Source organism: Giraffa tippelskirchi, chromosome 3 (assembly GCF_054371585.1).
Source record: "Giraffa tippelskirchi isolate mGirTip1 chromosome 3, T2T-mGirTip1v1.2.pri, whole genome shotgun sequence".
NCBI classification, from domain to species: Eukaryota; Metazoa; Chordata; class Mammalia; order Artiodactyla; family Giraffidae; genus Giraffa; species Giraffa tippelskirchi.
In genome coordinates this window covers 156,058,099-156,130,187 of record NC_137277.1, presented here as the reverse complement: position 1 = coordinate 156,130,187, position 72,089 = coordinate 156,058,099, and the positions used below count along the sequence as shown (strand labels likewise).

Here is a 72,089-nt window from a genome sequence, read left to right as displayed (position 1 = left end):
AAGATTCAAATACCCATGAAAATGATCCTTCCAACATTCTGAACTCACAGTACCACGGCCTCTTCTACTCCGATGATCATGTCCTTTAACCTTACTTCAGCCACCTACTCATGTGGACATGCCCCTAGACATCATCATTCTTAGTAATTGCATATCCTCTAAAATCTCAAATTCAAACATCATAGCATTTCCTAACTTTCTACCTCACCCACTTTAGTCACTTGATCCAACAGCTCTGCAAACCTCTGATCCCAGATCCATTTGATTCTTCACTGCCCCTTTGTGCCCTCATTTCACACTTTATCTGGTTTAACTTCCACAGTCCGTAATGATAATCACACCCCTACGTATCTTGCCCCTTTTTGAATACTACACCTGTAGTATTCACATGCCAACCTCAACCTTGGTGAAACCCATTGTTCAGTCTATGTTGTGACAACTGCACAGCTGACAGTGGCTGAAAAAACAGTGATTGGTCTGAATTCAAATTTGTGACCTTACATACCCTTAATCTAGTTGGTGTATTATTATGTTTAATAATATTTTTATATTAATATATTATGTTAATAATAACATTATGTTTCTCTCAGACATTTACTTTCTCTCTCTACTGGATGATTATCTCACACTTTCTCTTCTACTCTGAAATCTCCAACACTTCCTGCCTCATCTCACTCTCAGAGGACGTCCTTGCTTTCCATTTCACTGAAAGAACAAAACAAGTTAGAAGAGAGATTTCATAAGCACTCTTCTCTTCTCTGCCAGCTTATTCCTCTGCTCACATATTCCACCTTTCCTCTGGTTACTATGGAAAAGCTGGCTGCAGCCACCTTGCTCATTTGTCCATGGATTCCATTCCCCTTCATCCCCTCAAGGGCGTCCCTGGTGGTAAAGAGCCCCCAGATGGTAAAGAGTTTACAAAGTCTGGTAAGGTCTTACATTATCTGTCACCCAGTACATCATTCAAACAGGGATGTTCAAACAGAGTTCTTCTCCTTTGTCCAACATTCCCAAGATCAAAATGGACTGTTATTTATCATTGCCTGAGTCTGGCTTATAGCTGCTGCTGCTGCTGCTAAGTCGCTTCAGTCGTGTTCTGTCCAAAAAATAATATAAGGGATCTTTTGGGAGCTGGTCTCATAGCTCAGTTGGTAAAGGGTCTGCCTGCAATTCAGGTGACCCGGGTTCGATCCCTGGGTTGGGAAAATCCGCTGGAGAAGAAAATGGCAACTCCCTCCAGTATTCCTGTCTGGAAAATCCCATGGAGAGAGGAGCCTGGCAGGTTACAGTCCATGGGGTCACAAAGAGTCGGACACAACTGAGCGACTAACACTTTCACTTCCTCAAGAACATAGTTTCTGCCATTCCTCCACCCCCAGCATTGTTAATTTTCCCTCTCTACTTGATCATTTTCATCAATATACATCCTTGTTATAATTTCTCCTGTGTATCAAAAAAAACAAACCCTCTTGACCCCACTGTCCCTTCTAGTTCTTCCCCAATCCTCTGTGCCCCTTCTCAGAGAAGCTCTTTGAAAGCATTGTCTCCACTACTGTCTTCAATTCCTCTTCTTCTTGAGCCTACTAGCCTTCCACTTTTACCACTCCACCAAAGCTCCTCTGATCAGAGCAGTAGTTCACCCTCTGCCCATTCCATAACTGAATTCTCAACCCTTAAATTAATTGACCTATCTGTTGCATTTGACAAAACTGATTATTCTCTCCTCCTTCAAACACTTACTTCAGAACTCTACATTCTCCTGTTGTTGTTGTCTTTTTTTTTAATCTCCTCTTTTATTTTCTGAAGCTTAGACATCTGTTTATCTTTTCATCATTTACTAGAGGATCTCATCCAGTTTCATTACTTTAAATACCATCTATATACTGATTACCCCCAAATCTGTTCTCTAGCATAGTTCTCTCCCCTAAACTCCAAGCTCATATACCTAAGTTCCTAGTGAACTTATTCTTTTGTTACGTCTCATAGTTAGCTCAAACATAACATATCCCAAACTGAAATTCTGATTTCCCTTTCCAAAGTCTCTTCCCCACGCAGTATTCCCCATCTTAGTGAAAAGGTTTGGAATCTTCCTTAATTTGCCACTTTCTATTACTACCAAGATCCCACCTATTAATAAATCCTGTCTTCTCTATTTTTAGAATAGTCACAAATTCTAGCCACTCTTCATTTCACCTCTATAGATAGCAACCTGGTTTTCAAGCTGCCACTAGTTTATATAACTCAACTAGATTATATAATAACAGTAGCTTCAGAATTCACTTATCAACTTTGTCTTATCCAACTTACAGTGTTTTCTGCAACATAGCTACAGCTATCCTCAGAAATGAGATTATCTCGCTTCCTGCCGAAAACCCTCCAATTCATTTCTGGTTTACTTGGAGTAAAAGCCAATAAGTTTACAAAGTCTGGTAAGGTCTTACATTATCTGTCACCCAGTACATCATTCAAACAGGGATGTTCAAACAGAGTTCTTCTCCTTTGTCCAACATTCCCAAGATCAAAATGGACTGTTATTTATCATTGCCTGAGTCTGGCTTATAGCTGCTGCTGCTGCTGCTGCTAAGTCGCTTCAGTCGTGTTCTGTCCAAAAAATAATATAAGGGATCTTTTGGGAGCTGGTCTCATAGCTCAGTTGGTAAAGGGTCTGCCTGCAATTCAGGTGACCCTGGTTCGATTCCTGGGTTGGGAAGATCCCCTGAAGAAGGAAATGGCAACCCACTCCAATATTCTTGCCTGGAGAATCTCATGGACAGAGGAGCCCGGTAGGCTACTGTCCTTGGAGTCGCAAGAGTCAGACACGATTTAGTGACTAAACTACTACTACTTCATCATTCTCTTCATCCCTAGTCATTCTCCCATTTCCATATTCTCTTCTAGCTATTCCAGTCCCCTTGCTGTTTCCTGAACATGATAAACACATAAGGACTTTATACCTGTTATTCTGCCACCTAGACCCCACTTCCACTGGCTACATTCTAGTCTCACTCTTTATTTTCCCTGATTCTCTCCTCAGATGAACGCTATCACCAACTCTAACCACCTGTTGTTTTTGCTTCACGTATCACTTTAAACCTTATCATCTTCAGATATGCCATTGTGTGATTGTTTATTCTCAGCACTTTCCTTCCCTCACAGAATATAAGCTCTATAAGGGCAGGAATGATGCTCAGCACCTTGAATAGGGCCTAGCACAAATAAATTCTCAGTATTTGTTGGAAAATATTTATTTCTGATGCAAAATTATAATAGCTATACAAGGGAGAAGGTGAGGGTGGGACGTTCTGGGAGAATAGCATTGAAACATGTATATTATCATATGTGAAACAGAACACCATTCCATGTTCGATGCATGAGACAAGGGCTCAGGGCCGGGGCAATGGGATGACCCAGAGGGATGGGATGGGGAGGGAGGTGGGTGGGGGGTCCAGGAAGGGGAACACATGTAAACCCATGGCTGATTCATGTCAATGTATGGCAAAAACTATTACAATATTGTAAAGTAATTAGCCCCCAACTAAAATAAATAAATTTATTAAAAAAAAAAAAGAAAAAAAAATAGCTATACAAATTATTTTTAAAGATGAATAAATATTTTGTATTGTTTTGTTCTGTTTTGGCCAAGTTGAACACCTTGTGGGGTCTTAGTTCCCCAACCAGGGGTTGAACCAGGGCCTTCAGCAGTGAGAGCATAGAGACCTAACCAGTGGACCAACAGGGAACTCCCTAGGCATTATTTTCAACACAAAGAATTGAAGGAAATATATTTACATTTCAGGTTAATTTTAAAAAATTTTTATCATTAAGCAATTTCAAGCTAACAGAAAAGTTGCAAGAATAATACAAATAACTCCCATCTATCCTTCACTATACTCATAACTGGTAACATTTTCATAACACACAAGGCAATAAATTGCAGACATCACTCTCCTTTATTCCTGAACACTTCAATGTACATACTGGCTTCTTAATATCTTCCGAATTCAAAAGAAAATAACAAGTAAATGTTAAAAACCATAAACAGACTAACATGGAACATTATAAGCCCACAGTGCACTTCTTTCTGGGTTTATGAATAATTAAGATTATTAAAAGTATTTATATACTGAGTTCTGACTCAGTTACTTGCGGAGCAATCTATATTCTTTGTGTCATTCTCTCATAAAAGTGTATAAAAAAACCTAATAGTATAAAATAACTTAGCGTACTTGGGAAATAAAAAAAGATATGTTGTATAGAAAAGGTAATTTGAATTGGAGCTGTTTGTCTTATGCATTAATATTGCTACCAGAAAAGATAAACATAGATAATATGTGACAAGTACAACAAGAGATGATCACAAAGCTGTAGGAAAACATTTCAGTGATTTCAACAAATCCCTATAGCAGTTCCCAAGTAGAAGAGGTTATGCTGAGTAGAGATAAAAGGGCTCAGAGAGAAAGAGGCATTTCAGCTTGGGTTCCAATGAATAAGAAAAGAAAAGGAGTGAATATTTCCCCAGAACACAGAGCAAGAGCAAAGGCACAGGGGTAAGAAAGTGAAATCTGTGCCCAGGGGGCAGCAAGGAGACCAGTCTGCTTGAAATGTGAATATAAATGAAACAGAGCAGCACAAGAGAGTGGCTGCAAAAGAGGTGGGCGGGGCCTGACACAGAAGGATGCTGCATATTGGCCTATGGGTTCTGAACACACTGAAAGTGAACAGAGAAGTGGGCAATGGAAAACACTGAAGGTATTTCAACAGAAATTTAAAGCACTTTGAATGGGGCTCTAGGAATATGTTGAGAAAAAGAAGAAATTGAAAAATGCTTGTGAGAATATCTCAGTGATTCAGCTGTACTAGAACTATTGGGAAGGTAAACTATTAAGAATTTGTTCAATGAATGAGAAGAAGTCATATGTTACCTTAACCTTTTAGGCCTAGATATTGAAAAAATGGTAGCAATATTGTAATTAGGAACTATCTGAAAGGGTAATCTGATAAGAAACTGGACCACAGCATCTCTGTTCACCAATTCACTAGCAGCTAGCATGGTACCTGGTGGTCGTTCAGTCCATATTTATTGAAAAAAATGAATAGATTAAGGTAATGAATTAAAAGATAGGTTTACAGCAAATTATATTTTAAATATAATTTTATTTATTTATTTATGGCTGTGCTGGGTCTTCGTTGCTTTGCAGGCTTTTCTCTAGTTATGGTGAGTGGGGGCTACCCTTCGTTGTGGTGCTCAGGCTTCTCTTATGGAGAACTGGCTCTAGGGCACGTAGGTTCAGTAGCTGTGGCTCCCAGGCTTAGAGCACAGGCTCAATATTTGTGGTGCAAGGGCTTAGTTAGGGCTTCTCAGGTGGCACAGTGGTAAAGAATCTGCCTGCCAATGCAGGACACGTAAGAGACTCAGGTTCGCTCTGTAGGTCAGGAAGATCCCCTGGAGGAGGAAATGGCAACCCACTCCAGTATTCTTGCCTGGAGAATCCGATGGACAGAAGAGCCTGGGAGGCTACAGTTCACGGGCTTAGTTGCTCCACCGCATGTGGGATCTTCCCAGACCAGGGATGGAACCCATGTCTCCTCACATTGATAGGCAGATTCTTTACCACTGAGCTACCAGGGGAACCCAGGACAAATTATATTTTTAAGAGTGTGTAGAGGTAACCAGCAGATTGAAAGAAAGAACTGAATCTTGGGGGATTGTCAAATTTATTGTGAGAATCAGTTTGTGAGATTATGTTGAATTGATCTAACACTTACTGGATCTTTTTAAATTAACTAGGACTTGAGATTTAAAAAAAAAGGAATATAACTACTGTTCCTACTCTGGATGTGCTAATGGTTTGTTTGACTGGAAACTCATATTCAGATTGTTTTTCTGGATAAAAGTGATCGTTTGATTAGATCTTCAAGGTAGGAAAAGACAGAAGTTCAATAGACTATTTAAGAGCACCTAATTAATGTGTGAGAGGAAGAATAACTAAATGAGAGATAGACAAAGACTTCTCAGAGAGGTCAGAATGGAGAGATATAATGGGAAAATCATTATCAGGGGGCTTCCCTGATAGCACAGTTGGTAAAGAATCCACCTGCACTGTGGGAGACCTGGGTTTGATCTCTGGGTTGGGAAGATCCCCTGGAGAAAGGAAAGGCTACCCACTCCAGTATTCTGGCCTGGAGAATTCCATGGACTGGATAGTCCATGGGGTCACAAAGAGTCAGACACGACTGAGAGACTTTCACTTTCACTTTCAATAGGAAAATGGAGGAGATGTAATGTCACCGAAGCCAGCAGAAGTGAAGATTTCAGTGTATGTGATAGTGTTGAGAAATCAGGTTATTGAAAAGCAGGTTATTCGTGACCCAGAAAATTTTAACAGTAAAAACAGATGCTAAAATGGAAAAAGGTTAAGAAATGCATGAGGAACTAAAGACATGAATGTCAGTTACCCTCAGAAGAAACTTGGCACTGAAAGAAAAGGCAGGAAAAAAGGACACTTGGGGCTTCCTTGATAATCCAGTGGTTGAGAATCAACCTGCCAATGCAGAGGACATGGATTTGATCCCTGGTCGGGGAAGATCCCACATGCCTCGGAGCAACTAAGCCCATGCAACACAACTACTGAGCCCACATTCTAGAGCCTGTGCCCTGCAACAAGAGAAGCCACCACAATGAGAAGCCCAGTGCACCGCAACTAGAGAGTAGCCCCCTGCATGCTACAACCAGAAAAACCTCAAGCAGCAGTGAAGACTCGGGGCAGTCAAAAAAAATTTTTTAAGCTAATTTAAGAATAAAGGAAAATTGGACCTTCCCTGGCAGTCCAGTGGTTAAGACTTCATCTCCCACAAAAGAGTAATGTTTTCACACTTACCCAGTTTATTCATTTATATGCTTATTCATTCAGTGAAAATATTTATATTTGTTATATTTAAAAAAAAAAAAAAGACTCTTTTTCCAATGTAGAGAGTGCAGATTCGATCCCTGGTCAAGGAGCTAATATCCCACATGCCTTATTGCCAAAAAACCAAAACATAAACCAGAAGCAGTGTGGTAAAAAATTCAATAAAGACTTTAAAAATGGTGAACATCAAAAAAATCTTAAAAAAAAAACGGAATAAAGGAAAATCAGCTACCATTTAGGATATATAAAACTGAATTTTTTTTAGCACAGGAGGATTTGGGAACAGAAAAATTGACAATCACCTTTTTTTTCCTGCTCCTTTCATGTTCTTTACATATTTACATATATCCATATCACACCACAGTATTAGGTCTGTGTGTCTGTCTCCCCTTCTTGACTGAACTCTGTCTCTCCTTTGAAGACCTGACACCTGGCATGTAGCGGTCATTCAAACATTTGTAGAGCTTGAACTGAAAATTCAAAAGAAAATAATTGAAGGAACTTGGTCCTAAAGGAAGTACAAGACTTTAGGGTGGAAGAGAAAACTTTGAAAACAAAGCAAAAAGGACACTTCTGCCTTTGAGGCAAGGGGAGAAAACTGGACCCGTAAAGTATAGAGAGGGTAGGAAAGCTGAGGAAATCCTATCAAATGTGCTGAATCTGGTTAAGAAGGAAGTAAGTGCAGGGAGACAGAGAAAATGGGATAGGGAATTAATAAAAAGCTTGTTCAGATAAAAGCTAGGAGTGCTAACTTCATTATACTTGGCTCAGTTGTTCTCAACCTTGGATGCATATTAGAATCAATTGGATAATTTTTTTTTAAAGATAATTTATGTTCTGGCTTACAGAAATTTTGATTTAGGAGATTTAGGAAGACACCTTGGCTTTGTTATTTTTAAAACCCTCAAGTATTGCTAATGTGAGATAAGAACTTCTGACATCGGTATTTAAACAGAAAGTGCTTAGCATTCATTATTGACGCTGTCTGGATTTTAAAGAGAGAAAAAAATGACAGTAGACAAGTCTACTGTTCATGTCTATAAAGACAGTGAACAGGATAATTCTATATATTACAGTTCACTGACTTTCATCCCTGCTTTAGCTACTTTGAAAGAAATTATCAATTATGGTGCTGGTTTTTCCCTACAGGCTCACAGACTTCTGTGAAGTGGTATCTTAATGGTATCCTCTTCTTGGAAGAGGTCAGAGCCCCTCTGCTGGCCTGAATGTCATTTGTTGTTTTATGCAAATTAAAATGCAAAACTTTGTATGTTCCTATTGAATACCAAAGAGTTCAGAGAGAGCAATCGAAAGAGCTTGCTTTATTATTATATTTTTACTAACACTGATACAAATAAGATCACTTCACATAGTCCAGCTTGATAAAGCTATAATCCCATCATCAATAACTGGAAATGAACCTGTATACTTGACAAACTGATTAGAGGAGACTAAATGTAGTGTTAAGGATAATATCAGTTCAGTTCAGTTCAGTTGCTCAGTCGTGTCCGACTCTTTGCGACCCCATGAACCACAGCATGCCAGGCCTCCCTGTCCATAATTAACTCCCTAAGTCCACCCAAACCCATGTCCATCGAGTCAGTGATGCCATCCAGCCACCTACATCATCCTCTGTCATCCCCTTCTCCTCCTCCCCTCAATCTTTCCCAGCATCAGGGTCTTTTCCAATGAGTCAGCTCTTCACATCAGGTGGCCAAAGTATTGGAGTTTCAGCTTCAACATCAGTCCTTCCAATGAACACCCAGGGCTGATCTCCTTTAGGATGGACTGGTTGAATCTCCTTGCAGTCCAAGGGACTCTCAAGAGTCTTCTCCAACACTGCAGTTCAAAAGCATCAATTCTTCAGCGCTCAGCTTTCTTTATAGTCCAACTCTCACATCCATACATGACCACTGGAAAAACCATAGCCTTGACTAGACAGACCTTTGTTGGCAAAGTAATGTCTCTGCTTTTAAATATGCTGTCTAGGTTGGTCATAACTTTCCTTCCAAGGAGTAAGCGTCTTTTAATTTCATGGCTGCAGTCACCATCTGCAGTGATTTTGGAGAGCAGATAAATCAAGTCAGCCACTGTTTCCACTGTATCCCCATCTATTTGTCAAGAAGTGATGGGACCGGATGCCATGATCTTAGTTTTCTGAATGTTGAGCTTTAAGCCAACTTTTTCACTCTCCTCATTCACTTTCATCAAGAGGCTCTTTAGATCTTCTTCACTTTCTGCCATAAGGGTGGTGTCATCTGCATATCTGAGGTTATTGATATTTCTCCCGGCAATCTTGATTCCAGCTTGTGCTTCCTCCAGCCCAGCGTTTCTCATGATGCACTCTGCATATAAGTTAAATAAGCACAGTGACAATATACAACCTTGACGTGCTCCTTTTCCTATTTGGAGCCAGTCTGTTCCATGTCCAGTTCTAACTGTTGCTTCCTGACCTGTATACAGGTTTCTCAAGAGGCAGGTTAGGTGGTCTGGTATTCCCACCTCTTGAAGAATTTTCCACAGTTTATTGTGATCCACACAGTCAAAGACTTTGGTATAGTCAATGACGCAGAAATAGATGTTTTTCTGGAACTCTCTTGCTTTTTTGATGATCCAGCAGATGTTGGCAATTTGATCTCTGGTTCCTCTGCCTTTTCTAAAACCAGGTTGAACATCTGGAAGTTCACGGTTCACGTATTGCTGAAGCCTGGCTTGGAGAATTTTAAGCATTCCTTTACTAGCGTGTGAGATGAGTGCAATTGTGCAATAGTTTGAGCATTCTTTGGCATTGCCTTTCTTTGGGATTGGAATGAAAACTGACCTTTTCCAGTTCTGTGGCCACTGTCACAGGATAACATATTTGTGGCCAAAAAAAAAGGGGGAAACACTCTAAATAAGACACCAATCTCTATTTAGCTCTGACACAATGGCAGAAGTCAGTTCATTATAAACAGAAACTTGCAATATGTTTCAGGAAATTTTTATTTTTCTTTTATTTTGTTTCATTTGCATACTTAACAAGGAATAAAACGATCTGATACAATCCAATTGTTAGTATTCTTTGAAAACTGATTACAAAGCAAATTTCTTTCATCCAAATATAATGGGAAGAATAATTTTTAGCCTCCTGTTACATGTCAGACACTGAAGTAAACGTATCATTTCATCTAATCCTTATAATATCACCCTAAGGTGACAGCTCTTATTACTAGTGTTTTACAGAAGAGGAAATTAACTTTCACAGAGCCTGTAAAGTGATAAAATCAGGGTTGAACCTAGATCTGTCAGCGAGCCCAAGTACTTACCCATGGTGTTATACTGTGTGTGTGCATGCTCAGTGACTCAGTCATGTCTGACTCTTTGCAACCCCATGCACTGTAGCCCTCCAGGCTCCTATGTCTGTGGGATTTTCCAGGCAAGAATACTGGAGTGGGATGCCATTTCCTACTCCAGGGGATCTTTCTGACCCAGAGATTGAACCCACATCTCCTGTGTCTCCTGCATTGGCAGGCAGTTACTGTGCCACCTGGGAAGTCAATGATGTTATATTACCCATCAGAAATTAAGGCTGAAAGCAATTCCTACATGTAAGTCTCTTGATTATTCTAGGGTGTTTTAGGGTGTGGTTCTTTCTCTGGACAGTCTTTACTCTTTTGTATTCCCACAAACTTTTTGAAATGAAAACTCACTGAGAAAGAGTTCTGGATCTTCTTTTGTACAGAGCAAGAAAATGCTGATATTAGTGGAGCTTTGTTGTCCCTGACTTTTTATTTTTTTAAGTATGCATTTCAACCCACTTGCATAACAAGCTATTTGTAGAAATTATGAGACAAAAGGTCGAAGAAGTAATCAATATAAGTATATTGAAGGACAAAGGCTGTGTAACACTACGTGAAGTGCCTCTAGAGTTTAGATTTATGCTACTCTATTGCCATCTTCTGGTTTTGTTCTAAAATGCATTTTATAAATGTTAATCTGGTTAGGCAGATAGGCTAGAAATATTTTCATAGCATTCTGTATCACAGAATGTGAATTCTAAAGGTTGCAACAGACAGTATAACTTTAGACTAAGCTCTTATTGTTTATGTATTAGTTTACTTATTTATTAATGCATTTATGCATTCTTTGAACTTAATGCCCAATGTTATTGAGGCATCATGGTCAGCTGCATACAAGCTGGAGAACACTACCCATTATTATACTATGTTGTTCAGTCACTCAGTCAAGTATGACTCTTTGCAACCCCATGGACTGCAGCACTCTGGGTTTCCCTGTCCTTCATCACCTCCCAGAGCTTGTCAAACTCATGTCCATTGAGTCAGTGATGCCATCCATCTGTCTCGTTCTCTGTCATCCCCCTTTTCTCCTGCCTTCAATCTTTCCCAGCATCAGGGTCTTTTCCAATGAGTCAGCTCTTCAAATCAGGTGGCCAAAGTATTGGAGCTTCAGCTTCAGCATCAGTCCTTTCAATGAATATTCAGAGTTGATTTCTTTTAAGATTGACTGGTTTGGTCTCCTTGCAGTCCAAGGGTCTCTCAAGAGTCTTCTCCAACACCACAGTTCAGAAGTATCAATTCTTTGGCACTCAGCTTTCTTTATGGTCCAACTCTCACATCCATACATATGTTTTATTATACTTAAAATATATTTAAAACTATACCTATAACACCATCCAATAAACTTGAATCTATATATAGGATAACAAGACAGATCTGAAATCAAAACTTTTAATGCCTTAGAGTTGGCATATCTATACTACAAAGGAGGAAGCAAGTTAGTAACCTGCTAACTGAAGCTAACTACAATTCTACTTGGTTATATCTGCCTGGTGGACTTCATTTTAATTACTTACCAATATTCAAATATTAGGGTATTTAATATAAAAATTCACTTTCTAACACCATACACAAAAATAAACTCAAAATGGATTAAAGATCTAAATGTAAGACCAGGAACTATAAAACTCTTCGAGGAAAATATAGGCAAAACACTCTCTGACATAAATCACAGCAGGATCCTCTATGACCCACCTCCCAGAGTAATGGAAATAAAAGCAAAAATAAACAAACGGGACCTAATTAAACTTAAAAGCTTTTGCACAACGAAGGAAACTATAAGCAAGGTGAAAAGACAGCCTTCAGAATGGGAGAAAATAATAGCAAATGAAGCAACTGACAAAGAATTAATCTCAAAAATATACAAGCAGCTCCTGCAGCTCAATTCCAGAAAAATAAACGACCCAATCAAAAAATGGCCAAAGAACTAAACAGACATTTCTCCAAAGAAGACAAACAGATGGCTAACAAACACATGAAAAGATACTCAACATCACTCATTATCAGAGAAATGCATATCAAAACCACAATGACGTACCATCTCAGGCTGGTCAGAATGGCTGCTATCAAAAAGTCTACAAACAATAAATGCTGGAGATGGTGTGGAGAAAAAGGAACCCTCTTCCACTGTTGGTGGGAATGCAAATTAGTACAGCCACTATGGAGAACAGTGTGGAGATTCCTTAAAAGACTGGAAATAGAACTCCCATACGACTCAGCAATCCCACTGCTGGGCATATACACTGAGGAAACCAGAATTGAAAGAGACACGTGTACCCCAATGTTCATTGCAGCACTGTTTACAATAGCCAGGACATAGAAGCAACCTAGATGTCCATTGGCAGATGAATGGATAAGAAAGCTGTGGTACATATACACAATGGAATATTACTCAGCTATTAAAAATAATGCTTTTGAATCAGTTCTAATAAAGTGGATGAAATTGGAGCCTATTATACAGAGTCAAGTAAGTCAGAAAGAAAAACACCAGTACAGTGTATTAACGCATATATATGGCATTTAGAAAGATGGTAACAATGACCCTATATGCGAGACAGCAAAAGAGACACAGATGTAAAGAACAGACTTTTGGACTCTGTGGGAGAAGGCAAGGGTGAATGATTCAAGAGAATAGCATTAAAACATGTGTATTATCAAATGTGAAATAGAATGCCAGTCCAGGTTCGATGTATGAGACAGGGTACTCAGGGATGGTGCACTGGGATGACCCTGAGGAATGGGATGGGGAGGGAAGAGGGAGGGGGGTTCAGGATGGGGAACACATGTACACCCATGGCTGATTCATGTCAGTGTATGGCAAAACCACTACAATATTGTAAAGTAATTAGCCTCCAATTAAAATTAATTAATTAATTTAAAAAAATAAAATAAAAAGCAGAGACATTACTTCACCTATGAAGTTCCATATAGTCAAAGCTATTGTTTTTACAGTAGTCATGTGAGAGCTGGACAATAAAAAAGGCTGAGCACCCAAGAACTGATTCCTTCGAATCATGGTGCTGGAGAAGACTCTTGAGAGTCCCTTTGACTGCACAAAGATCAAACCAGTCAATCCTAAAGGAAATCAATCCTGAACACTCACTAGAAGGACTGATGCTGAAGCTGAAGCTCCAATACATTGGCAGCCTAATGTGAAGAACTGACTTATTGGAAAAGACCCTGATGCTGGGAAAGACTGAATGCAAGATGAGAAAGTGACGACAGAGGCTGATATGGTTGGACGGCATCACTGACTCAATAGACGTGAGTTTGAGCAGACTCCGGGAGATGGTACAGGACAGGGAAGCCTGGCGTGCTGCAGCCCATAGGGTCTCAAAGAGTCAGACAGGACTGAGTGACTGAACCACCTGGATGAGGGCCTTAGTTCCTACGGAAAACTCAAAGGTATTTTGTTATGTATATTCCTTGAGGAAGAATCAGGCCCCTGCCTTAAAGCTGCATTATTGTTGTTTGACTGTTTCTCCTTTGTTTCTGCATTCCCTCCCTTCCCTAATAAATAGCTCTTTGAATTCCCAACCCAGGGATCAAACCGTAGTCTCCAGGCAAGAATACCATTTCCTACTGCAGAGGATCTTCCCAACCCAGGGACCATTGCAATGGCAGGAGGGTTCTTTATGACTAATGCCACCTGGGAAGCTTGAATGAAGCCTATTTCCTACAAACAAGTAACAAGACACAGAAAACCCAGTCATGGTCAATGAAGAGTATTTTTATGAGGAAAAAAAGTGAATTAATTAAGCCTAATTTTAAAAATTACCTGTGAGACATGATGAGTGAGTGAGTGGAAGTCACTCAGTCACGTCCAACTCTTTGTGACCCCATAGACTGTAGTCTGCCAGATTCCTCTGTCTATGGAATTCTCCAGGCCAGAATACTGGAGAGGGTAGCTGTTCCCTTCTCCAGGGGATCTTTCTAACTCAAGGATTGAACCCAGGTCTCCTGCCTTGCAGGCAGATTCTTTACCATCTGAGCAACCAGGGAAGCCCTGGTGAGACATGATACATGTTAACAATATGGAATCCTGGACCTCATCATCAGATATTCTGATTCAACAAGTGGTGCTGCTATAGTTATTCTCAGACCATTAACTCACACTGAAATAGAGTTTTATTATTATCTTCACTGTCAGAGACTCAGTAAGACCATGTAGAGAAGGATCTCATTGCTCCATACTGACACAGGAGAGAAGGGACAGGGCATAGACTTTAAAAGAATGATATAGCTCAAGGACAAGACATAAACCAAATGGGTCCAAGATGGTGGACAAGTGAACTTCCACTAGACCCTGAGCCTCAGTATACTTGTAACACATCAGCAAGCTAAGTGATAGTGGCCCTCACAGTCTGGTTCTAAGTTTTTGTTATTCAGTTGCCAAGTCATGTCCACTTGTTCTCAACCACATACACTACAGCATGCCAGCCTTCCCTGTCCTTCACCATCTCCCAGAATTTGCCCAAGTTCATGTCCATTGAATTGGTGATGCTATCCAACAATCTCATCCTCTGTTGCCCTCTTCTCTTCTGCCTTCAGTCTTTTCCAGCATCAGGGTTTTTACCTGTGAGTCAGGTGTTCATATCAGATGGCCAAAGGCTAACTATAAAAAACCAAAAACTGGTCAATGGCCCAATTCCTGGAAATCTCTACCCCCTTCCCATAAATAGTTGCAATAATCCTCCCATGCATTAGCCTATGAAATTACCCATCCCATAAAAACTAACCATGCCACATTTCAGGGCCTCTCACCTTCTGAGGTGGCCCATGCTCTGTGGAGTGTGTTTCTCTCTAAATAAATCCACTTCTTACCTATCACTTTATGTCTCACTGAATTATTTCTGTCATGAAACATCAAGAACCTGAGCTTCATTAAGTCCTGAAACCAAGTGTGTGATCTCAGTTGGAAGCCACAAAGGTTCAAGTCCCAAACTGGGTTTTAGCTGGGTTCAAGTCCGAGCATGTGGGTTCAAGTCCCAATCTGAAGTAAACGGATTCAGTAATAACAGATTACTTGATCAGCTAATCAGCATCTTGAAAAAACAACTTTGGTCCCAGGAAGCGAGTAAATACCCTGGCACAGACTCCTAATAGTTGAGATGGCTTAAGAAGGTTGATTATTAAGTCCAGAATTCTAGCAAGTCTGCATGGAGTCTTGGGCTTCCCCAGCTAGCTAATAATATTCATATGCTTTTGTTTGCAATTAAAACTTACTTTAAAAAAAAAAACCTTCTTTATACTGCATTCAATTAGTTGTTGGTTCTTGATTTCTAACACAACATGTCTTTTTTTCACTTGTACCATTGCAGGCCCTTGATAACCAACTATCCTTGGCTATTAGAATGGCCTTAATGTCCTGCTTTACCCTCTTAGAAATCCACTCTGAAAACTCTTCAGTGTTCAATCTTTCCGAGGTTTCCTATTACCAAAAAACCAAATCCACAAATTTCAAAAGTATGTACTTCGTTAAATTGAAATGTAGATTATTGGGCTTCCCTGGTGGTTCAGTGCTAAAGAATCCACCTGTCAAGGTAGGAGACACAGGTTTGGGATGACCCTGGCTCTTCCCCGATCTGGGAAGACCCCACAAGCCACCGAGCAACTAAACCTGGATGCCACAACTATTGAGCCTGTCCTCTAGAGCCTGAGAACCACAACTACTGAGCCCACGTGCCACAGCTACTGAAGCCTGCCCACTCTAGAGCCCTGTTCCACAACAAGAAAGCCACCACAATGAGAAGTCTGTGTACTGAAATTAGAAAGTAGCTCCGATTCTCTGCAACTTGAGAAAAGCCTGCACAGCAACAAAGATCCAACACAGCCAAAAATAAATAAATATGTTAGTATAAATAACTATATAAAAACATATAAATATATAAATAAATGTGTTAGTCATTCAGTTCAGTTCAGTTCAGTCCAGTCGCTCAGTCGTGTCCGACTCTCTGCGACCCCATGAATTGCAGCACACCAGGCCTCTCTGTCCATCACCAACTCCCGGAGTCTACCCAAACCCATGTTCATCGAGTCGGTGATGCCATCCAACCATCTCATCCTCTGTCGTCCCCTTCTCCTCCCGCCCCCAATCCTACCCAGCATTAGGGTCTTTTCCAACGAGTCAACCCTTCGCATGAGGTGGCCAAAGTATTGGAGCTTCAGCTTCAACATCAGACCTTCCAATGAACACCCAGGATTGATCTCCTTTAGGATGGATTGATTGGATCTCCTTGCAGTCCAAGGGACTCTCAAGAGTCTTCTCCAACACCACAGTTCAAAAGCATCAATTCTGCGGCGCTCAGCTTTCTTCACCGTCCAACTCTCACATCCATACATGACCAATGGAAAAACCATAGCCTTGACTACACGAACTTTTGTTGGCAAAGTAATGTCTCTGCTTTTAAACATGCCATCTAGGTTGGCCATAACCTTCCTTCCAAGGAGTAAGCGTCTTTTAATTTCATGGCTGCAGTCACCATCTGCAGTGATTCTGGAGCCCAAAAAAGTAAAGTCTGACACTGTTTCCACTGTTTCCCCATCTATTTCCCATGGAGTGATGGGACCAGATGCCATGATCTTAGTTTTCTGAACGTTGAGCTTTAAGCCAACTTTTTCACTCTCCTCCTTCACCTTCATCAAGAGGCTCTTTAGTTCTTCACTTTCTGCCATAAGGGTGGTGTCATCCACATATCTGAGGTTATTGATATTTCTCCCGGCAATCTTGATTCCAGCTTGTGTTTCTTCCAGCCCAGCGTTTCTCATGATGTACTCTGCATGAAAGTTAAATAAGCAGGGTGACAATATACAGCCTTGAAGTACTCCTTTTCCTATTTGGAACCAGTCTGTTGTTCCATGTCCAGTTCTAACTGTTGCTTCCTGACCTGCATACAGATTTCTCAAGAGACAGGTCAGATGGTCTGGTATTGCCATCTCTTTCAGAATTTTCCACAGTTTATTGTGATCCACACAGTCAAAGGCTTTGGCATAGTCAATAAAGCAGAAATAGATGTTTTTCTGGAACTCTCTTGCTTTTTCGATGATCCAGCGGATATTGGCAACTTGATCTCTGGTTCCTCTGCCTTTTCTAAAACCAGCTTAAACATCTGGAAGTTTACGGTTCACGTATTGCTGAAGCCTGGCTTGGAGAATTTTGAGCATTACTTTACTAGCATGTGAGATGAATGCAATTGTGCGGTAGTTTGAGCATTCTTTGGCATTGCCTTTCTTTGGGATTGGAACGAAAACTGACCTTTTCCAGTCCTGTGGCCACTGCTGAGTTTTCCAAATTTGCTGGCATATTGAGTGCAGCACTTTCACAGCATCACCTTTGAGGATTTGAAATAGCTCAACTGGAATTCCATCACCTCCACTAGCTTTGTTCGTAGTGATGCTTTCTAAGGCCCACTTGACTTCACATTCCAGGATGTCTGGCTCTAGGTGAGTGATCACACCATCGTGATTATCTGGGTCGTGAAGATCTTTTTTGTACAGTTTTTCTGTGTATTCTTGCCACCTCTTCTTAATATCTTCTGCTTCTGAAGGGCCATACCATTTCTGTCCTTTATCGAGCCTATCTTTGCATGAAATGTTCCTTTGGTATCTCCAATTTTCTTGAAGAGGTCTCTAGTCTTTCCCAATCTGTTGTTTTCCTCTATTTGTTTGCATTGATCGCTGAGGAAGGCTTTCTTATCTCTCCTTGCTATTCTTTGGAACTCTGCATTCAGATGAGAATATCTTTCCTTTTCTCCTTTGCTTTTTGCTTCTCTTCTCTTCCCAGCTATCTGTAAGGCCTCCTCAGACAGCCAGTTTGCTTTTTTGCATTTCTTTTCCATGGGGATTTTCTTGATCCCTGTCTCCTGTACAATGTCACGAACCTCTGTCCATAGTTCATCAGGCACTCTGTCTATCAGGTCTATGCAGTACTTGGATGCAATCTCAAAAACGACAGAATGATCTCTGTTCGTTTCCAAGGCAAACCATTCAATATCACGGTAATCCAAGTCTATGCCCCGACCAGTAACGCCGAAGAAGCTGAAGTTGAACGGTTCTCTGAAGACCTACAAGACCTTCTAGAACTAACACCCGAAAAAGATGTCCTTTTCATTATAGGTGACTGGAATGCAAAAGTAGGAAGTCAAGAAACACCTGGCGTAACAGGCAAGTTTGGCCTTGGAGTACAGAATGAAGCAGGGCAAAGGCTAATAGAGTTTTGCCACGAGAACGCACTGGTAATAGCAAACACCCTATTCCAACAACACAAGAGAAGACTCTACACGTGGACATCACCAGATGGTCAACACCGAAATCAGATTGATTATATTCTTTGCAGCCAAAGATGTAGAAGCTCTATACAGTCAGCAAAAACAAGACCAGGAGCAGACTGTGGCTCAGATCATGAACTGCTTATTGCCAAATTCAGACTTAAATTGAAGAAAGTAGGGAAAACCACTAGTCCATTCAGGTATGACCTAGATCAAATCCCTTATGAGTTAGTCATTCAGTCGGGTCCAACTCTTGGCAACCCCACGGACTGTAACCCACCAGGCTTCTCTGTCCATGGAATTCTCCAGGCAAGAATACTAGAGTAAGTAGCCATTCCCTTCTTCAGGGGATCTTCCCAACCCAGGAATTGAACCCAAGTTTCCTACATTGCAGGCAGATTTTTTTTAAAAAACAAAGAAATGTAGATTATTAAACAGTATTTGATGACTTGAACAAAAAGGAAATGGTAAGACATGAATTCAAATAAAATACTATTGAAGAGCAAAACTAAATTTTTTAATTTTCATACTAAACATATTTTAATTTTTGCCAAGAAATGGCTACTAATTTTTGCAAGAAAAAAAATGATAACATCACATTTCTTTGAAAATGGTGTTTGCAGTCATCTCTGTGAAGTAAATCAATCTTCAGTGTTAGAAAATAAACTTCATGGAACAGTATAGAGGGTCCTTAAAAAACTAAAAATAGAACTACCATATGATCCAGCAATCCTAACATACATCAGAGAAAATCATAATGCAAAAGAATACATGCACCCCAATGTTCATTGAAGCTTTATTCACAATATCCACACCATGGAAATAACCTAAACATCCATCCACAGAGGAGTGGGTAATGTAGATGTGGCACATAGATACAATGCAAGATTATTCAACCATAAAAAGAATGAAATGATGTCATTTGCAGCAACATGGATGGACCTGGGGGTTATCATACTAAGTGAAATCAGACAGAGAAAGACAAATATGATTATTGCTTATATGTGGAGTATCAAAATGATACAAATGAAGAACTTTCTTACAAAAGGGAAATAGACTCACAGATGTAGAAAACAAACTTACCAGAGGATAAAGGGAAGGGAAGGATAAATTGGGAGATTGGTGTTGACATAGACACACTACTATATATAAAATAGGTGAGTTTTGAAAACAAAACAAAAAAATAATATCGAAAACTAATAAGGCCTACTATATACCACCTGGAACTCTACTCTGTAATGACCCATATGGGAAAAGAATTCTTAAAAGAGTGGATATATGTATATGCATAATTAATTCACTTTGCTATGCAGCAGAAACTAACACAATATTGTAAATCAACTATACACCAATAAAATGTTTTTAAAATGGAGTATAAGCTACACAATCTTTGAACTGGTATGTTGTGCACCAGCCTGGAGGACAATCCACGCCAGTATTCTTGCCTGGAGAATCCCATGGACAGAGGAGCCTAGCGGGCTACAGTCCATAGGGTCGCAAAGAGTCAAGACAGGACTGAAGCGACTTAGCACGCTGGCACGTTGTACACTTGACACTAATATTGTAAATCAACTACTTCAATTTAAAAAATAATAATAATAAGGAAAAAAAATCCTAGAAAGGAAAAGAAAAGGTACTTCATGTAAGTCTGAGTTTGTGTTTGGGTGCATTTCTGAGGCTCCAGAACTTACACCGGTTCCTCAAAGCGGTTCAGAACACTGAAAAGAACTGCTTAGATACACAACAACGCCGTAGGAAAAATTAAGTTTCCCGCTTGCAGTCTTTCTTTTGGTAAGATTCCAGAGGGGTGCGTGTCCCAGCGCTGGGCGACTCACCACCGCAGGCACAGGGGATGGGAGACCGCGGACACAGCTCCGAAAGCACGCTCAGGCTGCAGGTAGCAGGGCGGCTGCGCGACGCTTTTTGGGCGGGACTGCCCCGGAGGAAGGTTCCGGGGTAGTCCACTGGCCCGGCCCCTCGCCCTGCGCACCCTGAGTCCGGAGGAGACGTGTCTGTTGCCCCTCCGGCAGCCCTCGCTGTCCCAGCCATGGCCACCAGCCTCCTCCGCGGGACCCTGCGCTTGTGGGGCGGCCGCGTTGCGCCGCGCCTGCCGCCGGCCTCGAGGTGAGCGCCGGCTGGGCTCCAGCTAGTCCGGCCCCGGGGCTGCAGGGCCGGGCGGGGACCCGCACACCACTCCTGGGGACTAGAAACCAGGCGGCCGCGCTCTCAGGGCAGGCGGTCTCGCCACCAGGGGCTGGGGCTGAGCTGTGGGGGCGAAAGTGGGTGGGAGAAGAGGCTGGGCTTTTTTGCCCCTGGGCTCCCAGAACCTGATGGGACCCACAGCGGTTAGCAGGGCGCGCGCCGGCCTAGCAGCCTCAACGCGAGCACAGCCAAAGGCGGCGGGAGGCGCGGGGGGTGTCCCTCAATACTCCTGTGGCTCCAGTCTAGCCCGTCTGGATCCGAGGGCCGCAACGGGCACTGTGAGTCCGCATTTTCTAGAGTTCTTGCGAAACGTCGACGCACCCTCGGGCATAGTTGGCAAGAGTTCGATGCACGACCTCGAACTAGTTAGATCTGTGGCAGAAGGCACAGCCAACTTGTGAACAGGACTTGCACTGCCTCTCGGATCTCTAGAAAAGAAAGCACGTGAAAGCACGTGTGGCCATGCTGGCCTAGAGAAGACATCCCAGGACAGGAAAAGACCTGGTGACAGCTGCATTAAATAAGGAAATTGACGTAAGACTTAACAAATCCTTTAGTAAGTTAAATGCATGGGAATTAATGGAGAGAGTTTCTAAGTGACTCGGTGATTATTAAGGTAATGTTTATAAGATCAAAATCTTCCAATACCGGCTGAAACCTTAAATAGAGTCATTGGATAAATAAACTGGAAGCATTTGTTTATTTATTCATTCTCTATGTAAAAAAAGTGACAGGATGAATAAATCAACTTATGGCGGCATTATGGCGATTCTGGCTCAGTGGTAAAGAATCCGGCCTGCCAATGCAGGAGAGGTGGGCTACAGTCCATGGGGTGGCAAAGAGTCAGATGGGACTGCACGCACACAGGATGCTATGGGAATGGAAACAAATTTCCTGCTGCTCCTGAGGAGGGCTGGGAAGGCTTCATGGAGGAGTAACTTCACTTTTCGAAACACATACTTTTCTAAGCTCTCCCCCAAACTTCATAAGACAGTCATGCTCAAATTTTTGGATTTTAAACTTTATGCTGTTAAACTTTGTTGTTTAGTCACCAAGTCAGACTCTTTGTGACCCCAGGGACTAGCCCACCAGGCTCCTCTGTCCATGGGATTTCTCTGGCTAGAGTACTGTGGTGGGTTGCCATTTCCTTCTTTAGGGGATCTTCCCCACACAGGGATTGAACCCACAACTCCTTCTTGGCAGGCAGATTCTTTACCACTGAGCCACCGGCAAAGCCTGCTGTGAAAATGAGAGGGCCTCGAAGATCTTTTGTTTGTGTCAGTTTTATCTTTGGACATTGATGTCAACAGATATCTACAAAACTGGGAAATTTTTTTTTATGTACCAAAAATCTTTATTCTCACATCTGATACTGAATCTGTGGCTGCAGGTAATATGTCACAATTTTGAGAATAAAATGTCCCATTGTCTTCATTCTTTGGAAGTCTTCAGTCACAAAGGTACACCTTATTTTCATAGCAAGATAAGTGAATTAGGTTGGAAGGGGATTAAGGAGTTACACTGATGATAATAGGGGAGCACTTTTCCGAGCATATCCTTTCAGATTAGTTTACAAAAGTAGTGACAGAACCATGATTTCAGTGAAAATCAACATAAGTTATACCTTAAAAAAAAAAAATCAGTTCAGAAATACTAGGTGTAAGACAAGCATGCAAAATTCGAACATGTGAAATTTTACAAATATTTAGTTCACCTAAAAGTAGCTCCTTACATGTTAATATAAACATTATTACAAAAAGTAACTTTTCCACAAAGAAAAAAGTGAGAAGAGTGACACTGTTTTGCATTTTTGTAGATCCCTTAATATCTGGCTTAGTAGAAGACAGCCTGATTTTCTTTTTCTGTTTTTAAACTTTTTATTTTATATTGGCATATAGCCAATTAGCAATGTTATGATAGTTTCAGGTGGACAGCAAAGGGACTTAGCCATACATATACATATACATGTATCCATTCTCCTCCAAACTCCCCTCCCACATCAGTCAATCAGTTCAGTCACTCAATCGTGTCTGACTCTTTGTGACCCCATGGACTGCACCACACCAGGATTTCCTGCCCATCACTAACTCCTGGGACTTGTTGAAACTCATGTCCATCAAGTCAGTGATGCCATCCAACCATCTCATCCCCTGTCGCCCCCTTCTCCTCCTGCCTTTAATCTTTCCTAGAATCAGAGTCTTTTCCAGTGAGTCAGTTCTTCACATCAGGTGGCCAAAGTATTGGAGCTTCAGCATCAGTCCTTCCAATGAATATTCAGGACTGATTTCCTTTAGGATGGACTGGTTTGATCTCCTTGCAGTCCAAGTGACTCTCAAGAGTCTTCTCCAACACCACAGTTCAAAAGCCTCTCCCATATAGACTGCCTGTAACACTGAGCAGAGTTCCCTGTGCTATGTATGGTAGGTCCTTGTTGGTTATCCATTTCAAATATAGCAGTCTACATGTTGATCACAAACTCCCTGCCTATCCCTTCCTCCATCCTTCCCCCAAACATTCCCCCTCCTAAGTTCCTTCTCTTAAGTCTGTAAATTAAGACTGCCTAATTTTCATACCTGCTTCTTCATTGTCTATTGTGATGTTGTTTTGCTTGATGGATAGGAAGAATGAGCTTCCCAGGTGGCACTAGTGGTTAAGAACCCACCTGCCAAAGCAGGAAATGTAAGAGACACAGGTTCGATTCCTGAGTCGGGAAGATCCTCTGGAGAAGGGCATGGCAACCCATTCCAGTATTCTCGCCTGGAGAATCCCATGGACAGAGGAGCCTGGAAGGCTATAGTCTATAGAGTCACATGGAGTTAGACACCACTGAAGCAACTTAGCACACACATAGGAAGAATATTGGAACAAAGAGGACCTGAGGGACCCTCTAAATAGGTCAGAGGCTCTAATTTTATTATAACAGGTGTTGACAAAAAAATATAGTCACAATCTGAAAGTGGAGAGTTATTTTATTTGGTGGAAATGTTTAGGACTCCAAGCCCAGGAGATAGCCTCTCAGAAGCTCTGAGAAAACTGCTCCAAGGAGGCAGAAAGGAAGTCAGGCTATATACAAGTTTGCAACAAAGGGAGACAGCAGTCTGAACGTCAAAGATCAGGTATCAAATTAAGGAATTTAGCATTCTATGTATGGGAAGAGGCAAGCCTCTTGGCTCAATGAATTCATTCCTTCATATGCACCTCAGCTATCTGGGGCCAATCCTGTTTCCTTGTTCATCTTGCTTCTTGAATTCCCCCAGCTCCTCAGCAATCACTGTGGGGAGATTGCAGCATCTGCTGGATCTCAGTTTGGGGAGCCCTCTTTCACTTTTGGAGGCCAGAAATCACTGATGGCTGTGACATTTCTTGTTGATTAATATGGCAGGAGATATTTTCATTTCACACAGGCTTCTTAAACTTTAACATGCATGTGAATCATTTAGGATAAAATATTAAGATACAGTTAGGCCTGAACAGCATGTATTTGAACTGCGAGGGTCCACTTACATGGGAATTTTTTTCAGTAGTAAACACTACAGTACTACACAGTCTTTGGTTGCTTGAATCCGAGGATGAAGAACCGTGCTCTGGAGGAATCTCAAATATGGAGAGCTGATGATGGGGTACACGTGGATTTTTGACTGTGTGCAGGTTGGGTGTCCCTCACCCCTTTGTTGTTCACAGGTCAAGTATGCTGACTAATTTAATAGGTCTTGGATGAGGCCTGAAATTGTGTATTTATCACCAGCTCGCAACCTGAAGGTACTGGTGGAGACTGTCTCCCTTCTTTTATAATGTAAATGAGGCTTAAAAAATTATGATAATAATAATAATAATTAGAGCCTAGCCTATTAGATTAGTAGCAGTTTAATGCATTAGGAAAACAATGAACAATTTATTCAGTATAGATTTCCTGTTTTTTGTAGGGAGAAAAGGGGCCAATTTGTTTAGTACTGGTTCCTTGGTCTTGGAAAAAAATGGATATTCCAGCAAACTTACTGCCAAGTATTTTGATTTTCTTCCCCCTGCACATTCTCTTTTGAACACTTTTGACTGATCTGAAAGTCTTTGTTCTTTCTGGCACTTCTGTCACTTTCCTGTGTCTTAGTGTGTTTTATTTAGAAATGCTCCAAAGATTTCCTTTATGTTACATGGGATATAAAATTTTAAGATCCAGGAAGACCCAAATATAAGTTCCACTCAATGATTTACTAATCATGCTGACAAATGATTCAGTGTCTTCATGTCTCAGTACTGAAAGGTTGTTTGCTGAATCACGAAAAGATGTCGGGATTCTTGGCCTCCGGAGGAGAAGAATTCAGTCCGGGGCCAGAGACGAGGCTTGATTGCTGAGACCTTTTGTGTAATAAAGTTTATTCAAGTATAAAAGGGATAGAGAAAGCTTCTGACATAGGCATCAGAAGGGGGCAGAAAGAGTAGTGCTAGTGTTAGCAGTGGAGTTATATACTCTTAAGATAGCAGGATTAGCCAGGTTTAATCCAGAGACTGTCCTTAGGCAGGATATATTATTGTTATCTAATCTTTGTAAAGACAGACCTACTCCCATAATTTACATTTTAAGATAACAGAATTAGCCAGAAAGTTTAATCCAGAGACTGTCCTCAGGTGGGATACATTATTGTTATATAATCCTAAGGAATGTAGAGAGAAAAGAAAAAAAAAGTTTGTCCTTTCTTCCTCCTTGAGAATTCCAGAACCCTCTCTCCTTGGGGACCCCTAGACTTCTTATCAACCTGCCTAGGAACGGACTCTCTCAGTACCCTAGTCTCAGCACATTTTTTCCCTTAAGGAAAAATCCCAAGTATGGACCAAGACATTGTGTATTATAAAGAAATTGGAACCAATCCTTTCAGTAGAGAATGAAGTAGATTTTATTCTCTCTATTGCTGTAATGTTACAGTGATGTGCAAGACCTTTGCTTGCTATTGTATCCCAAGTTACCTGAATGGTTCCCAGTACATATTACACACTCAGAAAGTATTTGTTGGCTTTTATGTTTATATGAATAAACAAGCTATTAAAAATGATGATTTGGAAGACAGAGTAGCAAACCAGAAAAATATCTGTGAAGATAAACAGCAGACCAGGTATAACAATTGTACTATTAAATGTTCTCAACTAAAGGTTACCACTTAAAAGACATCTCAGATTGTATTAACAAATAAGACTCAACTAAGAGTCACTTATAATAGGTAAGCCTAAAGCAAAATGACACAATGTACATATTAAGTGTATTAATCAGCTCAGGGCTTCCCTGGTGGCTCAGAGGTTAAAGCTTCTGCCTCCGACGCGGGAGACCCAGGTTCGATCCCTGGGTCGGGAAGATGCCCTGGAGAAGGAAATGGCAACCCACTCCAGTGTTCTTGTCTGGAGAATCCCATGGACAGAGTAGCCTGGTAGGCTACAGTCCATGGGGTCGCAAAGAGTCAGACACGACTGAGCGACTTCACTTTCACTTTCACTTTCAATCAGCTCAGACTTCCATAACCAAATACTGTACACTAGGTGGTTTAAACAATAGAAATCTATTCCTCATAATTCTAGTGGCTGAATAGTCCAAAATCAAGGTACTGGCCAGTTCATTTCCTGGTCAGAGCCATCTTCCTGGCCTGTTGTTGTTCAGTCATTCAGTCGTGTCCGACTCTTTGCAACCCCATGGACTGCAGCATGCCAGGCTTCCCTGTCCTTCACCATCTCCCAGAGCTTGCTCAAACTCATGTGAATTGAGTCAGTGATGCAGTCCAACTATCTCACCCTCTGTCGTCCCCTTCTCTTGCCTTCAATCTTTCCCAGCATCAGGGTCTTTTCCAGTGAGTTGGCTGTTCACATCAGGTAGTCAAAGTATTGGAGCTTCAGCTTCAGCATCAGTCCTTCCAATGAATATTCAGGACTGATTTCCTTTAGGATGGACTGGTTTGATCTCCTTGCAGTCCAAGGGACTCTCAAGAGTCTTGTCCAATACTGCTGTTCAAAAGCATCAATCCTTTGGCACTCAGCCTTCTTTGTGGTCCAACTTACGAATCCCTGTCCATAGTTTTTCAGGCACTCTGTCTATCAGATCTAATTCCTTGAATCTATTTGTCACTTCTACTGTATAATCATAAGGAATTTGATTTAGGTCATATCTGAATGACCTTAGTGGCTTTCCCTATTTTCTTCAATTCAAGTCTGAATTTTGCAATAAGGAGTTCATGATCTGAGTCACAGTCAGCTCCTGGTCGTTTTTGCTCACTGTATAGAGCTTCTCCATCTTCAACTGCAAAAACTATAATCGATCTGATTTCAGTATTGACCTGATTTCCTTGCCTATAGACAGCCCCCTTCTCCCTTTGTCCTCACTGTGTGCACACAGAATTTTATCTCTCTCTTCCCCTTCTTATAATGTAAGTCTAGCTTCTTGGTTTAGATTCCAGCTTTAGGGCCTCATTGAACTGTAATTACCTCCTCAAACCCATATCTCCAAATACCATTACACTGGGAGTTTGAGCTTCAACATATGAATTGGATTGAGGGGAGGGAAGCGAGTGCAATTTAGTCCATTGCATTTCAGTTTATTGCATTAAGCAAAGACACATAAACTGGAACAAAATAGCCCATTTCAGGGGGATAAAAAGAAATGCCTAACTGCCAATAAAGAAGACTTAGTCTTTTCTGGACTAAGAAGAAGAGGAAAAAAAATCAAAAAGAAGGAAAGGATAGGATCAAATCAGAGTCCAAGTAAGGAAGAGAGAAACCCAAAACAGTATTGTGCAAAGCAGAAAAATACCTTTTGGCAATATTCGAATATATGATACAAAGTTTTTTTAGATGTGAGCTCAAAAGGTACAGAGTGGTACACAGAGTTTTGAAATCTTTTTAGGTGCACCCCTAGGGAGGGGTGAGATCTGAATTCAGACCACTTAACAAAAGGAACTACAGAGATGTGTTTTTTGAAGCCTGGTATGGGGGACTGCAGGGAGATGAAAGGCCAGTTTCCAAAGATCTTAAATAATTCTGTACTAATCCCTACAGAGATGGGTGGGCATTTTGATTTCGCTTTACAATTAGGTTGTAATGTGGCAATAAAAATCAACACGGTCCTGCTGCTATATGGCAAAAACCATCACAGTATTGTAAAGTAATTATCCTCCAATTAAAATTAATTAATTAATTTAAAAAATCATCACAGTTTGCATGTTATATACTTGCCATTTGAAATTGTATCAGTGCAGTTCAGTCGCTCAGTTGTGTTCGACTCTTTGCGACCCCATGAACCGCAGCAGTCCAGGCCTCCCTGTCCATCACCAACTCCCAGAATCCACCCAAACCCATGTCCATTGAGTTGGTGATGCCATCCAACCATCTCATCCTCTGTCATCCCCGTCTCTTGCCCTCAATCTTTCCCAGCATCAGAGTCTTTTCCAATGAGTCAGCTCTTCACATCAGGTGGCTAAAGTATTAGAAATTGTATAATTCTGGATAAAATATTGATGGGGATTACATTATTTTAAATACTGTACATTACATGAAAACATATCAATATTATTCTTCCTGACCTGCATGGGAGATTCCACATATAAGTGATGGCTCAGATGGTGGGGAATCTGCCTGCAATGTGGGAGACCTGGGTTCGATCCCTGGGTTGGGAAGATCCCTGGAGAAGAGAAGGGCTACCCGCTCCAGTATTTTTTTTTTTTTATAAATTTATTTATTTTAGTTGGGGGCTAATTACTTTACAATATTGTAATAATTTTTGCCATACATTGACATGAATCAGCCATGGGTTTACGTGTGTTCCCCTTCCTGGACCCCCCACCCACCTCCCTCCCCATCCCATCCCTCTGGGTCATCCCATTGCCCGGCCCTGAGCCCTTGTCTCATGCATCGAACATGGAATGGTGTTCTGTTTCACATATGATAATATACATGTTTCAATGCTATTCTCCCAGAACGTCCCACCCTCACCTTCTCCCTCAGAGTCCATAAAATTGTTCTATGCATCTGTGTCTCTTATTCTGTCTCGCATATAGGGTTATCGTTACCATCTTTCAAATTCCATATATATGCATTAGTATACTGTATTGTTGTTTTTCTTTCTGGCTTACTTCACTCTGTATAATGGGCTCCAGTTTCATCCATCTCAGTAGAACCGATTCAAATGTATTTTTTTTTTTAATGGCTGAGTAATATTCCATTGTGTATATGTACCACAGCTTCCTTATCCATTCGTCTGCTGATGGACATCTAGGTTGCTTCCATGTCCTGGCTATTGTAAACAGTGCTGCGATGAACATTGGGGTACACGCGTCTCTTTCAACTCTGGTTTCCTCGGTGTGTATGCCCAGCAGTGGGATTGCTGGGTCATATGGCAGTTCTATTCCCAGTTTTTTAAGGAATCTCCACACTGTTCTCCATAGTGGCTGTACTAGTTTGCATTCCCACCAACAGTGTAAGAGGGTTCCCTTTTCTCCACACCCTCTCCAGCATTTATTGCTTGTAGACTTTTGGATAGCAGCCATTCTGACTGGTGTGAAATGATACCTCATTGTGGTTTTGATTTGCATTTCTCTAATAATGAGTGATGTTGAGCGTCTTTTCATGTGTTTGTTAGCCATCTGTATGTCTTCTTTGGAGAAATGTCTGTTTAGTTCTTTGGCCCATTTTTTGATTGGGTCATTTATTTTTCTGGAATTCAGCTGCAGAAGTTGCTTGTATATTTTTGAGATTAATTGTTTGTCTGTTGCTTCATTTGCTATTATTTTCTCCCATTCTGAAGGCTGTCTTTTCACCTTGCTTATAGTTTCCTTTGTTGTGCAAAAGCTTTTAATTTTAATTAGGTCCCATTTGTTTACTTTTGCTTTTATTTCCAATATTCTGGGAGGTGGGTCATGGAGGATCCTGCTGTGATTTATGTCGGAGAGTGTTTTGCCTATGTTTTCCTCTAGGAGTTTTATAGTTTCTGGTCTTACATTTAGATCTTTAATCCATTTTGAGTTTATTTTTGTGTACGGTGTTAGGAAGTGTTCTAGTTTCATTCTTTTACAAGTGGTTGACCAGTTTTCCCAGCACCACTTGTTAAAGAGATTGTCTTTTCTCCATTGTATATTCTTGCCTCCTTTGTCGAAGATAAGGTGTCCATATGTGCGTGGGTTTATCTCTGGGCTTTCTATTTTGTTCCATTGATCTATATTTCTATCTTTGTGCCAGTACCATACTGTCTTGATGACTGTGGCTTTGTAGTAGAGCCTGAAGTCAGGCAGGTTGATTCCTCCAGTTCCATTCTTCTTCCTCAAGATTGCTTTGGCTATTCGAGGTTTCTTATATTTCCATACAAATTGTGAGATGATTTGTTCTAGTTCTGTGAAAAATACCATTGGTAGCTTGATAGGGATTGCATTGAATCTATAGATTGCTTTGGGTAGTATACTCATTTTCACTATATTAATTCTTCCAATCCATGAACACGGTATATTTCTCCATCTGTTTGTGTCCTCTTTGATTTCTTTCATCAGTGTTTTATAGTTTTCTATATATAAGTCTTTTGTTTCTTTAGGTAGATATATTCCTAAGTATTTTATTCTTTTTGTTGCAATGGTGAATGGTATTGTTTCCTTAATTTCTCTTTCTGTTTTCTCATTATTGGAGTATAGGAATGCAAGGGATTTCTGTGTGTTAATTTTATATCCTGCAACTTTACTATATTCATTGATCAACTCTAGTAATTTTCTAGTAGAGTCTTTAGGGTTTTCTATGTAGAGGATCATGTCATCTGCAAACAGTGAGAGTTTTACTTCTTCTTTTCCTATCTGTATTCCTTTTATTTCTTTTTCCGCTCTGATTGCTGTGGCCAAAACTTCCAAAACTATGTTGAATAGTAGTGGTGAAAGTGGGCATCCTTGCCTTGTTCCTGACTTTAGGGGAAATGCTTTCAATTTTTCACCATTGAGGATAATGTTTGCTGTGGGTTTGTCATATATAGCTTTTATTATGTTGAGGTATGTTCCTTCTATTCCTGCTTTCTGGAGGGTTTTTATCATAAATGGATGCTGAATTTTGTCAAAGGCTTTTTCTGCATCTATTGAGATAACCATATGGTTTTTTTCTTTCAATCTGTTAATGTGGTGTATTACATTGATTGATTTGCGGATGTTAAAAAAACCTTGCATTCCTGGGATAAAGCCCACTTGGTCATGATGTATGATCTTTTTAATATGATGTTGGATTCTGTTTGCTAGAATTTTATTAAGGATTTTTGCATCTATGTTCATCAGTGATATTGGCCTGTAGTTTTCCTTTTTTGTGACATCTTTGTCTGGTTTTGGAATTAGGGTGATGGTGGCCTCATAGAATGAGTTTGGAAGTTTACCATCTTCTGCAATTTTCTGGAAGAGTTTGAGTAGGATAGGTGTTAGCTCTTCTCTAAATTTTTGGTAGAATTCCACTGTGAAGCCGTCTGGTCCTGGGCTTTTGTTTGCTGGAAGATTTCTGATTACAGTTTCGATTTCCGTGCTTGTGATGGGTCTGTTAAGATCTTCTATTTCTTCCTGGTTCAGTTTTGGAAAGTTATACTTTTCTAAGAATTTGTCCATTTCTTCCAAGTTGTCCATTTTATTGGCATATAGCTGTTGGTAGTAGTCTCTTATGATCCTTTGTATTTCTGTGGAGTCTGTTGTGATCTCTCCATTTTCATTTCTAATTTTGTTGATCTGATTCTTCTCCCTTTGTTTCTTGATGCGTCTGGCTAATGGCTTGTCAATTTTGTTTATCTTCTCGAAAAACCAGCTTTTAGTTTTGTTGATTTTTGCTATGGTCTCTTTTGTTTCTTTTGCATTTATTTCTGCCCTAATTTTTAAGATTTCTTTCCTTCTACTGACCCTGGGGTTTTTCATTTCTTCCTTCTCTAGTTGCTTTAGGTGTAGAGTTAGTTGATTTATTTGATTTTTTTCTTGTTTCTTGAGGTACGCCTGTATTGCTATGAACCTTCCCCTTAGTATTGCTTTTACAGTGTCCCATAGGTTTTGGGTTGTTGTGTTTTCATTTTCATTCGTTTCTATGCATAATTTTATTTCTTTTTTGATTTCTTCTGTGATTTGTTGGTTATTCAGAAGCGTGTTGTTTAGCCTCCATATGTTGGAATTTTTAATAGTTTTTTTCCTGTAATTGAGGTCTAATCTTACTGCATTGTGGTCAGAGAAGATGGCTGGGATGATTTCAATTTTTTTGAATTTACCAAGGCTAGATTTATGGCCCAGGATGTGATCTATCCTGGAGAAAGTTCCATGTGCACTTGAGAAAAAGGTGAAATCGATTGTTTTGGGGTGGAAAGTCCTGTAAATATCAATTAAATCTAATTTGTCTATTGTATCATTTAAAGTTTGTGTTTCCTTGTTAATTTTCTGTTTAGTTGATCTATCCATATGCGTGAGCAGAGTATTAAAGTCTCCCACTATTATTGTGTTATTGTTAATTTCCCCTTTCATACTTGTTAGTATTTGCCTTATATATTGTGGTGCTCCTATGTTGGGTGCTTATATATTTATGATTGTTACGTCTTCTTCTTGGATTGATCCTTTGATCTTTATGTAGTGTCCTTCTTTGTCCCTTTTCACATCCTTTATTTTAAAGTCTATTTTATCTGAAATGAGTATTGTGACTCCTGCTTTCTTTTGGTCTCCGTTTGCATGAAATATGTTTTTCCATCCCTTCACTTTCAGCCTGTGTGTGTCCCTAGTTTTGAGGTGGGTCTCTTGTAGACAGCATATATAAGGGTCTTGTTTTTGTATCCAGTCAGCAAGCCTTTGTCTTTTGGTTGGGGCATTCAACCCATTTCCATTTAAGGTAATTATTGATAAGTATGATCCCTTTGCCATTTACTTTGTTGTTTTGAATTCGTGTTGAAACATCCTTTCTGTGTTTCCTGTTTAGAGAAGATCCTTTAGCATTTGTTGGAGAGCTGGTTTGGTGGTGCTGAATTCCCTCAGCTCTTGCTTGTCTGTAAAGCTTTTGAATTCTCCTTCATATCTGAATGAGATCCTTGCTGGGTACAGTAATCTGGGTTGTAGATTATTCTCTTTCATTACTTTAAGTATGTCCTGCCATTCCCTTCTAGCCTGAAGGGTTTCTATTGAAAGATCAGCTGTTATCCTTATGGGGATCCCCTCCGCTCCAGTATTCTTGCATGGAGAATCCCATGGAGAGAGTAGTCTGGAAGACCATAAAGTCGCACAGAGTCAGACATGACTGAGCAACTGACTACATGATGATGATTATTCTATTGTACTATTTGAATTTTACATTATTTAGTTGCCATCATGTGAATTTTACATTATTTAATCAACATTACATGACAGCACTAGTCTACCTCAGCTCACACATGTGATTAGTTCTAGGCCCAATGTCCCCTTTATGGATTTGGAAGTGAAGTTTGAGTTGAATCAGGGTAAACTACTTCTTAATCTCATGCAATGGAAGCAGATCCTAAAGTGGTTCTGCTCAAATCTGAACCAGTTTGTCCAATTTCAGACTCTTTCTACTTGTCTCTAAAGTGCCTCTAGGGGGGGAGGGGAGTCAGGATTTTTTCCATGTTATCCTATAGAATTAATTTTCCATGTTGTTCAGTGATGTTAATTTGGATGTGAAGAGTAACCTTTGACTGAATTTTCCTAATGTGTCTGTATTTTTAAGATGTTCTCATTCTGGAGGTGAAGAACGTCTAGAAACTTCTTCTGCTAAAAAATTAACAGATATAGGAACCAGAAGAATCTTCTCTTTAGAACATGACATCTTCCGGGAAAGTGTAAGGAAGTTTTTTAAAGAAGAAGTGATTCCTTATCACGCAGAGTAAGTGGCACATTTTCTTTTAAAGTAATGCACATTGGAAGTCCAAGAAGGACTGTTTTCTAGAATGCTCTTTGTTGTTTCATAGAAACAGTACTGTGTTCAGTGCTTTGTTAACATTTTTACCACTCTTCAATATAATAGTGTAAGGTTGCGGGATTCTTCAGCTAGTTCAAGGGCTTTCCTGGTAGCTCAGTGGGTAAAAAACCCTCCTACCAATGTAAGAGACTCAGGTTCAATGGCTGCCCAATCCAGTATTCTTTCCTGGAGAATTGCATGAACAGAGGAGCCTGATGAACTAACTGTAAGCTACCCATCAGTGGTGTTGCAAAGAGTTGGACACAATGGAGCACATGTGCATGCATAAACTAGTTCAAAGCTTCTTAAATGAATTTTAAAATACACAATTAAAAAATATATGTTAAGGGGCTTTCCTGGTGGTCCAGAGGTTAAGACTTCATCTTCCAATGCAGGGGGTGTCGGTTCGTTCCCTGACCGAGGACCTAGGATCCCACATGCCTTGTGGCCAAAGGACCAAAATGTAAAACAGGAGGAATATTATAACAAAATCAACAAAGACTTTAAAAAATTAAAGATATTTATATGTTGACCTAAGACAAGTTGACTGCCTGTTATTTCTCAAGCAAAGAAAGAAAAATGGGTTTATTCAGGATCAGCAGAGAATTGCGGTTCAGGGTCTGCAACCACGGTGATCTGTGTGCAAAGCCCCCCTTCCCCCCACAGCAAGGGAAGGAGAGAACGTTCATAGAGAGGAAAAGGAAGTTGGGAGGGCTGGGATAAACACAGAGTCCATGGCTTTTCAGTGGCTGAGCCCTTGCTGGGAAAAAGGAGTCTTTATTATTCCTGTTAGGCCCTACTGTTGTCACAGAGTATGAGAGCACCCCCTTTATTATCTGAAATTAAGGGACAAGTCCTGCTCAAAATCATTCATAAATTCAAATTGTAGCCATTTAAATAATATGAAAAACACTTTTTCTGATTTTAAAATTTTGTTACTTGCAGATGGGAGAAAGCTGGAGAAGTGAGTAGGGAGCTTTGGGAAAAAGCTGGAAAACAAGAACTACTTGGTATCAATATTGCAGATTGCCTTGGTGGCATTGGGGGGGACTTGTACTCGTCAGCTATTGTTTGGGAGGAGCAGTAAGTATGAAAACATTTGAAGTTGAGTCTTGTTTTGTTATCTCACCTTTCTGAGATGATTTTAAAATGATTTCCAACCTTCTTATAAGATTGAAAATTTCCTTTTAAGTTGATAAAGTAGTTGCTTCATTTCTAATTGACCCATGTGACTGTTTCAGAGATTTCAGCTGATAAATGGGGAAAAGATTTGAACCATAAATTCGTCAAAAAAGAAATGCTAATGGTTTTTTAGATGAAAAAATTTACCCATTGTACCCATCAGATGCAAATTAAATTATATCTAGAGATATATCATTTTGAGTACAAAAGGTAGTCCAAATCAAAAATCAAAATACCCAGTACTGACAAGCTTGCAGGTAAAAGTGACTCATATACTCTCGGTGGCATTATATATTAGAGCAATAAGTGCTTTGGTGATTAAAATCATGGATACATAAAAAATGAAAATATTTCTACTCTTTGGATGCCATTTTGGGGAATTTGTCTTTAGGAAATAATTTGTTAGAAAAAAAATAACAGCTATGTACAAACATCATTGCCATGTTAGAGTATAATCCCTCAAATTCAGAAGCAATCTAAATGTATGGCAGTGGGAGAATGAAGAAGGATATTCGTGCCGTGACCACAGCTGTATTCAGTTAGTTTAGTCACTCAGTCACATCTGACTCTTTGTGACCTCATGGACTGCAGCACGCCAGGGCTCCCTGTCCGTCACCAACTCACGGAGTCCACCCAAACCCATGTCCGTTGAGTCAGTGATGCCATCCAACCATCTCATCCTCTGTCATCCCCTTCTCCTCCTTCCTTCAATCTTTCCCAGCATCAGGGTCTTTTCTAATGAGTCAGTTCTTCGCATCAGGTGGCCAAAGGATTGGAGTTTCAGCTTCAGCATCAGTCCTTCCAATGAATATTCAAGACTGATTTCCTTTAGGATGGACTGGTTGGATCTCCTTGCTGTCAGACTCTCAAGAGTCTTCTGCAACACCACAGTTCAAAAGCATCAATTCTTCAGCACTCAGCTTTCTTTATAGTCTAACTCTCACATCTATACATGACTACTGGAAAAACCATAGCTTTGACTAGACAGACCTTTGTTGGCAAAGTAATGTCTCTGCTTTTTAATATGCTGTCTAGGTTGGTCATAACTTTTCGTCCGAGGAGCAAGTGTCTTAATTTCATGGCTGCAGTCACCATCTGCAGTGATTTTGGAGCCCCCCCAAAATAAAGTGTGTCACTGTTTCCATTGTTTTCCAGTCTATTTTCCATGAAGTGATGGGCCCCGATGCCATGATCTTAGTTTTCTGTATGTTGAGTTTTAAGCCAACTTTTTCACTCTCCTCTTTCACTTTCATCAAGAGGCTCTTTAGTTCTTCTTTGCTTTCTGCCATAAGTTTAGTGTCATCTGCATATCTGAGGTTATTGATATTTCTCCCAGCAATTTTGATTCCAGCTTGTGCTTCATCCAGTCCAGCATTTCTCATGATGTACTCTGCATATAAGTTAAATAAGCAGGTTGACAATATATAGCCTTGATGTACTCCTTTCCCAGATAGCTTCCCTGGTGGCTCAGAGGGTAAAGCATCTGCCCGCAATGCGGGAGACCCAAGTTCGATACCTGGGTCGGGAAGATCCCCTGGAGGAGGAAATGGCAACCCACTCCAGTACTCTTGCCTGGAAAATACCATGGATGGAGAAGCCTGGTGCAGGCTATAGTCCATAGGTTGCAAAGAGTCGGAGAAAACTGAGTGACTTCACTTTCACTTTCTTTCACTCGTTTCCCAATTTGGAAGCAGTTTGTTGTTCCATGTCCAGTTGTAATACAGCTGTGTTAGAAATACATATATCCTTATGGCAAATTCATTTGCTAAAATGAATATAGTTACTGTGTTTAGGGTAATACAGTTGTAGGTGGTAAATTTTTTTTAATGTTTTATCTTTTAATTCATTAAATAAATGATCATTGAGTTCTGCTAGAGCACTGTTATTATGTTAGAGCCAGAAGTTAAAAGGTTAGTAAAAACAAAGAGAGAAAACCTTCAGGAACTTCATGGGTTTGTGAGGAGAAAAGTTATCAGCACATAAAGTGATAAGGGTTTAGTACTGCCCTTTGAACATCTACTTCCTGGCCACTGGCTGCCAGAAACATATTGAAGTGGACGATGGATGAAAACTTCAAAAAAAAACTTCATAACTTTTGTGAGAAATGTTTGGCCACAGACACTGACACTCTAGGTGAAGAAAAGAAGGGTTATGTGGTCCAAATCGGTGGGAATGGCAAACAGGCTTTCCGCATGAAACAAGGTGTCTTGACCCATGACCAAGTCTGCCTGCTACTGAGCGAGGGTCATTCCTGTTATAGACTGAGGAAGACCGGAGGAAAAAAGAGCAGATCTGTATGGTGTTGCATTGTGGATGCCAATCTCAGTGTTCTCAATTTGGTCATCATTAAAAATAGGGAGAAGGATATTCCTGGATTCACTGATACTGTTGTGCCTCATCTCCTTGGGCCCAAAAGAGCTAGCAGAATCCAAAAACTTTTCAGTCTCTCTAAAGAAGATGATGTCCACCAGTATGTGTGAGAAAGCCTCTAAACAAAGAAGATTAGAAACCCAGGACCAGGGCACCTAAGATTCAGTGTCTGTTACTCCCCATGTTCTGTAACACAAACATTGGCATATTGCTCTGGAGAAACAGAAAACTAAGAAAAAGAAGGGAGAGGTTATAGAATATGATAAACTTTTGGCCAAGAGAATGAAGGAGGCCAAAGAAAAATGCCAGGAACGGTTTGCCCAGAGATCAAAACTGAGATGTTTAGTTCAGTTCAGTTCAGTTGCTCAGTCATGTCCAACTCTTTGCGACCCCATGAATCGCAGCACGCCAGGCCTCCGTGTCCATCACCAATTCCCAGAGTTTACCCAAACCCATGTCCATCGAGTCAGTGATGCCATCCAACCATCTCATCCTCTGTCGTCCCCTTCTCCTCCTGCCCTCAATCCGTCCCAGCATTAGGGTCTTTTCCAATGAGTCAACTCTTCGCATGAGGTGGCCAAAGTATTGGAGTTTCAGCTTCAACATCAGACCTTCCAATGAACACCCAGGACTGATCTCCTTTAGGATGGACTGGTTGGATCTCCTTGCAGTCCAAGGGACTCTCAAGAGTCTTCTCCAACACCACAGTTCAAAAGCATCAATTCTTCGACGCTCAGTTTTCTTCACTGTCCAACTCTCACATCCATACACGACCACTGGAAAAACCATAGCCTTGACTAGACGGACTTTTGTTGGCAAAGTAATGTCTCTGCTTTTAAATATGCTACCTAGGTTGGTCATAACCTTCCTTCCAAGGAGTAAGCGTCTTTTAATTTCATGGCTGCAATCACCATCAGCAGTGATTTTGGAGCCCCCCAAAATAAAGTCTAACACTGTTTCCACTGTTTCCCCATCTATTTCCCATCTAGTGATGGGACCAGATGCCATGATCTTAGTTTTCTGAATGTTGAGCTTTAAGCCAACTTTTTCACTCTCCTCTTTCACTTTCAGCAAGAGGCTCTTTAGTTCTTCTTCACTTTCTAAGAGTAACAAATGAATAAGATCAGACATCAAAGAAAGACCTTCTAGTACTTGTTGTTTTCTAATTAAGAATCAGAGGAACTAAAAAGAGAAAAAAAATAACTGTGTTTTGCTTTAAATTGTCTTCTCTTTTTTTCTTTCTAAGAGCATATTCAAATTGCACAGGCCCAGGTTTTAATCTTCATTCAGATATCGTCATGCCCTATATTGCAAACTATGGTTCAGAAGAACAGATTAAGCGCTTCATCCCCCAGATGGTTGCAGGAAAATGTATTGGTGCCATAGCAATGACAGAGCCTGGGGCTGGAAGGTAAATCAACGTTTGATTGGTTTTGAAATCTCAGAAGCAAGGTCCTAACCACAAATATGAATGAGTATGGGCCTTGTTATGCTCTGTAAAAATCAGGCTACTCTGTGAATCTCAATCAAATATCCAGTTGTATAAATACTTTAGAATATATCAGACATGATTTTTCAGTGCATTTGTGTGAACATTCCCAATATAGTTAAATGTCAATTTTTATAATGGTGTTACAGTGTGAATTATCACAGTAGATACTTACATAACAACATTGCATAGTTTATTTTTTACCAATTAATGAATTTTTTTAATCATTTCTTTCAATTATAGTGATTTGCAAGGAATAAGAACAAATGCCAAAAAGGATGGAAGTGACTGGATTCTCAATGGAAGCAAGGTTTGTAAAGAATGGCTTCTATAACTCTCCTCTCTGGAGTCATGCTGTGGGTAACAAAGCCTTAAAGACTACTCATCATGGAATCTTCTCAGCTTTCTGATTCACATGGGAATTGTTTACTTGAGCTGGCACAGGAACTGAGCTGATTTGTTTTGGAGACAGTAAGAATTATACAGCATTCATATTCCTCTTCTTTGTTCTGTTTGCATGTTCTCTCACTAGTATGGAAAATGTTGTTTTAGCGTCCAGTCAGCCTTTTTCAAACCAGAAAAAGAAAAGGTGAGGCTTACATTGTCCAAATAGGTGACAAACAATAGTTAATGAATTTGATGTTGATGAGAAATGAGGGAAAAGACTTCTTATAAATATCAAGAAGAGTTTCAAAAGATCTTAAGAGAAAAAGTATTTTCAATAGAATTTAAGAGCCCTTCAATGTTTCTGAGCATCACATCAACCCACCGATAGAATTGGAGAGCACCTGCGGTTGAGATTATAGATAGGCTCAGAAGTAAATGTATCTTTTAGAGTCTCACATCACTGATGACAGAGGTTTGTGTTTACTTAAACCTGTGTCTAGTATACACTCAGTAAAGATTTATTGATGACTGAGTGTTAAGTGAAGAAAAGATATTCATTGTCTGCACTAAGGATATCTTTCCAAAAATGTTTCAAAGACTACTGAACAATTAAAATGTCTTTCAACATTTAAATTTTTTTTATTAGTTTTATTTTATTTTTTTAGTGTTTCTTTTTTAAAAATTTTTGGCTGCACCACATGACATATGGGATCTTAGTTCCACAACCAAGGGTCACACCCATACCCCCTGCACTGGAAGCACAGAGTCTTAACCACTGGACAGCCAGGGAAGACCAAAAATTTTCTTATTTGTTTTCTGCTAAGACCTTTGCATTTGCAAAATCATAAGCTTGAATGTTGTGACGCTGTTAAATTGCTATAAAACTTTCTAAACATCCAGTTTCTGTACTATATTGTCAAGGATTAATAACAGTTTGTGGACTGACATCAGTTTGATGAACACATTTTGAGTAGCTCAGTTCTAAAGACCATTCCATTATCTAGTTTTATAATTAATTAATTTAGTTTTGGTTGCACTGGGTCTTTGCTGCTGTGTGTAGGCTTTCTCTAGTTGCAGCAAGCAGGGGCTACTCTCTAGTTGTGATATGTGGGCTTCTTGTCATGATGGCTTCTCTTGTTGCAGAGCATGGGCTCCAGGCATACAAGGATTCAATAGTTTCAGGTCCTGAGCTCTAGAATGCAGGCTCAGTAGTTGCATATGGGCCTAAGTTGCCCTGTGGCATGAGGAAACTTCCTGGACCAGGGATAGAACCTGTGTACCCTGCATTGCCAGGCATATTCTTAACCATTGGACCACCAGGGAAGTCCACATAGTTATTATACAGAAAAACAATCTGCAGTATCAAAAAATTGGGGAAATGTGTCCTACTTCTCACTCTCTGAGAAGCTGGTATGTATCATAAACTTTTAAAAGTTGGATATAGTGTGTTTTATGCCTGTAAGAAAAAGGAAATTCTCTTTTTGTAGACTGTCTTGAATTACTGATGTTTTCAAACTTGTCTGCGTTCTCAGTAGCTCAGTCATGTCTGACACTTTGCGAACCCATGGACTGCAGCCCACCAAGCTCCTCTGTCCATGGAATTTTCCAGGCAAGAATACTGGAGCAGTTTGCCATTTCCTACTCCAGGGGATCTTCCTGACCCAGGGACTGAACCTGAGTCTCTTGCATCTCTTACGTTGGCAGGCAGATTCTTTACCACTGAGCCACCTGGGAAGCCAAATATACTTTAAGAAATATTAATCTGAGTTATTTTTCTAAGGATTATAATAAACAAGTGCTAACTATTAATATGATATATGACCAATCAACTCTCCGCACAAAAAGGGCTTGTTTAGGTGGAAGAGTAGGGTATTTGGTCAAAAGTGAAATGGGAACCATGTTCTCCTAAGATTCCAACTTTCTAAGTCGGCCCAATCTTCTCAGTTAGACTCTTCTGTGGGAACCACCCAGGAAAGTACCTTAGATTTTCAAAAAAACTATTAGGCATAGTAAAAAATTTAAAGGAAGCAGAAGTAAAGGAACAAGTAAGTAAATACATTACATCAATAAGATGACCTAATATATACCTATTAAAGCATCAACACAAAATTTTTAATGGTATAGGAAAATAATTGTATTAAGTGAAAAGATCATATGAACATTTAAATGAAATGCTCAGCTGGTAAAGAATCCTCCTGCAATGTGGGAGACCTGGGTTTGATCCCTGGGTTGGGAAGATCCCCTGGAAAAGGGAAAGGCTACCCACTCTAGTATTCTGTCCTAGAAAATTCCATGGACTGTATGGTCTGTGGGGTCACAAAGAGTCAGACACGACTGAGCGACTTTCACTTCATGCGTATAAAATGTAAATACAGAATAATTTCAACTATATTAAAAGTTGAACTATAAAAAATTTCAGCCATATTAAAATTGTGACTGTCATAATTAAGAAAGAAGTCAAAGTGATCTCATACAAAGAGAATTCTCTTGTAATTTTATTAGAAAAGAGGATCAGTCATGGTGGAAATGCTCACATTAAGTATTAGTAACATAAAGGTAACAAATAAACACTGTTTCAGAAATTCAACTGGTAACTACATAAATGGTCTTTATTATTTTAGACAGGTAGGAAATTGAGAGACCTAAATGGCTTTTGAGCAAGGGAGTGGTATACTGGAGAAACACTGTAGGAAAAAAAAAATATGTTTACCATGATGCACACAATTTTTTTTGAGGAGTATGTTCTTCTCACTTATTGAACAAACATCCTTGAAGGCCTTCTATATGCCAAACCTTGTTCTAAGCACTGAATGGCATAGGAAATAGTTCCCACCCTCAAGGAACTACTAGAGATGTTGAGGGTTTTTTACTGTTATGTCACTTACAACTATGCCATCACCACTGCTTTCATTTGCTGTCATGCACACAGCACTAACATCACTCCCATCTCCCATTATTGCTAAGTATCAGCACTCTGAATTTTAGAGATGAATCTTCTTATAAGAGGCATGGATGGTAGGTGATGAGAGTAACCAACACCGTTTTATGCCTGTACTGTTTCAAAGGGACAGAGACAAAATTAGATCATTTGTATAGAGTTTAACAGATACTAAGATCACTGCAGATGGTGACTGAAGCCATGAAATTAAAAGACACTTGCTCCTTGGAAGAAAAGCTGTGACTAACCTAGACAGCATATTAAAAAGCAGAGACATTACTTTGATGACAAATGTCTGGAGAGTCAAAGCTATGATTTTTCCAGTAGTCATGTATGGATGTGTGACAGTTGGACCATAAAGACAGCTGAGTGCCAAAGGATTGATACTTTTGAGCTGTGGTGTTGCAGAAGACTCTTGAGAGTCCCTTGGACTGCAAGGAGATCCAACCAGTTCATCCTAAAGGAAATCAGTCCTGAATATTCATTGGAAGGACTGATGCTGAAGCTGAAACTCCAATACTTTGGCCACCTGATGTGAAGAACTGACTCACTGGAAAAGACTCTGATGCTGGGAAAGATTGAAGGCGGGAAGAGAAGGGGATGACAGAGGATGAGATGATTGGATGGCATTACTGACTCGATGGATGTAAGTTTGAGCAAGCTCTGGGAGATGGTGATGGATAGGGAGGCTTGGCCTGATGCAGTCCATGGGGTCACAAAGAGTTGGTCAGAACTGACTGACTGAACTGAAAGATGGTAAATTTAGGATGGTATGGAGCACTTAATCCAGTCTGGGGAATTTGGGGAGATTTTTTGTGCAGGAAGTGATGTCTGAACTTAGTCCAAGATGAGTAGGATTCATTGTAGCAGAGGTGGAAAAGAGCCTCTCAAGTAGAGGAAACACGATTTCCAAAAACCCATAGGTAAAGATGACCTTAGAACATTGGGGACAGCAAATCATGTATTAGATCTCACCTAAAACAAAGGAATGAGGAGAAAGTGGCATAGGAGATAAGGCAGGACTGGTAAGCTAGTGCCAGTATGTGATGAACCCTGCTAAGGTTTAGAATTTATCCTGAAGACTCTGAGGAGCTATTCAGAGATTTTCAGATGTGAAAGGGATATTATTAGATTGTACTTTTGAAAGACCTCTCTGACATTGTGATGGCTTAATAGAGTTGCAGAGAGAACAGTTGTAGGAACTTAAGCAGGAAACGATGCCCCACATAAGGTAATGGCAATAGAAGTGAAAGGAACTGAATAGATTGAAAAAGTGTTGAAATAGATTAGAAAGAACTGTATGTCAAGTAGAATATTAAGTAGGATAATAACATGATTTATTGGTACCATTCACTGACATTAGGAAGGGGGTTTTCCAGGTGGCACAGTGGAAAAGAATATGCCTGCCAGTGCAAAAGACCTGGGTTCAATCGCTGGGTTGAGAAGATCCCCTGGAGGAGGAAATGGCAACTCACTCCAGTATTCTTGCCAGGAAAATTCCGTGGACAGAGGAGTCTGGCAGGCTACAACCCTTGGGGTTACATAGTCAGACACAACTAAGTACACATGTACATCATACACTGTCGTAGGGAAAAACAGACTGATACAGATTAAATAGGAGTAGAAGTAGGAAGAAATACGTTCCTTGAATTATCAGATGGAACTATCCAGAAGCAGGTGGATATTCAGGTCTGGAACCTAGCAAGAAATTTGGCTTAGATAAAGATTTGGAGTCATCAGCCTATGGATAGCAACTGAAGCCATGGAAGTGGCTGAGAGGACTCAGGAAGGATACAGAATGAGAAGATAGTTGTTCATATTTACTTTGTGTATATTTGTCTTCTGGATAAATATTTGATAAACTGATATCTTATTGAGTTTGTTGTTTTATCGCTCCTTAATCAGTCCATGGACTATACAGTCCGTGGAATTCTCCAGGCCAGAATACTGGAATGGGTAGCCATTCCCTTCTCCAGGGGATCTTCCCAACCCAGGGATTGAACCCAGGTCTGCCACATTGCAGGCAGATTCTTTACCAGCTGAGCCACCAGGGAAGCCCAAGAATACTGGAATGGGTAGCCTATCCCTTCTCCAGCAGATCTTCCCGACCCAGGAATTGAACCAGGGTCTCCTGCATTGCAGGCAGATTCTTTACCAGCTGAGCTGCTAGGGAAGCCCTCCTTAATCAATACCTTTCTTATTTAGGCCATCTATCATGAAATCGAAACTGTGCCTTTTCAAAAACTAATAAATCTGAAAGTACAAATACTTCAATAGTATCATGCCATTCAGAGCAGATTCCATTTTCTCATCAGATTCCATTTTCTCATCTGAAACTCCTTTCTAAAATACAGTGTATCATTTTTATAGATAATTTTGTTTTAATTTTAAAAGAACATAATAATCAGTTCATTATTATTATTATTTACAATATTGATAGTGGGAAGAAAATGTATAGAATTCATTCTTTGAAACGTTGAATAATTTCCCCTCATGTAATAGGCTCATGTATGAATAATCAACACTGCAGCTATTTGGAGAGGTTACAGAGAGAGGTATAAACATGTTTTGTCTGGTTTTAGTTTTCTTGGATGTTTTCACCCAGTCATGACTTACACATAGACCTGCGTTATTGTGGAGCATCACAGTATACTTGGGGTTTTGCAGGTATTTGTCACGAATGGGTGGCTGTGTGACGTTGTGATCGTAGTGGCAATCACAAATCGAGAGGCGCACTCTCCTGCCCGTGGCATTAGCCTTTTTCTGGTTGAAAATGGAATGAAAGGATTTACCAAGGGACGAAAGCTAGATAAAATTGGACTAAAAGCCCAGGTAAGTCATAATACAAATTTGTTTTCATAATATAAATCATTTATAAATATATTGTTTACATATAATTGAGTTTGCTCAGTTATGCTTTATATGTAGAACTACATATAGCACAGTCATACCTTTCTTCCTATGCTGGATTCTTAAAATATGCTTTTTCAGAAAGGATTGTGGAAATTTATTCCACTGTTTATGCAACTGTTATCAGCAGTAGAAGTGAATTAGGATATTTTAAAAATCTGCTTTCGCACGTTAACTGCATAATAATACTGTCTATTTTTGAAATTGAATTATGAAATAACAGGAAATATTTTGTCTACTACTTGATAATTATTTGGTAATTTTTTCGTTAAAAGAAAAACATGTTTACCTGATATGCTTAGAAATCCTTAGTGCTCAATATCTACAGAACAGAACAGTATTAGAACTAGAATGACTGTATTGCAGTGGGAAAGCCACTTTTGGAATCAGTTAGACCTCAATTTGAATCCCTGGTTTACCACTTGCTAACTGTGACCATTAACCACTTTATCTTGTCTGCCAGTTTGTTTTGTTTTCTGAATGGCAATACTAATCACCACATCAGGTTCTTGGGAGATTTAAATGATGTAATTCTGTACTCAATCATATGATCCCTTAGGATACTGCTGAATTTTTCTTTGAAGATGTACGGTTGCCAGCAGGTGCCCTACTTGGAGAAGAGAATAAAGGCTTCTATTACCTCATGCAAGAGCTTCCACAGGTCAGAAGTATTAAAAGAATCCACCTTTTGATTAGATGATAGACTGGAATAGAATACAGGGCTATATAAATCCATCCATACAAAACTTGTGATGTAGCCAGTCACTTGACTATAACCTGAAGTTGTAAGCTATGCATATATTTTATATATTATATATATATAATTTATTTTATATATATTATATATATACATATATAGATATAGATATAGACTGGACGTATGAATAACTGAACTCAAGGATATCCAACTAAAGCTTATAAGTGAGTCAGGAAAATAAGATTTTCAGTCCTGATTCCTTCTTGGAGTGATTTTAGTGTCTTACCTGCAAGTCAAGAATTTTTGGCTCTTTGTAAGGAAATAGCCAAAATATTTGCCAAGTTCTTTTTGTTAATAATACCCGAACAGCTTTGGAATGTCTTTTCTCATAAGTAAGTGAAGAAAAGAGGGAAATGAGTTACTTATATATCTATATAAAGACAGTCATACGTAAAGAGAAAAGATTTTTTTAAGAGACTTACTATAGATGATCAAAACAGTCTTATAAATCTGTGGGAGTCTTTTCTTATAAAGAGTTAAATAAACTAATCTTTAGGAGTTTTATAAAGATTATTAATATGATTTATTGTCATTGAAATCGTATGAAAATCACTTGTGTAATTAGAATAATTACCTAATTTGGGGGTTTGTAGGAAAGGCTGATGATTTCCGAGATAGCAGTTTCAGCCAGTGAATTCATGTTTGAGGAAACCAGGAACTACGTTAAACAAAGAAAAGCTTTTGGGAAGACAGTTGCAGATTTACAGGTAAGCTTTCCATTGGTATTACATAGTCTCCTTTTCCCTGGCAGCTCAGATGGTAAAGAATCTGCCTGCAATGTAGGAGACCCTGGTTCGATTCCTAGGTCAGGAAGATCTGCTGCAGAAGGGATAGGCTACCCACTCCAGTATTCTTGGGCTTCCCTGGTGGCTCCGCTGGTAAAGAATCCGCCTGCAATGTGGCAGACCTGGGTTCAATCCCTGAGTGGGAAAGATCCCCTGGAGAAGGAAAAGGCTACCCACTCCAGTATTCTGGCCTAGAGAATCCCATGGGCTATATAGTCCTTGGGGTCGCAAAGAGTCAGACACGACTGAGCAACTTTCACATGGTCTCAATTTGCTCATCTGAAATGGGTCTCAGCTAAACATGAATGTGGAGTAATTTTCACATAGGTGATGTCAACTGAAAAATATGCACAACTTAAAAAAGTTGAGAATTCTGTTTTACTTGATGGACAAAGCTGAGGATGTAAGCCCCAAAGACAGCCTCTTAGACAGCTCTAAGGGACTGATCCAAACAGATAAGGGAGGAACCAAGATATATAAGAGTTTTGCAACAAAAACCAGATAGTTGGAACATCCAAAGATTACAGTTAAAGAGTCAGACACTCAAGTTCATGAATTTATTTTTTTTCTCTGCAGGGAAGATGCAAGAGTCTACACTCATTGAAATCACTCCTTTGATAGGCACCTTAACCACCTAGGGCCAGTATCCTCTTTTCTCCACCCTGATTCCTTTCCAGGTGCACAGTTGAAGGCAGCTGCAGTGGCTGCTGGCTTGATGGCCACAGTATCCTTGGTTTACCCATATGGTAGGCAATATTTTCCTCCACAATGATACTAGAATCCATGGAAGTGGATAAAACCACTGAGGGAAAGAGTAGAGATTAAGACAAAAGAGGTTTCTAGGACAGAGTCCTGAGAAAAAAATTATGAGATTTAAATGCAGAATAGGAAAAGAAGAGCCTACAGAGACAATTGAGAATGGACTACTAGAAAGGAGAAAGCAAGTCAGGCAAGTATTGTCACCGAAGCCAAGAGAAAAGAGGATTTCAAGTGGACAGGAGCTACTTAGAGGGAAAATAAGGTGAAGGTCAACGAGTGCCCACTGGACATAATGATATGGAGGTTATTTCGTTAGCATCATTCATGGACTGGTGTAGTGTCAGATTGGTGTTAGACTGGTGTGGTGTCAGACCAGAGTGAATAGAGGAGTGAATGGAAGTGAGGAAGTAAAAATGCTGGTGGTTGGCAACTCTTGAGAGAAAGGTTGCTAACTAGGAGGTGAGAAGAGAGGGTGGGGAGGGGAGTGAGGGAAACATTTGGAGACCATGTGAAGTAAATGACAGTTCTGTTATTATTACTAGGATGAGAATGCTAGAGTTGTCTTTTAATGCCTAGAGAAAGGATTTAGTAAAGAGGGAAAGATTGCAGATATGGAAACCATAATTAACTGTATATGATCTTTGAGAAAATGTGAGGGTATGGATGCCAAAGTGCATGAAAAGATAGGGTTTCACATCCCTGATAGGAAAGGCCTTTCTTCCATTGAAACAGGAAGTAAAGAGGAGAGAATGAGCAAGGGTCAGCTCCTCAGTTCAGTTCAGTCGCTCAGTAAGGTCCGAATCTTTGAAACCCCATGCACTGAAGCACTCCAGCCTTCCCTGTCCATCACCAACTCCTGGAGCTTGCTCAAACTCATGTCCATTGAGTTGGTGATGCCATCCAACCATCTCATCCTCTGTTGTCCCCTTCTCCTCTTGCCTTCAGTCTTTCCCAGCATCAGGGTCTTTTCCAATGAGTCAGTTCTTCGCATCAAGTGGCCAAAGTATTGGAGTTTCAGCTTCAGCATCAGTCCTTCCAATGAATATTCAGGATTGATTTCCTTTAGGATGAACTGGTTGGATCTCCTTGCAGTCCAAGGGACTCTCAAGGGTCTTACCTAACAGTTCAGTTCAGTTCAGTCGCTCAGTTGTATCCAACTCTTTGCGACCCCGTGGACTTCATACAACACACCAGGCCTCCTTGTCCATCACCAACTCCCAGAGCTTGCTCAAACTCATTTCCATTGAGTTGGTGATGCCATCCAGTCATCTCATCCTCTGTCATCCCCTTCTCCTCCCACCTTCAATCTTTCCCAGCATCACGGTCTTTTCAAATGAGTCAGTTCTTCACATCACGTGGCCAAAGTATTGGAGTTTCAGCTTCAACATCAGTCCTTCCAATGAATATTCAGGATTGATTTCCTTTAGGATGGACTGGTTGGATCTCCTTGCAGTCCAAGGGACTCTCAAGAGTCTTCTCCAACACATCACAGTTCAAAAGCATCAATTCTTCAGTGCTCAGCTTTCTTTATAGTCCAACTCTCAACATCCATACATGACTACTGGAGAAAACACAGCTTTGACTAGATGGACCTTGGCTGGCAAAGTAATGTCTCTGCTTTTTAATATGCTGTCTAGGTTGGTCATAACTTTCCTTCCAAGAAGTAAGTATCTTTTAATTTCATGGCTGCAGTCACCATCTGCAGTGATTTTGGAGCCCCCCAAAATAAAGTCAGCCACTGTTTCCACTGTTCCCCCATCTATTTGCCATGAAGTGATGGGACCGGATGCCATGATCTTAGTTTCCTGAATGTTGAGCTTTAAGCCAACTTTTTCACTCTCCTCTTTCACTTTAATCAAGAGGCTTTTTGGTTCTTCTTCACTTTCTGCCATAAGGGTGGTGTCATCTGCATATCTGAGGTTATTGATATTTCTCCTGGCAATCTTGATTCCAGCTTGTGCTTCATCCAGCCCAGCGTTTATCATGATGTACTCTGCATATAAGTTAAATTAGCAGGGTGACAATATACAGCCTTGACGTACTCTTTTCCCGATTTGGAACCAGTCTGTTGCTTCCTGACCTGCATACAGATTTCTCAGGAGGCAGGTCAGGTGGTCTAGTATTCCCATCTCTTTAAGAATTTTCTACAGCTTGTTGTCATCCACACAGTCAAAGGCTTTGGCATAGTCAGTAAAGCAAAAGTAGAGGTTTTTCTGGAGCTTTTCACTTTTATGATATCTAATGGATGTTAGCAATTTGATCTCTGGTTCCTCTGCCTTTTCTAAATCCAGATTGAACATCTGGAAGTTCATGGTTCATGTACTGTTGAAGCCTGGCTTGGAGAATTTTGAGCATTACTTTGCTAGCGTGTGAGATGAGTGCAATTGTGTGGTAGTTTGAGCATTCTTTGGCATTGCCTTTCTTAGGTACTGGAATGAAAACTGACCTTTTCCAGTCCTGTGGCCACTGCTGAGTTTTCCAAATTTGCTGGCATATTGAGTGCAGCACTTTCACAGCATCATCTTTTAGGATTTGAAATAGCTCAACTGGAATTCCATCACCTCCACTAGCTTTGTTTGTAGTGATGCTTCCTAAAGCCCACTTGACTTCGCATTCCAGGACGCCTGCCTCTAGGTGAGTGACCACATCATCCTGATGATCTGGGTCATGAAGATCTTTTTTGTATAGTTCTTCTGTGTATACTTGCCACCTCTTCTTAATTTCTTCTGCTTCTGTTAGGTCTGTACCATTTCTGTCCTTTATTGTGCCCATCTTTGCATGAAATGTTCTCTTGGTATCTCTAATTTTCTTGAAGAGATCTCTAGTATTTCCCATTCTATTGTTTTCCTCTGTTTCTTTGCATTGATCACTGAGGAAGGCTTTCTTATCTCTCCTTGCTATTCTTTGGAACTGCATTCAAATGGGTATATTTTTCCTTTTCTCCTTTGCCTTTCGCTTCTCTTCTTTTCACTGCTATTTGTAAGGCCTTCTCTAATATTCTTGAAGAGATATGTAGTCTTTCCCATTCTCTTGTTTGCAAAAGCTCTCTTCAGAAGACTTCCATATCTTTCCATATCAATAGGGAAATAAGAGATGTGAGTGAATAAGTGTTGAAGTAGGAAGGTTTGAAATCCTTTCTTTGGTGTGAGAGACTGAACAGCTAGGGATACTTACAGTAAGCTTTCTGGCAGTATTGAGGACCCAAATGAGGTTGGTGATCATGCATTTATAGCAGAATCTTCTGCTTTTTTGTGTGTTAGCTTTACTCCAAAGGTTTTGCTTCTTCCTGGCTTTTGCCAAGAAGTTTAAGGTATTTTCAGAATAACTCAGAATATGGTGGCCATAATCACTAAAATGTCAATCATATTTTAAACCCTCTAATTTCTTCTTAAATGAAGAAACAACTTATAAATCATGCAGTCATCAAAAATCCTGCAGTTGGAAGTCTATTTGCAAAGTTCTAAGTGCAGTGTCTTGCTTGAAACCCATTGCGAAGGGAAAAGGAAAGATGAAATACTTTGGTAAGTTTTCAGCACAGCGTTGCATGAAGTTAAATTCAGGTGTGATTTAAATCCTAGTACAACTCTTTAAGTCTTTGTGGTCTAGGCAAGTTGTATTATCTCTCCCAGAAGTACTTTCTTTTTGGTAAGATGTGAGCAATATGAGTAGGTACCTCATAGAGTTGTTATGAAGATAGTACCCATAAAGGGCTTAGAATATTGCCTGACAAAGCAAGTTTTCATTAAAGTTAGCTACTCCAGTTGACACATGAACGGCACAGGTTTGAATCGCACAGGTCCATTTACATGTGGATTTTTTTCAATAAATACACTGGAAAAATTTCTGAAGATTTTAAGACAACTTAAATAGTGCAGACGAACTGTGTAGCTGAGAAATATGAAAAAAAATAAGAAAATGTATATCATGAATGCATAAAACGCGTAGATACTTGTCTATTTTGTCATTTACTACCATAAAGTATATACAAATTTATTATAAAAAGTTAAATTTATCAAAATTTATGCACACAGACACAGGATGCCATTGATTACACTAGGCTACCATAAAGTAATCATACTGCTGTTTCTTTGTTGCCAATGTACCAGTCATTTTACCTGTAAATTTCTTTTTCATGTAATCTTTTCATTTTGAGAAACATTGATATGCACTATTTGTTTCACTGAGCAAATATGTATTGATTGCCTTCTGAAGGTTGTATGCTCATATGTAATTTGATAGACGTGACTCTGGAAATACTATAAGCTCCTAGCAACACAAAGAGAGTGATACTACTTGTTATCACTCTTTGACTTTACCAGATGTATCTGAAGTGGAATTAGTATCATTTACTTCTCAAAGCCAGCCACTACCACTTTCACATCAAGATTGTTTATATATGTATATCTATGGTTGATTCATGTTGAGGTTTGACAGAAAACAACAAAATTCTGTAAAGCAATTATCCTTCAATTAAAAAATAATTAAAAAAATACTCTTGCCTTTAGCCCTATTCTGAGTACTATAAAAAGTGAATCAAATAGACATATTTTCCATCCCATTGGAAATCTACACGTACTGTGTTTATGAATTTCATATTAAATTACAACAAAAATGACAGTAGTATTACCCAGATTGCCTGTAGACTTCAGAACGTTAAATATTATTTGACATTTAACCATGAAAAATATAGAAAATTGGTTTATTTTCCAATGGGAGAAAAAGATTCTTCCAAAATATTTACTTATTTGATAACATATATGTGCATATGTGTAGATATATATGTATGTATTTTGATAGCAAAAAGATAACAGTCCTTTTCAAAGCAAGTGCCATTTTATTGCTGCCTCCTTTCAAAGGTAGTTTACTAGAATTTCACTAGGTGGCGGTAGCGTTCTGCTTCTGCAGGTATCTACAACATTGGTAAGAGCAGTGTTGTTTTCCAAGTAGATGTGTGGTTCTGAGATGTCTGAGATATTTCTTCTGATCTTCTTGTTTTATATAAATAAGTACCTTTGAATAATATTTTGATACTCAATCTAGATATGTATTGAGAGAAGAATGAATAATATGTGCTTATGCGTGCGTGCTAAGTCACTTCAGTCGTGTCTGTTTGCAACTCCATGGACTGTAGCCCACCAGGCTCCTCTGTCCATAGGATTCTCCAGGCAAGAATACAGGAGTGGGTTGCCATGCCCTTCTCCAGGGGATCGTCCCTGCCCAGGGATCGAACCAATGTCTCTTGTTTTCTACATTGTCAGGCAGCTTCTTTACCATTATGGTTCCAATATTAAATTGAAATAGTAGACTTTTAAATGTTATATGTGGCCAAATGTCATTTTTATGACCATATAATGATTCAGTTTCCTGATACCTGTTATCCTAGAATTTTGAACATTTTGGGCCTTTCTGATCATTTGGACACATTTTACAAGATTTATTTTCTTTTTAGACTGGAGATCTACCATACTTAAGTTGCAGTAGTTACAAGATTTTCATTTTGTCTCATCCATACTCTACAAAGTTGCTGTCCAGTCTTATGATTTTCCATGGAATGGACAATACAATAGTAAAATTCAGATATTAAATGATGATAATGTATGTCATTGATTGATGTTCACTGTATGCCAGGCACTGTGCTAAATGATTGTCTCTCCTTTTTTCTTAGCAACTGTGTATAATAAATATTACATTTATCTTTATTTTACAGAAAGGGATATTGAAGCATGGAGAGGTTTAGTTATATGCTCAAGATTTCGTAAGTATTCTAGCTCTGGAACCTACACTCTAGGTTTAGGTTCCAGAGCTAGTTTTACTGCCTCTAGTGAAACCCATTTACTAGTTTTATTATCCAGAAATCCAAAGTAGATAGACTCTTTTTCTTTCCCCACCTCTTTCACCCATGGACAGTGAAGTGAAAATTCAGTGTTCTTTTCTAACATAAGCTTTAGTTATTTCCTGTGTGGTATATGCTCTTCTAAGAGGACAAAGTATTAGGGAAAAAAATAGGAGAGGTTAAAAAATAACACTTCTTCCTTACATTTCTCCAAAAAGGGACTATTTAGTTCTTAGACCTTGAGTGTGGGATTGTGTGCATGCGTGCCAAGTCACTTAAGTCATGTCTGACTCTTCGCGCCCCTGTGGACTATAGCCTGCCAGTCTCCTCTGTCCATGGGATTCTCCAGGCAAGAATACTGGAGTGGGTTGCCATGACTTCCTCCAGGGGATCTTCCCGACCCAGGAATCAAACTCACGTCTCTTAAGTCTCCTGCACTGGCAGGAGTGCCACCACTAGTGCCACCTGGGAAGCCAACGTATGGGGTTAATTAACTGTAAAATCAGGTAGTAAACCTAAATTGTTATAGTTTATTCTTGAGTCTCGCTGTTTAAATGAAATACTGGGCTCAGTTACTTCTCCAGGGTGTCTTCCAATTCCATAATTCTGTGTTTTTAAGAATTGTCTTATTCAGAACTCAGAAAGATGCTATCTGATCCACTTTGCAACTTTAGGGGGAAATGCTAGCTGCAGTAATATCTATGAGTGACTAGTAATGAATGTTAAAAAATACTGCTGTGAGCATGTTGATCATTCACCAAAGGTACCTTGCTAATAACACGTGGTACAATTATTAGCTACCACAATTTCTGAAAGCATGATGCATTGTCTGCAGTGAAGAGCAAAGAACAAGTCTGTTTGGTAACACTCAGCTCAATGCCAAGAATATGTAAATATTTACTCTTTATCCCTCAAGAGTAAATTATGTGCTCTTGCAGGCATTAATTCCTTCAAACCTGTGGACCTGAATGCACTGAAGCAAGAATTTTCTAAATGAGCTCATCCTGGTCTGAAATTTAACTTTAGCTTCTAGAAGCTCTTGGCATTTCCATTGAAGCAGCTCTCTTATGAGATAATTGAGCTTGGAGATCTTGATTCTGTTGTAAGCAGTGCATAAATTCTTAAATCTGGGCTTCCCTGGTGGCTCAGTGGTAAAAAAATCCTCCTGCCAGTGCAGGAGACACAGGTTCAATCCCTGATCTGGGAACATCCTACATGCCTCGAAGCGTCTAAGCCCTTGCACCATAACTACTGCTAGTGCTCTAGAACCTGCAAGCTGCAACTATTGAGTCCATGTGCCACAACTAAGAAGCCTCTTTGCCAATAGCCCATGCTCTGCAACAAGAGAAGCCACTGCAACAAGAATCCCATGCTCTGCAACTAGAGAAAAGCCCATGCAGCAACAAAGATCCAGCACAGCCACAAATAAATAAATAAATAAACAACCATTTTTAAAAAATTCTTAAATGCACCATCACATGCGGTGGAGAGGGTGTGCAAAAGTATGTTGAGACCTGTCAGATTCTTCCTTATTTTCTAAATGAAGTGTCATAGGTAGTGTCATTGATCTACACCAAGACTAAGCTAAAAATTCCATTTCAGGGATTTTCATGGAATATACACTCATCTGTTTTCAATGTGTAAGAGGGTATTGCTCCACTATTTTGTTTCCCATTCCACTTTTAGATTTTTCTGTGAGTAAATTTGGATGTGTGGGGTGGGAGTGGGAAACTTTGTGCTGACTAAAAAGTAGACATTTGGCTTGGTTAAATATAAATGAATAGAAAGGGAGATTGAAAAAGTAAGGGAAAGTCTGAGAAAGGAAGAAAGTTTTGGTGTAACCTGTCACGTTTTGAATTAGAGGCCAACAAAGGTCCATGTAGTCAAAGCTATGGTTTTTCGGATGTGACAGTTCCATGTAGTCCCTGTAGTCCATGCAGTCCATGTAGTCAAAGCTATGGTTATGTACGGATGTGGCAGTTGGACCATAAAGAAGGCTGAGCACTGAAGAATTAATGCTTTCAAACTGTGGTGCTTAAGAAGACTCTTGAGAGTCCCTTGGACAGCAAGGAGATCAAAGCAGTTCAATTCTAAAGGAAATCAACCCTGAATATTCACTGGAAGGACTAATGCTGAAGCTGAAGCTCCAGTAATTTGGCCACCTGATACGAAGAGCCAGCTCATTGGAAAAGACCCTGATGCTGGGAAAGACTGAGGGCAGGAAGAGAAGAGGACAACAGAGGATGAGATGGCTGGATGACATCATTGACTCAATAGACATGAGTTTGAGCAAACTCTGGGCAATCGTGAAGGACAGGGGAGCCTGTTTTGCTGCAGTTCATAGGGTTGCAAAGAATCAGATGCAACTGAACAACAATAGCAGTACAAGAGGTGGAAAGGTGTGATACCAACCTTCCCACTGCTTGGTTTGAGAATCATTAGAAGTCAGGTCTCATTTTGTGTTACTAGACAGGGATGGAGTAAACCCAAGGGAAAAGCGGTCAATTGGGTTCTTCAGCAGCACAGTAGTTATGTTGAGACATGTATGAGGAATCTGTTCCTAAGAACAATGTTAGCTGACATACTGTGAGTTTTGCCTGGTCCTGAGTTTTATTATACTCCTTTTCTAGTCTTTTCCAAAAATGGAAAGTACTCAAATGGTTAGTCTTTTCCAAAAATGGAAAATACTCAAGCGGTCTCCACCACAATGATGCTTTGAAGGGTTAGGTGTTACGGTTTGAGATTGTTGTAATGGCAGTAAAGAAGAGTCAGCATCCTCTGCTCCCTAAAGCCTTCCTGGGAGAAGGCTGTCATGGTTTTGAACTAGACATTGTGCAGGTAGGGGGCTTCCCTGGTGGCTCAGACAGTAAAGCATCTGCCTGGAATGCAGGAGACCTGGGTTCAGTCCTTGGATCGGGAAGATCTCCTGGAGAAGAAAATGGCAACCCACTCCAGTACTCTTGCCTGGAAAATTCCATGGAGGGAGCAGCCTGGTAGGCTACAGTCCGTGGGATCACAAACAGTCAGACATGACTGAGCAACTTCACTGGTTCACTGGTTGTGAAGGAGGAGTGCATTTATAATTTCTAGTTTGAGTTTCACTGTGCCATCAAGTTAGTGCCATTGTCACTGTCTTCCATGCCTTTTATCAGCTGCAGTGAAGATCTCACTCAGGTTGCAAGCAGAATGATCAAAACTCTGTTTCTGTTTGAATTTCCACAGAACAATAAAATCAGGAATGTAAGAAAACTGGATTGAAGTTAGAGCCATCAAGAATAGTTGACGTTGGTCAAGATAGAATGATTAGAATATTAGAGTGATCAGAATACTGTTAGTTGTCTATGGCCAGCAGGAAGAGGTAAATAGGTATGTTAACATTGACAGTTCTAGACCATGCAGTTCAAGTTAAGGATCGTGCGAGCTACTGAGAGAGGTAAGAGGGAGAGTGGGGGAAGGTGGCAGAGGTTGGGGAGGTACTGGACTTGGATGTCTTGAGTGTTCTGATTCTATTATTCTCCTATTGCATTCTTCAGATATAGATTAAATATTTTACAGTATGGATAGAGGTTTGTAACATTGTACAGGAGGCGGTGACCAAAACCATCCCAAAGAAAAAGAAATGCAACAAGATAAAATGGTTGTCTGAGGAAGCCTTACAAATAGCTGAGAAAAGAAGAGAAGCTAAAGGCAAAGGAGAAAGGGAAAGGTATACCCAACTGAATGCAGAGTTCCAAAAAATAGCAAGGAGAGATAAGAAAGCCTTCTTAAGTGAACAATACAAAGAAATAAAGGAAAACAATAGAATTGGAAAGACTAGAGATCTCTTCAAGAAAGTTAGAGATACAAAGAAAATATTTCACACAAAGATGGGCACAATAAAGGATGGAAACGGTAAGGACCTAACAGAAGCAGAAGAGATTAAGAAGAGGTGGCAAGAAGATACAGAAGACCTGTACAAACGCGGTCTTAATGACCCGGATAACCATGATGGTGTGGTCACCTACCTAGAGGCAGGCATCCTGGAGTGTGAAGTCAAGTGGGACTTAGGAAACATTGCTATGAACAAAGCTAGTGGAAGTGATAGAATTCCAGCTGAGCTATTTCAAAACCTAAAAGTTGATGTTAAAGTGCTGCACTCAGTATGCTAGCAAATTTGCAAAAGTCAGCAGTGGCCACAGGACTGGAAAAGTTCAGTTTTCATTCCAATCCCAAAGAAGGGCATTGCCAAAGAATGTTCAAACTACTGCATGTATGCAGTAGCATGTAAAACACTCATTTTACATGCTAGCAGGGCTTCTGTGGTGGCTCAGTGGTAAAGATTCTGCCTGTAATTCAGGACATGCGGGTTTGAGCCCTGGGTTGTGATGATCCCCTGGACAAAGGCATGGCAATCCACTCCAGTATTATTGCCTGGAGAATCCATGGACAGAGGAGCTTGGTGGGCTACACAGTTCATAGGGTCATACAGAGTCGAACACAACTGAATCAACTTAGCACGCATGCACACACATGCTAGCAAGTAATGCTTAAAATCCTTCAAACTAGACTTCAGCAGTACATGAGCCAATAACTAACAGATGTACAAGCTGGATTTAGAAAAAACAGAGGAATTAGAGATCAATTTGCCAGCATCCATTGGATCATAGAAAAAACAAGGGAATTCCAGAAAAATATCTACTTCTGTTTCAATGACTACAGTAAAGCCTTTGACTGTGTAGATCACAACAAACTGTGGAAAATTCTTCAAGAGATGGGAATACCAGACCACCTTACCTGCCTCCTGAGAAGCCTATATGCAGATCAAGAAGCAACAGTTAGAACTGGACATGGAACAACGGACTGGTTCTAAATTGGGAAAGGAGTACATCGAGGCCATATATTGTCACCTGCTTATTTAACTTATATGCAGAGTACATCATATGAAAAGCCAGGCTGGATGCCACCTTCCAATGCAGGGAATGCAGGTTCGATCCCTGGTTGGGGAACTAAGATCCCACATGTTGGTGTGCTGCAACTACAGAGCCCGTGCACCACAGTGAAGATCCTGCATGCCGCAACTAAGACACGACACAGCTAAAAATAAATAAATAAATAATTCTTTAAAAACCAACCTATGGTCATGTACAGATGTGAGAGTTGAACCATAAAGACAGTGAGTGCTGAAGAATTGATGCTTTTGAACTATGGTGCTGAAAAAGATTCTTGAGAGTCCCTTGGACAGCAAGGAGATCAAACCAGTCAATCCTAAAGGAAATCAACCCTGAATATTCACTGGAAGGAATGATGCTGAAGCTCCAGTACTTTGGCCACCTGATGCGAAGAACTGACTCATTGGAAAAGACCCCGATGCTGGGAAAGATTGAAGGCAGGAGAAGGTCGCGGCAGAGGATGAGATGGTTGGATAGCATCATCAACTCGATGGACATGAGTTTGAGCAAACTCCAGGAGCAGTGAAGGACAGGGAAGCCTGGCGTGTTGCAGTCCATGGGGTTTCACAGAGTCGGATACAACTGAGTGACTGAACAACAAGTATAAATATATTTTTTAAATATACAGTTTTTAAATTTTATTTATTTATTTGTTAAAATTTTTTGGCTGTGCTGTGTCTGTGTTGCCGCATGGGCTTTTCTCTAGTTGTAGTAAGCAGGGGCTGTGATACATGGGCTTAGTTGTCCCAAGGCATGTGGGATCTCACTGGGTCAGGGACCGAACCTGTGTCTCCTGCATTGGCAGGTGGATTCTTTACCACTTAGCCACCAGGGAAGCCCTTAATGTCTAATAATATTTTGATATTGTCCTTCTAGCTTGTTTCTTTATTCCAAAACAGAGAAGCAGGAAATGTGCACACTTAATTTCATTAATAGTTCTTCATGGATTTAGATTCCGGAGGAGAACAGATATTTTCAACAGCTGTACCTAAAGGGCTATACCACACAGTGGTGCTCACCCATTAGTCATGCTGTTCTTTCAAAAGTTCCCTAAATAGTCTAAATTTTTTAACCTAAAATATGAGATGTTATTTTCTATTTATTGACCTTTGTTTGCATCTTGTCTTTTGGTACAAGTTTTCTTAGCAATGAAATATAATATTAGCTATGTAGTTAACATGCATCTTTTTTGAAGGGAAAAAAACCCAGTAATTCCACGTCTGTTTTGCACTAAAGATCTTTTATTATATAATTTTTGATATGCTAAGTGACTCAAAACTCAAAATATGCTCTTCTCCTTCACTCATCTTTTCCTTTCATTTCCTTTAAACTCAAGACGGTGCAGCATAAGCTAGCAGAATTAAAAACATCCATATGTGTAACCAGAGCTTTTGTGGACAGCTGTCTCCAGCTGCACAGAGTGAAACGTCTGGACGTTGCCACTGCTGCCATGGCGAAATACTGGTATGCATGCTACGGTAATTAAAATGTGGTGTTTGCACAGACTGTTATGGAACTCTTCCAAAGTGAAACTCAGCCTTGAACGTCTTAAAGGAAGAATGCTGAGTAAATGAAAACTAGCAGTAAGGACCAATTTTTAAAAAAATGCTGAATGTTCCCATTAAACCTATTTATAATGTGCTAAAATTTACCCAAGTTACTTTTTAACTTTTAGCTTACCCTCGAAAAGTAAATATTAAATATGATGACTAATTCGTTATTTCAAGTAGTAGTTCAGTCTCAAATTAGCTGAAGAGTGGCAGTAGAGTAAGATAACAAAAGAACAGCAATACTTTGAGTCCTGAGATAGAGCTTCAATTCTGTCATCACATAACTGCAATTAAATTTAATTATTTCTGGGCCAACATTTTGATATCTGTGAAAAGAGTAGATTGGGCAAGATTTTTCTGTTTAAGAGGTTTTCTAGACCTCAGAAAAAATTTCTGAAGTTTTGACTGTCCAATCAAAAGTTGTACATGCTCTATTAAGCAAAAGGAAAAAAAAATGTTCTGTAAGACAGCTTTCAGGGACTTCCCTGGCCATCCAGTGGCTAAGACTCTGGGTTTCCACTGCAGAGGTCTCAGGTTTGATCCCTGGTTGGAGAACTAAGATCCTGCATACCTCATGGTATGGCCAAAACCACAAACCAAAACTAACAAAAAAATTTTTCATTTTCATTAAACATGATTAGCAATGTTATTAAAGATGAGTTAATTGAAAAAAGACCCCCCCATAGGCCTTTTGTGTATTTTAAGATGCAAGAACATAGTTTAAATCAGATTCTGAAAGTGGGTTTTGTTTCCTCTTTTAAAAACAAACATTCTCACATCTCATTAGCCCAAAAATAACCTGGAAAAAATTCCTGTTGTTATTCATTAACTTGTGTTCACTTCAGTGAGAAGTAGAATGAGGAAATACGCAGAATAGTGGTTTGTGTAATGACTCCAAAATAATAAACTTGCCAGGTTGAAAAGTCATGTGGAATTACTAGGAATTAGCATTTTGGGGGGGGAGATACTTTACATTTACATTTATAGCAAGTTTTTTAACTAGTGGAAAATAGTGTAAAATTTTTTAGATATTTTTGGAAAAAGACATTTGGATAGCTGGTGGCCTTATTGTTCTTTGAGAACACCAGGTTTATAGACATACTGGTATTTCATATTGGAGAAGAGGAAGCAACTACTTATAACCCAGTAAATATTTCACTAAAATACTTGTCACAGACAAAAATGTGTAGAATTCCAAATGTCACTGCCCCCTGAATCTTGCCTGTTAATCATTATACTGTTACTGTATTTCTCAGGAACTGCTTGACCTGTCCTATGGCTTGAGTTAAAAATTATTTTTTATAGAAAAATGGGTCTATGCTTACCTTTGTTTTATATTTCCCACTGTTGAAAGTAAATTGAAAAGATTTTGAACTAACCAGTTATTTTATGGATTTTAACAGTAGTTAAAATTGTTGTGATTAGATCAGAGAAGAATATATTTTTCAAGCACCTCATTAATATACATATACTTCAGGAATAATAATTCCCCAATAATCTTTCACAAGTGTCCTAGATGATAGTATGTGCTTTAATAGAGGTCTGTCCTCTTAGGTTTTCACTTTGACTTTCAGTTTATTTATGAAAACCCTAAAACATATTTTTTACAGCTAAAAATTCAGAATTGCAGCCTTTGCATAGGAAGTGACATATTTGAAGAAAACAAACACATATTACACAAGGCAAAAGAAAATAGATGACTATAATTTTTCTGCTAACATATCACGCAGAGAATCTGAATAAATCAGACCAGATTCAAGTTTTTACAATATTCTTTTTAGGCTTAAAGTAGCCAACACCTAATTAATAGTCTAAATTTTCTACATTTTGTTGCTAGACTTAACAGAAACCCAGCCAGAAATATAGTTGATGAAGAAAGTATTCATTATGTGAAAATACTCTTGAGATTTATTTCACATATAATTTATATCAATCTTCTCTGGTTGACTGATATGCCTATTTTTAATTTTTTGATAAATGTATGCATTTAAACAGTCATTTGTTTTCTGATTGTAAAGCATCTCATGAAAATTCATTTCAAATGTTCCTTTTCTGCTTTTTATTTTGGACATCTAGGGCATCTGACTTGCAAAACAGAGTAGCTTATGACTGTTTGCAGCTGCATGGAGGTTGGGGATACATGTGGGAGTATCCCATTGCAAAGTGAGTAGGCCTGTTGTGTTATGCTTTTCTGGGTGGTGCGAAGAAAAAGGAAAACTTCTTTACCTGTCCTTTGTACAGAGTATAGAGGGAAAGGAGGTGCAAAATCTTTGCATTTTTCAACTGCCTATGGAGTGTGTTCAGGTAGATAGAAACAACTTCATGTTATCCGCTTACCACTAGGATTTAATCATTTTTTTAAAAAGTGAATATATACTTTAGTATACAAGATATTAAATATAAGTAAATATATAATATACTAAAGCTTTATTTGAATCATTATTCAGAAGGGTTAGTATCACTTTTATAGTCGAATAGTATTTTACTATAATTGTTTTGTTTAGTTATTCAGATTTTTTTTTTCTATTTTTTTACTGTGACAAACAATGCTTCAATAAATACTTTCATACATTTATCTTAGATACATGTGTTTTTTATCATAGCAGGACAAAATCCCAAAAGTAGTACTGCTAGTTCAAAAGTATGCATATTTTACATTTCAATGCATTTCCAGATCATTTCCTCCAGTTTGAAGCAACTCATACTCAAATGAACAAAGACTGAAGATGACTTATCCTCTCTTAAGTTATGTGCTTAGTCGTTTAGTTGTGTTCAACTCTTTGCGACCCCATGGACTATATAGCCTGCCAGGCTCTTCTGTCAATGGGATACTCTAGGCAAGAATACTGGAGTGGGTAGCTATTCCCTTCTCCAGGGGATCTTTCTGACCCGAGGGATTGAACCCAGGTCTTCTGCGTTTCAGGCTTATTCTTCACTGTCTGAGTTACCAGGGAAGCCCTTAATTTGCATTGACCATTAATTATTTTGTTTTATTTTATTTTACTGTTGTAAGAGCACTTAACATGAGACCCACCCTCTTCACAGAGTTTTAAGTGTACCACACAGTGTTGTTAACTCTAGGCACCGTGCTATACAGCACATCTCTGGAACGTATTCATCTTGCTTGACTGAAACTTTATGCCCATTGGTTAGTAACCTCCCATTTCTCCCTCTCCTTAGCGCCTGGAAGCCACCATTCCTTTTTGAGCCTGTGAATTTGACTACCTTAGATACCTCATATAGGTGGGGTCATGTTGTATTTGTCTTTCTGTGACTGGCTTATTTCGTTTAGCAGAATGTCCTCAAGGCTCATCCAGGTGGTGACATATTGCAGCATTTCCTTCTGCTTACGATTGAATAGTATTCCATTGTATGTTATGCTACAGTTTCTTTATCCATTCATCTGTCCATGGACATACAGGTTGTTTCCACATCTTGGCTATTGTGAGTAATACTGCATTGAACAAGTGAGTGCTAGCATCACTTGGAGGTCTTGATTTCAACTCTTTTGTATAAAAGTGGGATTTCTGGATCATAAGGTAGTTTTATTTAAATTTTTGAAGAACTTCCATACTGGTTTTCATAGCAGCTGCTGTGCGCCACTTTGCATTCTCTCTAACAGCAGTGTGCCAGTATTGCAATTTCTTCATCTCCTCGACAACATTTGTCTTTTGGCCTTTTCACTGTGGTTGATTTACATATTCCCTGGTGATTAGTGATACAGCATTTTTTCATATTACTTTTTGATCATTTGTATGTCTTAGAAAATATCACTTTTTAAAAAATAAAATATGCATTACAGAAAAATTAACCTACATATGAAGTCAATAAAAAAAATCTTAAATTTGTTATTGTTTATTTAGCTCTGAAAACAAAACCAATCTAAAGTGTTATTTTTTTCTAAATAGAATTTGTATTTCCTTCAAATTAAAATACATACAGCCTTTTTATTGCATTACACATGAATATTCTTGTTACTATTTTGAAGCAGTTCCAGTTTGTTGATAGGCAGCATCCTCTTCTGTGTTTCTTCCTCCATCTCCATAGTTTCTTCTTTCCCTCTTCCTGTAGTCTTTGCCTTAATAATCCCTCCATGGCATTTCTCCTTATCATTATAGAAAATATATTTTTCCTCTTATTTGGCAATATTTTTAGCTTATATGATTTTCCCAAGGAAGTTTTTGCTATATAGAGAGAAGTCCAATTTAGTTTTGAATCTGAGAATGAGAATGCTATGAGCTTCTAAAAACTTCTTATAATATTAATCTAAATACAGAATATCTAAAAGGGAAACAGTATTAAACTAGTATTCAAACTTATTTTCAAATTTATCATTTTGGCAAGCATAACTGAAGACATTTTATTTGCTTATAGTCCTTGATAAGGAAAATAAACATTGTATTCAAGTTATATTAAGAACAGAAGCTTCAGCATAGATGTAATCTACTAATTTTCTGTAGCCACTGGGTAGCTCAGAAAGCTTTAATCACAGGGTATATATAATTTATAACTTTCTAGAAAAACTCAGCAAGTAGAGTTTTTTCCTGCCTTTAGAATGTGGGCATGAAGTAACTAACTTATTTCCTTTTCTTTATCAATCCTTGGACTTGGATTTTGGTATATCCTTTCAGAACTACTTCAAACAGGCCTTAAACAAAAGCAGGTTTATTTATTATTTTAATCTTCGAATAGTCATGAAGTCAGTAGTAAACTGAGTTATGCTAGCACAAATTAAAGCACTGCTGGAATTTTTCCTGGGTGTTTTTATATTTTAGTCACAATATTAACTCATCTTATTTATAATATTCGCAGTGCTTAAGAAAGTAAAATAATAATGGGTGTTTATATTTTTCTGCATAACTGTGCTATTATAACTGCTTCTGGGAATGTAGACAATGTCGTGGTTCAGTGTTTGTCTAGTTTAGTTCTGTTCCTAAGAAAGGCATTTAGGTGAAGAAGAGTCAGCCATCTGCATGGTCCAGGATTAGAGTATAGCCTAAGTCTTGGTCTGTTTTCTCAGAGGCAATTCCATTAGATCAGTAGCAAGCAAAAATGGTAACTTGATGGCTTATTTGAAATTTCTGGTTTCAATTTGAGAGACATACTTCCTTTCAGGCGTAACAATCCCCTTTTTGGCCAAGTTATTAGTTTGAAGACTGTATGAACTTTTAAACTAGACTGCTTTTTTCTCTCCAAAGACAAAGGGAAAGAACTTTTCATAAGATGATGAGAGAGAGTAGTGGATAATATCACAAAAACTAATTAGATACATTAGGCAGTATATGGGTGAAGTATACAGATTTTGATATGATAGAAAAAAAATCATTCTAGTTGTGTTTTTTATACCTTAAGGTTAAACTGTATTATCTGTGTGTTTGTAAACACTAGGAGTTGGTGATGGACAGGGAGGCCTGGCATGCTGTGGTCCATAGATTGCGAAGAGTCAGACATGACTGAGCAACTGAACTGAACTTATGCCTGTGTGTGTTGCTGAGTCTTGGTTTCACAGATCAAGGCGATGCTTTTTGTTTTATTTATTTTTTTCCTGTTTGTATAAAACTAAGTGGTTTTAAATGTGAGTTTTACTTCAGTCTTACTCATTCGGCTTGGGGCTATGAGAGCAGATGCTTAAGTTTTGCCATTTCAAGACCTGTTTGCTGGGAAGAACAGTGTGAGATAAAGAGCTTCATCCCTGTGTGGTTAAGCATTCCTTCTGCTGCCATTCTGTGAATTTTAGTTGATGACTGAATTTAATTAGTAACTTATAAAAGGCCTACTGGTCTCTGTCAATTACCGACTCCATTGGAACTTCTTTAATGTGAAAAAAATGTGCCCAACTCGGTCCAAAAAGGTCCAAAAGCATTGAAATTGCTGAAGTGGGCTGAAATGCCAGATAGGTTCTCTAAATGAAAGTTCTGGATTTTGTGGGCAACAATGGAATCTGTCCAAAAGAAAAAATATATTTGAAAACATAAATGTCTCAGGATTTCAAGTTTCATCAGAAAGTAGGTATTGAGACTCTAAAATTCCTTTGTAATACAGTAAATCAAATCAATAAATACTGAGTGCTCAAGTAAGGTACCATGGCAAGGTATCATGATGAACTTGGATAAGGAAAAGTTCAGAATTGATCATGTTCCTAGAGAGCCAGCACATTTAATTTGTCTCAAATTAAATTAAAAAAAAAACATTTTAAGGCTTAGGAAAAACTGCCTTTGAATTTGCCTACTAGAAAACTGCAAAGCTCAATAACTAATCTTACATTTCTGGACCAATAAAAAATTTGATATAATTAAAAAGATATTTGCCAAAGTGGCAAGATACCTACCTTTTCATTCCAGGTTGCCGATGATCTATTATGTGACCATTAAAGAGCAACCATTAATTAGTATATGTATTAACTTTTCAGCACCTCAGTTCCTTTACCTGCAAAATTAATAATATTTACCCTCCCTAATTCCAGAGCTGAGAGGATAAAATGAGATAAGATAAAAACAACTATATAGTGTTATGTTTGCTGTCATCACTACCAAAAGTAAACTCTTTTTTTATGGCAGTGTGCTAAACTCACACATTACTGAGGTGATTATTAATCATTTCCAAAAAGTAAGTTATTTGTTAACTTTGTGAAGTAATAATTTTCTGAAGCATCAGTTTATACTGCTGATGGCAGCAGTGTTGGTGGCAATCTAAAGGACATTAGAAAATATGTACTTTTCTCTTTTTTTTATAAAACCAGTAGATTTCAACTTTTGGGGGGAAACATGAAAGGTAACAAGCTATTAAGACATTGCATTCATTTCTAAATTTAAAATAGCACTTTTTAGGATCTTATTATATGTGCTGAATTTTACAAAATTAAAAGAAACATACTTAGAAATGTTATTTTGAATTTGTACTCTCTTCAAGCAAACTAAAAGAAATCTATGCAAATGACCAATATCTGAATAGAATTTTATAATCATACCAATCTAGGGTGAATGCTATACTGAAAAAAAGTAATTTATGAAGAACTTTTATTGTTTGAATTTCCTTAAATGAACACTGTAAAGTAATTAATAGTTACCTGGTGAGAAAAATTTATGATTTCTAATATCCTTTATTTATTCCTTTAATCATCTTCTTATTTATCCAGAGCTTATGTAGATGCCCGTGTCCAGGCAATATATGGTGGTACCAATGAAATAATGAAGGAGCTGATTGCAAGACAGATCATCCATGACCAGTAGACATCTGCCCACATCCCGGAATCCTATTACAGCTAATCTGGTTTTAAATCTACTCAAGATAAAATACAACCTGGAAAGGGAGAGAACATTAAACAAGTTTTCATCTGTTCTCTCTAGAGAGAAAGAAATCAAATGCAAATATAAGATTAACACAGTGGGGGGAGAAATCTTTGAATCCAAAGATCATAAAGTTTTCCAATATAAGGTTTAAACTGTTAATTTTTTGCATAGCTAAATAGCAAAGATTCTCTGATTCTAGAAGCCTTAATGTTTCATTTATCTCTAAAATTCTAAAAGAGTATGAATACTTAGGTCTTTAAAATTGAGGCAGAAGTAATTTTTTATCATACTATTAAATTTTTTACCGCCCATTGATTTAATTTAATTATTACCAAAAAATAGGCCATTAATTTGTAAACTGCCAGCATCATTTTAGTACTCGTTTTCCTTTGCATGTTTTGGTGAGAGAGAGAATAAAGTAGTTTTTAAATGGAAATAAATAGATGTATTCTTGTTCACCTTAGAAAACCTCGATATTTTATTTGGTATTGTGGGTATTAAACATTGTTTTTTGATGCAGTCATTACAACTGGGTAGAGCAGAGAGAAGAGAGAATACTTTTATACCATTCTGTCGTAGTGTCTTACATAACTTTGATTTGCTCTTGGGTAGAACTTTGTATGATTGCCAACTTGAGTTCTTGCTCAGTAAATCTTCTACAAAATGGGTGAAAATAAATTCTTATTAGGTATTACTGTATTTGTCACTTTCACCTCACACCAACTGCCAGGGAACGATAGAGAATTAGATCAAACACCCCACCCCAGCCCCAGCTCCTTTCCCAATCCTAAAGGAAACTAGATTTTAGGAATTAAGCATCTGTAGGATAAACAGTAAAGTAACCTAACAGGAAATGTCTACTATGTAGAGCTGGACAAACCTAGGTTTGAATGATGACTCTTACCATTTAGCAGCTCTTGGACCTTGGGCAAATTCTGAGTCAGGATTCTTTCAGGTGCGAATGACAAGGAAATCTAATTCAGACTATCCTAAGCAAAAACTTGAGTGTGCTGGCTAAAATGAATTGTAGAGTAGTTCAGATAATCTAAAGAACTGTAGGAATTTAAGTGCCTGATTCTGGGGTTTAGAACTGCCAGCACTTAGACTGTATCCGTTTATCTCTACTTTTCTTTACAAATTGGCCCAATGGACACTGCAGAGAAATTTCATTACAGGGCCTGTAAAAATAACCTTGGGCTGCTCCTAGCCTACATTGTTCAGCACAATGTCACTATAAAGTGGGGGAAAGGTGTACTGTGATTGACACTCATCAGGAACACAGACTGGGAGAAGCCATTCCTTAAGCAGAGTCAGTTCAGTTCAGTTCAAAATGTCCCATGCATACACTGCTGCATCCCGGGAGTAGGTTCTTGTAATCTGTATTTATCAGAAGGTAAAAGGATTGTTAAGGTAGGATATTTCCTAGAATGATCCCTGAAATCTGTTTTTTTTCTAAGCTAGTTTTTTATCTGCAAATTCAGTCTTCATTGGCACTCCTTCCAAAGAAGCAAGTGTTGTATAATGAACTTAAAGCACAAAGCAAAACAGGGAGCTCAGAGTGTGTTCCTTAGCTTTTTATTTAGTTTTCATTTCTTCAATAGCTAATCATATTTTGCTTGTGTGGCTTTGATTGTTGTCCCCCAGGGAAGGAATTTAGCATCTGTATCTCACGCGGTGCTAAGTACTCAAGAAATGATAAATAATAATAATGCTCAAAAGAACAGACTGGACCGACACAGCAGGAAAGCCACACTGTGTAAATAATTAATGAGAATGAAAAAGCTTGAGTAATTTTGGGTTTTGGCTCAGATTTTTAAAATCATAATTATTGCCCTAAAATTATTTTTGCCCTTTGTTTCTTTGATGGTGTCATTGAAAATGACAGTATATAAAAGATGCTGTTTTGATTTGCTGTTTTAAAAATCTAACAGCAAATCTTTACTAATCTAGTAATTTTAGTAGTTTATTGCTCATGGTATAAGATTTCTAGGAGGCTGCTTTTTTCATACGTCAGTATTATTTTTGGCACACACAGCATTTATTTATTTGAAGTCATTGGAAAGATTTGACATTGAGGTGGAAGTCAACTGTAGGCCGATCTGTCTTCTGCTTTATTGTAAATGTTGAAAAGGAGTTCTCCTTTCAAATATCCTTTTTTGAATCTCATTATCATGACAAATTTTAAGAAAAATTACATAAAAACTCAAGCACACTCAAAAAATAGTGAAAGTAGTGTAATGACCCTCTACCTTCAACATTTGCCGATGTATCGCCCCTACTTTTTTCCAATAATTTTGAAGTAAATCCCAGACATAATCTTATTTCACACACATATATACTTCAGAATGTGTGTCTAACTGATTAAGTTTTTTTTAATATAACCACAAGGCCATGATCATAATTTAAAAACTTTAAAATATAGTTACAGATTAACAGTAAATTTTTCTTAGTTTTATCAAGAATGCCCTTTGTAGTTGCTTTGTTCAAATCAAGATCCAAGCAAGGTCCACAGATTGCATTTTTGGTTTTGTCTTCTACATCTCTCACTTTCTCTCTCTTTTATGTTTTGGGGTGGGGAAATGTGGTTTCCTGTGCAACATGTGGGATCCTGTTTCCCTGACCAGGAATTGAACCTGTGCCCCCTGCAGTAGTTTAGAGTCTTCACCCCTGGCCTGCCAGGAAAGTCCCAAATACTAGGCACTAGTCTTTTTCTTTTTTTTTTTTAACTTTTAAAATTTTATTTATTTTTGGCCACACTAAGTGCCTTGTGGGATTTCCATTCCCTAACCAGGGACTGAAATTGGGCCACGGCAGTGAAAGCCTGGAATCCTAACCATTAGACCACCAGGGAACTCCTTCTTTTATAACAGTCTTCCCTTCTCTCTTTTTCATTCTCTCTTCACATTTTATTTTTTAGTTAATATATGGCAAATTTGCTTGTTTTAGTATACATACATATGATAAAATTGTCTTTTTATGGTACTCTGAGTTTTAGCATATATATAGATTTGTGCAACCATCACCATAATCAGGATACAGAACAGTTCTATTATACCAAAAAAAACTACCTCTTTCCCATTATAGTTGCATAATTTCAGCACTTTTATCACCTAGCATACATACATTCATGTTCAGTTGCTCAGTCTTGTCTGACTCTTTGCAAACCTTGGACTGTGGCCTGCCAGGCTCCTCTGTCCTCTTGCCATTCTGGCAAAAATACTGGAGTGGGTTGCCATTTCCTCCTCCCGGAGATCTTCCTGACCCAGGAATCAAACCCACGTCTCCTGTGTCTCCTGCATTGGCAGGCAGATTCTTTACCACTGAGCCATAGGAAAGCCCTCTAACCCCTGACAACCACTGATATATTCATTGTTTTATTATATTTTTGTCATTCAGTGACTCATATAAATGGAATCATATAATATGTAACTTTTTAAGAACAGCTTTCTCTTAGCAAAATGCTTTTATGTTTCATTCATGTTGTGTGAATTAATAGCTCATTCCTTTTTCAGTGCTAAATAGTAGTTCACTGTATGGATATACCACAGCTTATTTATTCAATTCATTTTGATTGCTGAGGAATTTTGGAGTCACAGAGGTAAATGTATGTTTAACTTTATAAGAAATTGTAGAGTTATTTTCCCAGAATTCTTGTGCCACTTTGCCTTCCCACCAGCAATATAGTTCCAACTGTTTTGCATCATCTTTAGCACTTGGTTATTTTTATTTTTATTTTCAGTTCAGTTCAGTTCACTTCAGTCACTCAGTCGTGTCCGACTCTTTGCGACCCCATGAATTGCAGCACGCCAGGCCTCTGTCCATCGCCAACTCCTGGAGTCTACCCAAACCCATGTCCATCGAGTCGGTGATGCCATCCAACCATCATCCTCTGTCATCCCCTTCCCTCCTGCCCCCAATCCTACCCAGAATTAGGGTCTTTTCCAATGAGTCAACTCTTCACATGAGGTGGCCAAAGTATTGGAGTTTCAGCTTCAACATCAATCCTTCCAATGAACACCCAGGATTGATCTCCTTTAGGATGGATTGATTGGATCTCCTTGCAGTCCAAGGGACTCTCAATAGTCTTCTCCAACACCACAGTTCAAAAGCATCAATTCTGCAGTGCTCAGCTTTCTTCACTGTCCAACTCTCACATCCATACATGACCACTGGAAAAACCATAGCCTTGACTAGACGGACTTTTGTTGGCAAAGTAATGTCTCTGCTTTTAAATATTCTGTCTAGGTTGGCCATAACCTTCCTTCCAAGGAGTGTAAGTGTCTTTTAATTTCAATGCTGCAATCACCATCAGCAGTGATTCTGGAGCCAAAAAAATAAAGTCTGACACTGTTTCCACTGCTTCCCCATCTATTTCCCATGAAGTGATGGGACCAGATGCCATGATCTTAGTTTTCTGAACGTTGAGCTTTAAGCCAACTTTTTCACTCTCCTCTTTCACTTTCATCAAGAAGCTCTTTAGTTCTTCTTCACTTTCTGCCATAAGGGTGGTGTTATCTGCATATCTGAGGTTATTGATATTACTATGTATTGGTATCTCACTACAGACGACAGAGGATGAGATGGTTGGATGGCATCACTGACTCAATGGACATGGGTTTGGGTGGACTACGGGAGTTGGTGATGGACAGGGAGGCCTGGCATGCTGCAGTTCATGGGGTCACAAAGAGTTGGACACGACTGAGCAACTGAACTGAACTGAGCTGAATACTATCAAGCACCAGGCAAATTCAGGCTGACAGATTCAGCCAGTAAAGAAACAATGAACCCTTTACATACTCAGTTTTTTGCTTACATAGAGAATGCAAAGATAAATAGCCAAAGGTGTCAGCCCTCTGTGGCCTTTGCACAGGATGACACAAACAGAAGAGGCTGGATGACTACAGTGAGAAGGATGGGGCACTCCTGTGGAGGATTCCATTTCAGCATGCTGCTAATCAATTTTATAACTGCAAGTTTGCTTTATGGATGGTGAGGCAGAAAGCCTCAGACTCCACCAAAATCTGGAAACAGTGAGACACTGGCCCATGACAGCTCCCTGGGTAGATAGGAGAACAAGTGAGAAACAGCATTGTAGCAGCACATCCCATGTCTCCCATGCTCTCCTGTACCAGGAGGTTCACAAGGCCTTATGGCATTCTGTCACGATTCAGCCACTGTCCAAGCATTGCCTCTGTGGTCTGTGTGGAAACATGCAAGGTTGTCAGGCTCTGGCTGTACTCCTAGAGATACAAGTCCTTTCCCAGATATGTGATTTGTAAATATTCTCT

At 39.2% G+C, this 72,089-nt stretch overlaps 1 protein-coding gene, 1 non-coding gene and 1 pseudogene across 2 annotated transcripts; all 3 read left to right on the top strand.

Annotated features, from left to right (window-relative positions):
* Positions 1-20,489: 20,489 nt before the first annotated feature.
* ACADL (acyl-CoA dehydrogenase long chain) lies at positions 20,490-67,269 on the top strand. The gene is made up of 11 exons (XM_081582715.1): positions 20,490-20,634; positions 33,394-33,549; positions 34,570-34,707; positions 38,423-38,587; positions 38,909-38,975; positions 44,658-44,822; positions 45,460-45,561; positions 46,251-46,364; positions 59,299-59,426; positions 61,589-61,675; positions 66,648-67,269. Exons 1-11 carry the CDS (start codon positions 20,558-20,560, stop codon positions 66,739-66,741), a joined length of 1,293 nt encoding a protein of 430 aa, XP_081438841.1. The 5' UTR covers positions 20,490-20,557; the 3' UTR covers positions 66,742-67,269.
* Positions 25,982-26,053, top strand: TRNAR-CCG (transfer RNA arginine (anticodon CCG)). The gene has a single exon. It is a non-coding gene; the product is annotated as a tRNA-Arg (tRNA).
* LOC145542515 (small ribosomal subunit protein eS6 pseudogene) lies at positions 36,813-38,362 on the top strand (annotated as a pseudogene).
* Positions 67,270-72,089: the final 4,820 nt, after the last annotated feature.

Excerpts from the sequence above, each read along its gene's own strand:
- ACADL (XM_081582715.1), top strand. The coding sequence starts at position 20,558 with ATGGCCACCAGCCTCCTCCGCGGGACCCTGCGCTTGTGGGGCGGCCGC. Across the intron at positions 38,588-38,908 it reads ACAGAGCCTGGGGCTGGAAG|TGATTTGCAAGGAATAAGAA; the intron begins GTAAATCAACGT and ends TTTCAATTATAG. Across the intron at positions 45,562-46,250 it reads TCATGCAAGAGCTTCCACAG|GAAAGGCTGATGATTTCCGA; the intron begins GTCAGAAGTATT and ends GGGGGTTTGTAG.